The following is a 72,089-nucleotide window of genomic DNA, read 5'->3' as shown; positions in this document are numbered from 1 at the left end:
CAATAAGGCAGCCGAGTGAAATGACAAATGGGCGAAAGAAAAGTGCAGTCAAAATGAACAGTAAATGCAGTTCAACCAAGTCAAGCTTTTGGGAGTAAATAATCATAATGAAATCAAGACCAACAGAAAACACAGGATTAAATTCGAAATCAAATCCGGCCCCATATCCAAATTCATGACTGGTCAAAACGAAATTGAAGTCGAAATCACTTATCAGAATCAGAGTTGAAGTCGAAACAAATTAAATGAGAATTAAGTAAAAAATCAGTATTGAAATTGGAATAAGACAAAGGAAGCCGAAATCGAAATCGCCGCCAGAATCGGGGTTGAAGTTGAATTTAAGTTAAAATAAAATCAATCAAGATCAAAATCAATATTGAAGTTAGAATAAATTAAGTAACTAAACAGATGAGTTAAGGTTAATCATCAATTCGAAAGGGGTTACAATGAGATCATTGAAATTGGCTAGATGCCAGCACACCGTGCAAATGCGAAGGTCTACCTGCTATGATTTAATCCTCGAGTACCATGACCTGGTGATGATCGGTCATAATAGCTAATAATAGCTCGCCCAACAAATAAGTAAATAAGCAAATAAGTAAATAAATAAGTGGACGAATGATCGAATGAATGAACATATCAATGCCAATGTATCAACATCATGGAAGGTAAATTGCATCGCAACAAAACCATGAAAGGGTTACTACGCCACTCACATCAACGAGATTACCAGGCCCGAGATTTGCGGCTTAGAGCGAAACCTAAAATCATGACAATAATAGTATATTAGAATATAATTAGTAAGAAAAAGATCGCAACCAGTATACAAATACCATACAAGGCATAACATTGGACAAGTCAGATTCGAGATGCAGACTATATAATAACTTGTAACACTCCAATCACGAAACCATCATTCAAACTTATCATTAATGCATTTAAAGGGAAAAAACAAAACTACACCGCAATACGCAAATGCAACTGCACAAAGCCTCAAAATGACCGACTTCATGAACCCGCCATACCCTAATGTACCCCCCCCCCCCCCAGTAATGCAGAACTAATAATGTTTAAAATAGAGATTACCAGAAGTCGGTACATCGAAGCAAACAGTGAAGCAACGATAGAGCGATGCAGTGCAAGCATCACATCAGATAATGGAAACAGTAATTGAGACGAAATGAGACCGAAGTGAAACAACAGAATTAAGACCATAAATATAATTAACCGTGAAACCGAGCTCCCACCACCGTCAGGACAGCCCATCCTCAACAGGGATCGCGATCTCATCCAATATCAGGCTCCAACTCGCCGCATGAATAGGAGTCAAAATTATCGTTAGAAGTACAATTAAGAATGTCAGAAGCATGATAAGTATAACAGTAAGCTAGACAGCCAGAACACCCTACCCGGAAAAGAAGATTAATGAGTGCACACAGCACCCCAATATTATAATCAATCATGGCTATGCCAATTTACTGCATTGAGTAAATGGTTACATAATTATATACTGGATCCCAAATACCGAACCCAACCGATAGCATATAAATATCAATGGCTAGAGGGAGGAATACAATTCGCTAGAAAGATTGATCAGTTAAGGTCAAAGACAATCAATCATTAGCCTTCTCAGTCAGCTGCACTCCACCCCGAGTAAACTCAAAATTAGCAGCAAGTCAAGATGCCAAATATTACATTACGTATGCCGGGTATAACTAAATATAAGTTAGCGTACTAACAACCAAAATTGAAATGCCAAAATCAAAATATCACCGCAAATAGCGACTAAGTCGTCTAACAGCCCACTACAACAGACATTTCAGCAGGCTACTCGCGCCAACAGAACTAGCAGGACCAGGACCAGTAGATACGGTAAACAATAATAATACACCAATTAGCAATTTGATCCATTTATTCATCAAATTCAGCCGAACACATAATCCGTGCAATTCTCCTCCACGTTTCAGCCGAACCCCCGGTTCATGTAGGAGCAGAAGTAAACATGACCGATGAGCGAACAGCAAACGAGAAAGGAGACAAAGTAAAACTAAGTAATCACTTGACAGGTAGCGGCACGCAGCGCAGCGGCGCTCCAGAGAATCATCAGCCCGACGAGCCATGAACTATACAACTCCGTCAATTTGAAATTTAAATCAGAATCTGCCTCCTACAATCCAGCCAGCTTCACAAGACTATTGACTAGATAATCAAATGGATTGAACAAATGTAATGCGAACACAGAAGAGAATAAGCTATTTGCGTTTATATTTATAACCTGTTATAATGTGATGCACCACGTCGAACACCCATGTGACAATATATAATTTATCAAACATGAATGGAGGGAAACTGTATAGGCGCACAGCCACGAAACAATCAATTGCTCGCTTCAGAGATTTCCGGAAGTCAGAATTAAATTAAATTAATTAAATTAAATTAATCTTATAGCGACACAAGAAATTTGATCAACAATAAAATGACCAATAAGCAGAGGAATGTAATCTAAAGCAATACAGTAGAAGGTACAACTCTACCCTTGAGCAGATCAAACCCAAGACGCAAATCATGTAATCAATTGCAGAGTTGCCCCACCAATTGCTGCATTGACATAACAATATTACTGTATTTATATAAATGGAAATAAAATACTACGCCACACTGTGTAAATGCGACTGTACATGGTTTCTAAAATAAGCGACGTCATAAACTCGTATCCCTTCGCATATCCTTTAAAGTAGTACGAAACTGACAATGTTTACCAATAAGAATTGCCAAAATAAATGAGTTATAGTAAATTGCATTATATTATAGCGAAGTAACGGTAGGGTAATGCAATGTAGAGCAATACAACAAATATTAATAGCGAAAAAACAACAATTGAAATGAAGTAAAATGAAATAGAATAAAAGAATTAAGACCACAGATAAATAAGATTAACTAAGACTAAGATTAAACTATGACACCGAACTCCTAACACTCCCAGGATAGACCACTTTCCAGTCACGTCAAAACCAGATTACAGCCAAAGTCAGACTCCCACTTGCTGCATGAATAGGAGTTGAAGTTAAGTCGACGATAGGAAAACAAACAATTAAGTCAGAGTATAATAGGTATAATGATAAATTTAGATAGCTAGAACACCCTGTCCGAAAAATAGAACAGAGAAAATTAAATAAACGCGCACCACAACATTTCAATATTATATCCCATTATGGCCATGTAAAATTCTGCCGCATTGAGTAAATAATTACCCGATTAATACTCAATCCTAAATACCGAATCCAATCGATTGGTTATAATATCAATAGATAAGAGAAGGAATGCAATCCGTTAAATAATTGGTCAGTTAGGATCAACAGACAATCAATCACTAGCTCTCTCAGTTAGCTACTCTCCACTCTGAACAATCTCAGAATTAGTAGCAAGTCAGGATGCCAAATATCACATTACAATGCTGGATATAATCGAATATAAATTAGTGCACTAATAAACAAAATCAGAATGTCAAAATCAAAATATCATCACAAATAACTACCAAGTCGTCTAGTAACATAATACAACAGAAATTGCAGCAGGTTACCCGTATCATAAAGATCCACAGGATTAGAAGACAAATCTATTAACTCTATTGACTCAATCAATCAATGTCTCATCCCAATCCAGTCCAAATCAAATCCCAACCCTCCAACCATCCTCCACGTGTCAACCGGGCACCCGGCACCTGTAGAAGCAAAACAACAATATAACCAACAAGCATTGTGACAGGGAAAGGAACATACACATAAGTAAATCTCGATAAGTAACCGTACATATCAAGGAAAGTAAAAGAAACGCAACATGCAACAATATTAACGAAATTCAGTAAAATGAAATGAAACGAGATAAAATAAATGAGTTAGGGTCACGGAGATACGACTAAGGTCAAATTTAATCCCGTTGCTAGACCGAATTCCCGTATCGATCAGAGAAGGCCATTCTCCTGCCGCATTAAAACCGAAATCTCAGTCGAAATCAGGGTGAGACCCCGACCTGTCACAGAAATCAGTTTAACGTTAACGTCGAGGGCAAAAATTAGGAAAGATCCGTACTAAGAGTTATACCTTTAGCAAGAAAGTTAAATAGTTAGAGTTAGAATACCCTACCAGAGATAATAAATGTAAATATAAAAGAAGATAAGCACGCATAACAGTGTTATAATCAATAAGACCGTGCAAACCCTACAGTATTGAGTAGTTAATTAATTGAATAATAAATAAATCAATAAATACAAACCCCACCCGCTTGAGTAAAATGTCGATAAAAGAAGGAAGGAGTGCCACCCTATACAACTAGTAAGAGCATTTAGGCAATTAAGGTCCAAAGATATTCAGTCATTGATTCTCTCAGCTCGCCGCATTCCCACTGAACAATTTCAAGGTTAACAGCGAACCGAGATACCAGATACATTACAGACATCGCATATAGATAAATCATATACAGGGTGGCCCACATAACTCTTACCAGCTTAATATCTCGAAAACTATGACATCGATTTTAAAGTTCTTGGTCTTAAATTGCATGGATCTGAAGGGCCTTTTTAACTACATAAACATGAAATGGTCCCCCCTTCTTCTTTAATGGGGGGTGGGGGTACCTTTATAATTTTAAATTGAACCCCGTATAAAACGTTACGTATTTAGATTCTACAGGAAAAAACAAGTAAATTTTGTCTGAAACATTTTTTTGTCAGATATTTCCATGATGAGATTATAACAGTTTGAAGTTTCGACTTGTAGGTACTTACTTGAAGCGCTCGGAAATAGCGTTATTGAATTGCGTCTGTGAAATTAGCACCCCATTTTCAAAAAACAAAACTTATAGCAACAGTTCTATTTGCACCCGCAATAGTTGTATAGTTCCTGATAGGTTTCAGAAATAGTTCCGGCGAAATACCTGAAAAAATAGCATTTTGAAAATATGAGATGCCAACTTCGCGTGGCACCGCATCATGCGAAAAATGTTATTTAAATCATCGTACTGACGATGAGAACGTTTTCATGGATAACTGAGTCAAACTCAAGAATTGTAACCACAAGTAAGTACCTACAAGTCGAAATTTCAAACTGTTATAATCTCATCTTGGAGATATCTGACAAAAAAATGTTTCAGACAAAATTTACTTGTTTTTTTCCCGTAGAATCTAAATATGTAACGTTTTACAGGGGGTTCCATTTAAAATTATAAAGGTACCCCCGCCCCCCGTGAAAGAAGAAGGGGGGACCACTTCATGTTTATGTAGTTAGAAAGGCCCTTCAGATCTATGCAATTTAAGATCAAGAACTTTAAAATCGATGTCATAGTTTTCGAGATATTGAGCTGTTAAGAGTTATGTGGGCCACCCTGTATAATATAATAATTTAGTAATTCCGCGATTAGTATACTCATGCTCATGATCAGAATATAAAGAATCAAAGGATCAAAGGCATCGCCGTAGCTAGCGACAGGTCGTCCTGTGGCATAGTGCAACAGAAATCGCAACAGGTTTCCCGTATCATAAAATTCACGGGACAATTGGACAATCCATTGACTCCATCAATCAGCAGCCCATCTCAATCCAGTCCAAATCAAATCCAATCCCTCCAACCATCCTTCACATGTCAACCGGGCACCCGGTACCTGTAGAAGCAAAGCAATAATATAGCCAACGAGTATTGTGTCAAGAAAGGGAACGTGCGCATAAATGAATCTCGATAAGTAGCAGCACGCATCAAGGAAAGTAAATGGAGCACAACATGCAACAATATTAATGAATTCAATAGGGCAAAATGAAACGGAACGAAAACAAAACGCAAAGAGCTAAACCACAAAGATGCAGCCAAGGTCAGATTTAGCTCCGTTGCGAGACCTAATTCCCGCATCAAACAGAGCAGCCATTCTCCAGCCGCATTAGGAACCGAGATCACAGTCGCAGTCAGGGTGAGTCCCCACCCCGCCCCACGAACAGGATTCAGTCCAACGTTGACGTCGAAGGCAAATTAAGGAGAGAACCGAACCAAAGTTATAAGAGTAGCAGAAAGTCGAATACTAGCATGCCCTATCGGAGTTAATAATCATAATAGAGGATAAGCGCGAATAACAATGTTCCAATGTTATAATCGATAGAACCGTGCAAACTCTGCAACATTGAATAGAAACTTAATTAATTATCAATAAATACAAAACCCAACCGCTTGAATAAATATTAATAAAAGTAGGAAGGAAGGAATGCCCTCTAAGGCAACCGGCAGAAACATTTGAGCAATCATTTGAGCAATCAAGGTCAAAATATTCAGTCATTAATTCTCCCAGTTCGCTGCATTCCCACTGAGCAATCTCAAGGTTAACAGCGAACCGAGAACAAGTACTCTACAAGCATTGTATATAGATAAACCGCATATAAATTAATAATTTAGTAATTTAGTAATTTAGTAATTCAGTAATTAGTATAATCATGTTCATAATCAAAATGTAAGAATAAAAAGAATATAAAGAATCAAAGATATCACCGTAGCCAACGGCACAAGCCGTCTTGTGACATAATGCAACAGAAATTGCACCAAGTTTCCAGGTTCCCGTATCGTAAAGATTCACGGGATTATTGGACAAATCTATTGGCATCGCTGACCAGCAGCTCATCCCAATCCAGTCCAATTCAAATCCAACCCCTCCAACCATCCTTTACATGTCAACCGGGCACCCGGTACCTGTAGAAGCAAAGCAGCAATATAGCCAACGAACATTGTTACAAGAGAAGGGAGCGAACGCATAAGTAAATCTCAATAAGTAGCAGTGCGTATCAAGGAAGGTAAATGAAACACAACATGTAACAATATAACTGAGATTCAATAAAACAAGATGAAGTAAGACGAAAGTAAAACGCATGAGTTAGGGCCACGAAGATATTCCAAGGCCAAGTTTTAACCCCGTTGTGAGATTGAATCAGTCAGAGAAGGCCATTCTCCAGCCGCATTAGAACCATAATAACAATCGCAGTCAGCGTAAGACCCCAACCTCTCGCATGAGCAGAAATCAATTAATCAATAATGTTAACGTCGGAGGCAATTAGGAAAGTCGAGGCAAGAGTTATAGCAGTAGCAAGAAGGCCAGCTAGAATACCCTATCAGAGAATGAATATAATGGAAGATAAGCGCGCATAACAAAGTTCCAATGCTGCAATAATAAGACCGTGCAGGACCCTGTAGCATTGAGTAGATAATTAATTAATAAATAAATAAATAAATACAAAACCCAACCGCTTGAGTAATTGTCAGATGTAGATTGTCGATAAAGAAAGAAGAAGGAAGGAGTGCCACCTTAGACAACTGGTAAGAACACATGAGCAATTAAGGTCAGAAATATTCAGTCGTTGATCTTTTCTCAGTTCGCTGCATTCCCACTGAACACCTCAAGGTTAACAGCAAACTGGGGTACCCAATACATTATAGACATCGCATATAAATAAGCCACGTATAAATTAATAATTTAGTAGTTTAGTAATCAATGCAGTCATGCTCACAATCAGAATATAAAAATATAGAGAATAAAGAGAATAAATGATATTACCGTAGCTAGCGACACAAGCCGTCTTGTGACACAGTGCAACCGAAACGGCAACAGGTTACCCGTATCATAAAGATTCACGGGATCATTGGACAAATCTATTGTCTCGATCGATCAAATCATCCTAATCCATTCCAAATCAAATCCAATTCAATTCCTTCAACCATCCTCCACATGTCAACCGGACACCCGGCACCTAATAAATAAGATAGAATAAGAAAATGAATGAACGTTGCATTACTGCGCATAAATGCAACTTTGCAAATTCTGAAATGAACAGCAGCATTATGCACCCCACAATATTAACAGATCACATATCATCCAGAACAACACCAGACAGGTAGTAAGTAAAGATGTTAATAGAATTAATGAAATAAAATAAATAGCGAATGGGAGAATAAGTGAGATAAGGTGACGAGTGCATGCAGTACTGTAATGCAAATAGTAGATAGTGGTGAACGTAGTTGAATTGAATGAGTGATACCAAGAAACTAGTTATAAGTGAGCTTCCCGTTGTAATCCAATAGATCATTTCCCAGTCAAGTGGAGACTGGAATCATGATCACAGTTGAAATCAAACTCAATTTGCGTTAAAATACGAGCGAAAGTAAGATTAAGTTAACGTCAGAGGTACAGTAACAGAAAGACAGATAATTGAAGTACTTTATGAGAAATAGTTAAATAAATCAAAGAAACCTTGAAGAAAACATTGAAAGTACACACCCAATCATACTAACAACGTAATGTAAATCAATTAGAACCGTGCGAAATTCTGTCGCATTGAGTAAATGATTGAATAATTAAAGAACTACTAGATACCGAACCCAGCCAACCGGGTGCACATGCAAGTAAGAAAAAGGTTACGACTTGAATTATTTGTCAGAGAAATTAAGATCAAACAGCAATCATCGGCTCTCTCAATTTGCTGTAAACGACAGTGACCAATCCCAAATTTAACAGCAAATTGAAAAACCAAACACTACATTGAAAGGACTCTAAGTGAACTGACTACCGATAAGTATAAATACAGCTACGTATCTACATATAGAGTATGATTAAAATCAATTAAAATCAATTAGAATCAAAGATATCACCGTCAATAGCCGTCAATAGCAACACAGTCGCCTTGTACCACAATGCGACAGAAATCGCACAGGTTACGCACTCCAACAGGGTTAGCAGGATCAACGGTTACAGCAATCTGGAGGTAAATCAGTAAACAGTGCAACACGTGGATTAAATTAATTAATAGTAATTGTAATTGAATTCAGTTGAAACAACGAATAATTAAGAATTAACTGAGAAGCCACACAATTCTCTCCACCTCCTCGAGCATCATAAGCATGCACGAAAAGGAGCATACAACAAACATAACCAACGAGTGCAAAACACACAAGATAGAAAACCCGAATATCCGAATCGAATTGAATCGAAGTTGAAAGGCAGCGACTCGCGGCAGAGCGTCGAATCGGCGAACCAGTATGGCAGCAAGCCATAGATTATATAATCCGCCATCTTGGAGTTTAAAATCTCAAACTCCAGATCTACACCCGCCCCACATTTGTTTGTAGAAGATATCCACTATTAATAACTAAATTAAATCAATTTAAATTGATTATCGATTTAAATGAGATTAGATTAAGAGAATAAAGTATCAAATAAAATAAATAAAATAAATAAAATAAAGTAAAGTATACTTCGCTCACAAATAATACCCATTGTTGTTGAATTATAACATACCATATACCATATTGCAGTGCCCCATGAAAGGAAGTCTCAATCAATCAAACAGTCCCAATCAAACCAAACGTTGATATGTAACAAAACACCATTGAACTTAGCTAGCATTCTCATGGAACCATCAGTTGCTCACCTCAGAAATGATATTCAAAGACAAACCAACAACAACAAAACCATGCATCATCAATGAATTTGAATGAACAGAATCGCCTGTCAGCACAGAGGACAGAATGAAATTAGTGTAAAACAGATCAAGTCCTTTAACCACAATCAGATGAATAAACAGCGAACAAGGAATGAATGAATAAATTATGAATGCAACCATAACAGTTACAAATATTAGGAAAGGAAATGAGAATAAGAATATAGAGTGGAATGTTATACCAAATACACCCAGCAATGCACTGTCATATAAAATAGAATATCACCATAAAATTAATTAAATTCAACTGAAACACTGAAACAAGACAGCGCGCTTATTGGCTCCATCGCCACTACTTTGTAAATTATATTCCAAATTGTGGGTGATTGCGTCCATACAAATGCGAATAGAAGTAGAAATTAACAACTGAGAACTGAATAGTGTGTAAAGATATTAAATAGAAGCGATAAAAATCAGATCACTTGTAAGGTGCGTGGTTCAATTAAACACAGACTACTGTATAATATGAATAAATAAATCAATAAATAAGATATCTAAAATGATATTTAGAATGGTACTTAAATGATAAACTAATAACAGAAACCACACACCATCAAAGCATTGACTAAACAAAATCACTTCACTTATCAGTACTGAAGAAGAAAATAAATCACATAAGTCAAATAATCAAATAAATCAAATAAATCAAATCAAATCCATTACTTTTACTCTAATCAATCAATACAATGAATAAGAATAAATAATGATGAAATAATGAAGAATGAATGAATGAATGAATGCATGCAAACACAACAGTTATATAAATTAAGTAATAAATTAAGTAAGTAATTAAGTAATTAAGAAAAAACATGAAAGCGAGAATGAAAGTGGAAATGAAAATGTAATGAACAGAATAAAAGGAATGAAAGGAAAGGAAAGGAAAGTTAAAGAAGAGGGATAAGAATGAATTGTAGAATTGAAGAATAGCAAAGCCAACGCGCCCAACAAGGAAAAACACCCATCAACAACAATCACACATCGCACAACACCACTGAAACAACGTTGGAACAGACTAAAACCACTGGAACAAACGAACAGAACTGAAACTGAAAACTGAAAGCTGAAAACTGAGAACTGAGAACAAGAGGAAATTAAAAGAAAAACACATAAAATGAATCACATAACCCGAATCGTCCAATTTATTCACTTAACACACTACATTGCTTTGCTGCATCATCGCGAATAAGAAAATTAAACAAAACCCAGAATCCCAGAATATTAGAATAACGTGAAATAAAGACATTTAGCGAAACAAGTAACTGAAACACGGCAATATGCAAACCGCGTAAACCATGGGACACGATGTACCATTAACAATGAAGCGGTGAAAACGGTAATTAAGCCAAAAATACGATAATGCGTGAAATTAAACGTAACTAATAAATAAATGTCCGGGTAACAGAATAGCCTGTGTAAACTATTAGACACGTGCTAAAAGAGCAAACCGATGCACATAGCCACAAAATAAATGAATAAAATAAATACGGTGCCGCACCGCAAATGGCATTAAATATCATGAGATATGAAATATGAATCTGAATAGATGATGAAATAACATAAAATAGAATAGAATACCATAAAATAATATAAAATAGGATAAAATAAAATAGGTTAATATGAAATGACATGAAATAAAATAAAATGGAACAAAATAAAATAAAATAATGTAAGATAGGATAAAATAAGATAGGATAGGATGAAATAGATTAATATGAAATGTCATGAAATAAATGAAATGAAATGAGATGAAATGAAATAGAAAAAAATGAAATGAAATAAGATAAAATAAAAGGAACCACGGAGGATAATGAATAAGATATGGAATATAGAATATAACATATGAACTATGTACCGAAACTGAAATATACAATATGAAAATGAAAATGCGAAATATGTAATAAATCATACGACGAAGCAGCAATATTGCAATGCAAGCCACGTAAACTAATATACTATACCACCGGTATTAAACCGCCGAAAGTAGCAAATAATGTAAAATACCGGCGGTGAATGCGATAAAACGATAAATAAATTGAACAATTAAACAATAAATCAACCAATTAAATCGCGTAACGATACACAAGTTGCGCAGATTTATTAAACACATTATAAAACTATAGGCAAAGAAAATAAAATATAAAACACTGAAATAATGAAACGAACCAGGAAATAAATTTATATAAATTAGATTAAATAAACACAGTAAAATACTGACAAGATAAGAAAAGAATGAGAAATACGATAGATAAATAAGCGAAAAGAATTATACCGCGGACAAACACCGGAAAACCGGATAATCGAATAATCGACTAATAACCGACTAATTGACTACGTTAATAAATAAATAATTAATTAAATAATTAAATAGGACAACGGAATAACGTGCCGCTCAAACATATGCCACGAGATAGCAATAATAAAGTAAATTAATAAAGTAAATTAATATCATGAACACAATAATTATAAAACATCGAAAATATCAAAAAATAACGATGCACTTTCACACAAGAACACTTAATACACTTAATAAATCGGCGCAACAGACACAAAATGGAAATAAAAGAATAGAAAACAAATAAAACTAATACGTCACCGAACCGTTGACCTAATTTCACATCGTCTGTCCTCTTCTATCCAAGGCCCTGGCCGCGCGTGCAAGCTGACTGTCCTTGTTCAACCACAGCAGCCATCTTGAAAACCTGTCAGAACTTGCATCCGTTGTCTTCGCTAATTTAACCGCAAAAAGTCTCAAAAAACGCGCTATTTCATCATGAATCGTTCACAATTAACCAAAATTATCCTTAAATACTGTCCAATATTTATAAATAACACCCCGAACACCGGAAACTCGACGTAAGAATGCCGCGCAACACGCACATCACGTTTACGATATTTAACAATAAATTAATATAATATTTAATCAAAAACACAACAATGGCACTTCCGAATACACAATAAACACGAATTAACCAAAAAACGCGAATAAATAAGCCGCTATCCACCGCGTTGCAAATCTGACCACGGAGCGACCACGAAACACGTCCGCTCTCCTCGACGCGTCGAGCGGGAATCCCAACCTAACCTAACCTTTTTTTTTGGAGTTAATGGAAGAGGAAAATGCCTTTATGCACGCGCGGGCTACCCTCTGTTCGCACTATTCGGCTAGAGAGGACCCGGGCAGTGTGGGACTCGTATCCCCTGAAGGGGGGCCTGGCGCCCATTGGTGGGGGCAAACCCAAAGAGGCAACCCAGAAGGGGCAACCTGATAGCCGTACCCTAAAGGGTGGGCTCAAAAGATAGGGTCACAGCCCGGAAGGGGCGACCCGGCGGTACCCAGAAGGGGCGTCCGCGGCCTGATACACTACCCGCTAAAAACCCCTCCCCTGACGTAGGCCGCCGGAACCATTTCATCCTTTGAGGATATCCCACATGAACACAGCGATAGCCGCAACGGCGCTTCGGCTCCCTAGCTTTCATGACGCTTTCGTCCACCCTCAATCCGCCATGCGCATATCAAGCTATAAGGGATTGAGGATCCACGCCGTTACACCTCCGATCAAGCGGTAGGACATTTCAACCTGTACGGTAAGGCACAGGATTTTTCTTCGGCCACGATCAGGACACCGGAGGAACTTCCCGCACAACGGGTGATCGCGCCATGTGTTCACCTGCCTGGCCTTGCCAGGACAGGAGCTTCTTCTTCGACCACGGCCAGGACCGGGACATCTTGCCTCCCGTTGACCGTGCCGTGTCTTGGTCCACCTTGTAGGATGCTGAAGATGTGCATTATCCCTGAGGTCATCTCTCCCACCTGACCTTCTACGAGGACAGGCCATTTTTCTTCAGCAACGATCGGCACCGGGGGAACATCCCCAAGGATCGCACCATCCCGGCGTGACCGCGCCACCTCTTCTAAGGCTGCAATCCTCGATGACCTGTTCCACGCACACTCGCACAAACTCGCACATTCTCACAAGATCTCAAGCACACAAAATAAATAATTAAGTATATTAATAAATAAACGAAAACTCACCCGTGTTCTGCATCACCCCTTCAGAGCGTCCTCTTCCCACTGCAGCGCCCTAACCACGACTGTCCTTGTCCTCTTCGCTGTCTTCCATCTTCACGCCCCCCTTTTAGTCGCCTCTTACGACAGGCAGGGGTTACCGTGGCTGTATTCTAAACCCCCCAGCCACAGGGGTGAACCTAACCTAACCTAACCTAACCTAACCTAACCTTTTTTTTTAAAATATTTTGACAGCAAGAAAATCCATTTAAGTAAGCGAGGAACCCGTCGTGTTAGGAGGGGTCTCGGGCAGTGTGGGACTCAAAGGTTCATACCAAAACAAGTTTCCCTGAGTTGGATCGTTACAGTACCCCAATACCCACTAAAAACTTGCTCCGTATCGGTCACAGATACCTCCGGCAACCCTAGAGGGCTTTAATGGAGAGCATTCTGTGTAGCCACGATGTTGCCTACACATCGACCGACTCGGACGACCTAAAGGCGTTCAGTCGTCCAAGAACGTCGCGGGTAAGCCCCAGCGCACCTCCGCTTATAACGCAGGCTATTTTGACCGACGGTGATTTCATTTAGCCACAGAAGGTATAGAGTGCGTTGATGGACACTCTACAGCCGCTGTGCATACACACCGCCGGAACTGTGCATTATCCTTGCAGAATCATTTTTCCCTACCCGTATGTTTCCGCAGGAGATGTGTAGGATTGAGCTGAGCCGCTTGGTCACCAGAGGCCGCAACACACATTTGGACGAGCTAAGCCTCTCGATGGGGGGATCTCAGCCTGGGAGAGGTCGCGAAAACGAAGGAGTGCTCGCATGAATGCGAGAGAGAGGAGAGCCCGAGCCGCCTGGACACCAGCGACCGCTTCACACATTTGGGTGAGCTAAGCCTCTCGATGGGCGGATTTCGGGCCTGGAATTGGTTACGCGCACTGAGGAATGCACGCATGGTAGCGAGCGAAAGGAAGGCTTGGGTTGCCTGGACACCAGCGACCGCTACGCACATTAAGAGCGAGCTAAGTCTCTTGATGGGCAAATACCAAGCATAGGAGAGATCGCGAGAAAGAATTGCCAACGCACAGCAATGCTCTTTAAAACGCGTACCGAACCGACCTGGATCGCCTGGACATCTGCAGCCGCAACACAATTTGGGTCGATGGGCGAATTCCAGGTTAGGGAAAGATCGCGTAAGGTAACCCGTGTTCGAAGGAAGCTCGTATGTGTCGCGACAGGTAGGGCCGAATCACCTGGACATCAGGGGCAGCAGCACCAGGTTCCGTGAGCTGTCCTCTTGATGGGCGAAATCCGGTTTTAGAAATGGAAGCGTAATGTATCACGTTATCGAAGGGGTGCTGGTGCGCGAGGGTTGTTCCGGGTCGCCTGGACACCAGCGGCAGCAGCACTCGTAAGAATGAGCTGGACCACCCGGTGAGCGAATTCCAGACGAAGGATAAGGTGCGAAACGTAGCGCATAGTCGAGGGAGTGCTCGTACGAGCCCGCGTATGGGGCATGCCCGGGTCGCCTGGACACCAGTGACCGCCACACACACTTTGAATGAGCTAAGTTTCTTGGTGGGCGAATTCCGGGCGTGGGAGAGAACGCGAAAATTTTCGAACGAAGGAATGCTCATGCGAGAGCACGCGGTAGAGCTCGGGCCGCTCGTATCGTTTGTCGCATGCATTCATCCATCCATTCAGTTCATTTATTCAGTTCTATACTACACGTGTGTAAGGGTACCGTAAGCGGGATGCTGCGTATAGTGCGTACGCAATCAGAGAACTTAAGGGGAAGAATAAGAAGGGTCGAGGTTCGCCGAGAATCGGCCAGCGAGAGGAAGGATCAGGCCGGCCAGTCTCGATCCACTGCCAACGGGTACAGCGAGAGGGACCGTTCGAGCTTGGGATGCTGCGAGGAGCGAGCGCAGGAGATCAAAGAAGAAGCCGCGAATCAGAAACCGGAGGAGAGACGAGACGCGAGCATAATACGTTCAGGATTCGAGGTAGCTGATTGAAAATTGCACGCGCGAAAATTAAAATTTAATTAAATTAATAAAATGTAATTTGAAAAGTGTAATAAAGTTCAAAACTTATCAAAATCTGAGAATTATCAGGAGGCTAGAATTGATGATTTGTAGTTAGAAACCACGTTGAAATTATAATTGAGAATTGATATGCATCAAAACTAACTTTTAAAATTGTCATGAAAATTAGATAGAAATTAAATCTAGAGGTAATTAAATACGATTTTCGCGAAATAAAGTTGATACAGATTGTTTTCAAAATTTGGCAAAGGGAGAAGTAGGTGTTCGGGAGAGAAAGCATATATTAATTTGTTTTTCAAGGTTTGGATTTTAGAACCGGCGTGAGAACTGTGAGATTTTAGCGTCTCGTTGGGTGGATGGGAGGCGCGTGCAAACGGGTGATGCGCGGATTGCGTCACCCGCTTGCAGGTAGTGGCCAGAACTTGGTCAATGAGTCAGCCAGCGGCCGATATCCGAAGGGTTGCGAGCAGGCCGCGTTCGTGCGCGACGGGCTCGTCGTTGTCTACCTGAAGGGATTTCGCGCGCGGTTCCTCTTTAGTCGCCTTTTACGACAAGCCAAGGAGGCTGGAGACGTATTCTGTAACCCCCCGTCTCCAGGGGAGATTCAGTTCTGCACTTAATAACAAGAGATCAAGAGAGCCGAGACGCAGGCAAAATGCGTCCGAGATCTGAGATCACCGGTTATAGATTTTTACAGCGCGAGAAATGCAGTTCTCGTTAGATTGATGAAATGTGTTCTTTCCACAGGGAGTACATAAAGGTTAGAGGTTTCCAGGGTTCTAAAATTAGCCGCAAGTTGAGCTTTCGCTTTAGAATTATGAAATTGCGTTGATAATAGACTTGAGACTCGTGGGGGATTCGGAGTTAAGATTTTGAATTGTTTTGAGGTTGGGAATGTGGCTGAACATGAGAATCGTAGCCTAAGAGTAATGAGATATAATTTTACGGGGGTGAGGTGAAGATGATTGATGCTTATTTCAAAGTTAGATTCATGTGTAGGCTAAATGGACGATCGTGAAAAAATTATATTTAAAATTAAAAGGGATTTCGGAATCTTGGGCCTAGCTTATACATAGGGACTGAAAGCTCTAAAAGTAAGAGCAGATGTGAACAGTAAAATGGGTGCGAATCCTAAGCAAAATATAAATGTGGAAATAGTAAAGAAATAAAAGGATAAAATAGAAAATAGGGAACGGTAAAGAACAACGAGACACAGCTGAAAGCGAAAGGTTTTGAAAAGCGGCATACGGTGAATTTGAAGTTAAGCTGTACCAGGTGTCGGGTAAGGTAGGTGATAAAGTAGGTGGTGAGCAGTAAACGAGCAATGAGGAGGAAGGCGCTGGAGGAGGCGTCGTAGGATAAGATCGGTACGAGTTTGCCGAGAATAATAGAGGAATAATAGAGTGAGTACAGTGAAGCAGTAAAGCAGAGTAGGGCAGTAGCATAAACATGAAGACCTGCCCGAGCGGCCAAGAGTAGACAAAGGAGAATGGAAACAATGAGGAGATAAAGAGGCCGAAGTTTTACCGTTCCCGTGCAGCGTCGCCAACAAAAAATATATATGTAGGGGCGCGCTAGGGCGCGTAAACATGCAGGGGGGGAACCCGTGCCTGGTTACCAGGGTGTAGCGGGTGTGTAGGGGTGTCGCATAAAGTGAGCTGTATAGATAACACACAGCAGGAGGATCCAAGAGATAGGGAAGATAGGGTCATGATTCGACGAGAGTCGGCCAGCAAGAGGAAGAATCGGGCCGATCGATCTCACTCCACTGCCCAGCAGGTACAGCAAGAGGGAAAGATCAAGCACGGGATGCCGCAAAGAACGAGCGCCGGGGGGGAGATCAGAGAAGAAGCCGCGAGTCGGGATCCGGAGGAGAGCCGAGACGCGAGCATAATGCGTCCGAGATTCGAGGGCGCTAATTGCAGACCGTACGCCGCAGAAAATGCGATTTAAATTAAATTTGATTAAATTGATTAAGATGTAATTTGAAAAATGTAATAGAGTTCAAAGTTCAATAAAATCTAAAATTGGCAGGGAACTATTATTGGTGATCCGCAGTTGAAGACCGCGATAATATTATAATTGAGAGTTGATACGGGTCAAACCTTGAATTTTAAACTTATCATTAAATACGGAGGTAATTAGATACAATTTCCGCGAGAGAAAGTTGGTGCGGATTGCTTTCAAAATTTATTTCCAGAGAGAGAAGTAGCTGTTCGGAAAAAGGATCATATCTTAGAATTGTGTTACCAAGATTGGAATTTAAGATTAGACGTGAGAGCTAGAAGTATTAGGGCGCCTCGTCAGGCGGGTGAGAGGCACGTACAAGCAGGTGATGAGCGGATTACGTCACCCACTCGCAGGTAGCGGCCGCAACCGGCTCAACGAGTCACCCATCGGCCGGTGTCCGAAGGGATGCGAACGGGCCTCATCCGTGCATGTCGGTTTGTTGCTGCCTATCTAGAGGGGCTAAACGCGCGGTGCCTTTTAAGTCGCCTTTGATGACAGGCTTGGGAGGCTAGAGACGTATTCTGTAACCCCCGCCTCCAGAGGAGACTTGATTCTATACTTCCACAGCAAATAGGATCTGATATAATCGAAAATCTGGTCTATGCTTTATTAAGTCAACAGCCTTGACCGTTATTGATCAGTGAGTGCAATTGATTTAATTGTAATTTATTCACGTTATTAATGATGACTTGATTAGGTCCTTTCATCGAAGGCTTGGTAAGTTTTGGGTTGCTGGGCATTGTTGAAGACGACCACGAGACCCCTGCTTCGATCGAGGGGAGGCGAGAAAGCGAGGGGAGTGTGCCGAAGCGCGTGTCTCGAAAGCGGGGCTCAAGGGTGAGGGACTACCCCTCGCAGGTTCCCCCAGCCACAACGATTGCCGGCCGCTCTGGATATAAATTGGGGTACCTCGTAGGGGCTTTCATTTAGTACATTCCTAACTGGGGAAGTCGCTAGTTCGCGCTGCTTGTGGTGCTCCGAATCGAAGCTTGGAGCAATACGCGTGTGTCGATACGTGCGCCGTGGTGCAGTGAGGGGTTATTGTGCATAACTAAGCGCAGCATATCAGCACAGCACACCACAGCACATTGCTCATCCTCGCAGCGAAAAGGACCCGCTGTCGCCGACAACGCCCACGCGCCAACGCGTCTATAGCAGAGGCGGGTGAAGAAGAAGAGGAAGGAGGAGTAAAACAGAGGAAGAGCGACGCAGCCGATCACTATCAGTCATCCTACGACAAGCATCGCTGAGTAAGTAAATACTGAGTGATCATTTGTCGATTAACGTTTATCGCACCATCCTTGTTTGTTCAGCCTGCCCGTTTAAACACTACTATTGTTGCTGATGTTGGTGTTAGTTCCGCTGCCGTTGCTCCTATTAATACGTATGATTGTCCCTTGATTGTCAACCATGCTGGATATCTGCCGAATACCGACTGTAAATAGCTGTTCGGTTTGCCGGTGTCCTGATACTAATTGCTTAGTTCTATCCTTACTCTTGATGAAGTTGATTGAATTAGTTCGATCTTGACTAGCTTAATTAATTAAATATATTCAGTTAAATCCTGGCTTGGCTTGACTTCGCTTCACGTTGTCGAGTGGTTCCATGACTTGTTTCTAAGTCGGGTCAGGTCAGCCCGCTGTCCCGTTTCATCTTTGGATTGGGTTGCGTTAGTTGAATTAAGTTGATAGGGCATGGCGGAGAGGAAGGGCGATGCACGCAGATTGATGCGAGTCAGTTGAAACAATCCCTTCCGTGCTACAGGTGTTCCCTTTTCTCCCCCTCTTTTCCCTTTTTTTTTCCCCTTCCCTTTTTGCTTCCTTTCTCTTATTCTCTTTCCCTTCCTTTCTTTTCCCCATTTTGATTCAGATTTAAGTTATAGATCATGTCATTTGCTTCGCTTTCCGAACCCAAGTTACTCATTGTTTGCTGTGGTTTAGGATCCTTGTACCGTGAGGGTCATAACCGGGGTTGTCATTGCCGTGACAAGTCGCAGTAAGTGTTGATCACTGCCATGTCAGTTCAGATCGACTTAAATGTAGATCCTTGTACTTAAGAGTGCCCGTTTCCTTTTGTTCCGATAGCTACGTTACTGTGCTGCTAAATCTCCGAGCCGAAGAAGAAAGAGAAGAGGAAAACATGTCTGCGTTCAGCGTACTGCAGATCAATTTAAACAGATGCCGCGTGGCACAGGATCTCTTGTGGCAGGCCGTGAACGAGTTTCGCGCGGATATAGTCGTCATCAGTGAGCCGTTTAATCCTCATCCGAATTGGCATCAGGACAGGAGCAGCTCAGCCTGCGTGTGGTATTCGAATCGTCCTAGCTGCGACATGGGGGTGACTAGAAAGGTGTTTGAGACAGACGGATGCGTGGCATTGGAGACTCACGAGTTTGTGATAGTGAGTTGTTACTCCTCACCATCACTGACTATAGAAAGCTTTGAAGGTCAATTACGGGGTCTTGCGACATGTCTGTCAAGTGTTAGGAAACCGATTATAATCGCCGGGGATTTCAATGCCCGCTCTCCGCACTGGGGATCAGATCGCCTGGATTCACGCGGTCACCGTATGATGAATTTGATCGAGCAAGCAGGGCTGATGCCCGTGGCAAGTCAAGGAGGCCCGTCAATCGAGCGTGGTGGCGTGGGTTCTCGAATCGATGCCCTTACGTGTAGCCGCAGCCTCCACGGTCGAATATTTAGGTCCACAGTGTCCACGCGCTATTCGGGGTCGGATCACCGCTATCTTATTCATCGATTTAAAGCGAGACCAGGGGCTATTGGTTCGCCCGAGGATTCTCTTTGGGAGGCGAGACTAGGTCGCCCGGACATGGAGGCGTGGAGGGAAATAGTGAGCGGCCAGTTACCGATGTCAGGATCCCTGGATCCAACAGTTCAACGTAGTCAAGAGAGAGGAGCTGCAGCAGCCGGTCCATCGGAACAGTCCGCGCTACCGCCGCTATGCACCGTGGCCGAAATTGATGAAGTGATTGAGGAGTTAGAGACGCTCTTTCAGTCAACCCGTCCACCATTGCCGACCCGCAAGAGGAGGAAAATACAAAATGTACCATGGTGGAGCCAGGAGATAGCAGATCTTTGTCTCCAAGCAAAGCGTCTCCGCCACTGCTGGCAGAAGGTGGCCCGCCGGAGCCCGACGGCAGCACGACAGCAGGCGCACCCGTATCGCATGGAGATGCTGGAAAGCCGACGTGCCTTATCCTTGGCATTGCGTCGAGCTAAAAAGGCATCGTGGAGTGCGATGGTCTCGACTATCAAAGAAGATGCGTGGGGGCAACCCTACAAGGCGGTCATGAATCGTCTGAAGGGGATGTCGCCCCTGGTTCGCCTCAACCGAGAGGAATTCCAAGCAGCGGTGTCCGCGCTTTTCGTGGTGAAGCAGGAGCGACAAGAAGAGGCTGCCATCCCAAGGAGTAGTGCAGGAGAAGAAGAGGAGGAAGACGAAGCAAGAGGAGAAGAAGCAGCGCAGGCTTCATTGATCTGGCCTCGTCAGGAAGGAGCGTCAACGTCGTCGGCATCCAACGCACGCGAGATCGCGGGGGTATCCGCAGGGTCAAGCGCTGTTCCTCCTAACACCAGAAAGAGATACTGAAGCCCAGGGGAGGGCACCTCGCGCCAGGGGGACGTGTTCACGAATGAAGATGTGAGGTACGCAATGGGGATGTTGAAGAAAGGAAAAGCTCCGGGTCCAGATGAAATCCCTGGCGAGGCCGTTCACGTTCTGCGTAACACTGCATCCGGCTGGGTTTGTGCCCTTTTCAATTCCTATCTGAGGCTAGGATACTTTCCAAGGGCTTGGAAAGTAGGGCGTCTGACTTTAATACCGAAGGCCGGGAAAGCCTGTAATTCTCTTTCCGACCTTCGACCGCTTTGCATGCTGTCAGACATGGGGAAGTGTTTCGAATATGCTTTGCGCGTGTTAATGCTAGAAGCGATTCGCCTGTCTGGAGGGCTGTCGGTGCATCAATTTGGGTTCACGGAGGGCAGATCAACTCATCTGGCGATGAAGGTGGTCATGTCGGAGTGGGATCGTGCCCGCAGAGGTGGAAATCACTGTCAGCTAATTACCCTGGATGTGAAAAATGCATTTAATACAGTGCGTTCGGACCGCATCCTGGCTGCAGCCGAGCGCCGTGTGTGTCCGACGATAATAATGGACATGTTACGTAGCTATTTAAGCGAGCGAAGAGTGGGAACCCGGACGCCAAGCGGTGAGTGGGTGGAAGCAGCTGTATTTGGTGGGGTGCCACAAGGATCAGTGTTGGGACCACTGTTGTGGAACCTATCGTACGACGGGCTGCTGGAGGTGCTGCTGCCACCAGGCGTGATAACCGTGGGTTTCGCGGATGATATGGCGCTGCTTATAGTAGCCCGATCATTAGACAGAGTGCGCGAGCTGGCAGAACATGCCTTACGTGTGGTGGGGGCGTGGTACGAGAGAGAGAGACTGGTTCTCGCGAAAGAGAAAACTGAAGCAGTGCTCTTAACTGGGCGGCGCGTACCCGACGGACTTGTACTATCGTACGAGGCCGCGATAATCAGGACATCTCGCTCGATTAGGTACCTTGGTGTGATGTTCAGTAATAGCAGACTCTCTCATAGTCAAATGAGCCGGGTATGTGAGAAGGCAGTGAAAGTAGCTCAGCACCTCTCGTGGCTGCTACCGAATCCACGAGGATGCGGTCCGAAACCGCGTTTGCTGTATTACCGAGTGCTAAAATCTATAGTTTTGTATGCGTCCCCGGTATGGAGCAAGGCGGTGGAGTACGGATGTGTGATACAGTGATTGACACCGACACAGCGGTCGGGGTTACTGCGCGTGATACGCGCGTATCGTACCGTTTCATGAGAGGCATTGTGCGCGCTGTCAGGTTGCATGCCGTGGGACTTGTTAATAAGGGCCAGGGCCGCTGTGTATGGGTACGAGGAGGCGGAGGATCCGGAAGAGCGCGTGAATCTGCCGCAGGTGGTGGAATATGACACCTTTGATCGCTGGCAAACTCGATGGACAACCTCGGAGAGCGGCGCCTGGACTCGCAGGCTGATTCCCAACATCGAGGCGTGGGTGGAGAGCAATTGAGCACGTTACCTAACCTATAATCTGGCGCAGGTGATGACAGGTCACGGATGCTTTGCTCATTATCTCCATTGGATAGGAAGAAGTCCGTCCCCGAGCTGCTGGTTTTGCGATCCTCCAGTGGACGATGATGCGTGCCACACAGTGTTTGTGTGTGATCGTTGGGCAGTGCAACGAACACTTCTATACCTGGAGGTAGGGGAGCTGACTCCAGAGTCGTTTGCAAGCTGTCTTCTGGATAAACGAAGGCGACGCTCTCTTATATCGTTTGTAACCGAGGTGATGACCAAAAAGGAGAGTGTGATAAGAGCAAGAGAACGCGCAGGGTTAATGGTGCCTCGTCGAGTCCGCCGGCGAACTCCAGGGGAGCCGCGAAGGGGAGCCGCGAAGGAGCACTTCGGCACGGGCAACTTGCCAAGCCATACAAAATCCGACTTAAAAATTTAATGGGTGCAGTATGCAGGCCAGGCAGTCCGAAGCCGGGTTAACGAGTTCCGTCACCTATGGCAAATAGCAGTTGGGAAGGGCCCACACGGGGAGTACGGTAAGGAAAATCAACCGCGGATCGGAGTCCGGGAGAGGGTCGAGACGCGAGCTTAATACGCCTGAAACTCGAGGTCATCAATTGAAAATCGTGCTGTGCAAAATGCAATTATGATTAAATTGATGAAACGCAATCTTGAAATAGTCAAAAATTCTAAAGTTGACAAGGAACCAGGGTCAATGATTCGTAGTTGAAGAACTATGTTAGTATTATGATTGAGAATTGAGAAGAATCGTAGATTTGAATTAACTTATCATAAGAATAAAATTAAGAGGCAATTAATACAGTCCCGCCAAGGCAATTGATGCGAATCTTTCTCAAAATTAAGCGTTGCCAGGGAGATAGGTAGGTATTCGAACAATGAAGCATGTATTAGAGTTGAGTTTTCATGATTGGATTTAAAATTAGGCGTGAGTGCTAGAAGTTTTAAACGTCTCGTCAAGCGGGTGAAAGGCGCGCACCGGCGGGCGATGAGCGTATTAAGTCGCCCACTCGCACGTAATGTCCTGAACTAAGTCGATGAGACGACCATCGGCCGATGTAAGAAGAACTGCAAGCGAGTGTACGACGGCCTGAAGGCGCCAATCTGGAGAGACTCCGCGCGAGGCCCCTTTTTAGTCGCCTTTTACGACAAGCCAGGGAGGCTGGAGACGTATTCTGTAACCCCAGCCTCCAGGAGAAATTCAATTCCATATTTCAAATCATAGCCCAGCGAAGAACCAGGACACGAACGTGATGAGCCTGGAGTTTGAGGTTGCCGATTGACAGTCGTGCAGCGCAGGAAATGCAATTATATTTAGGTTGATAGAATGTAGTTTGCATAAAAGAGTATGTTATAGTTCAACATTTCCAAATTAAGGGCAACAGGGAGCTAGAGTTGACAATTCATAATTCATAATTATGAATCTATACTAGTGATTAGAAGTTGAGAGGGATTCGTAAATTGAGTTTTGTATTAACCTGGGAGTTGAAGCTAAGGGGCCATAAATGTAAGTTCACAAAATAGGTTGCTGATCACTATTTCAGGATTTAGGATCAGCAGAATGCTAGAAACGATGTTCGCAGAGTGAAAGGTTACATTAGAGTTATGAGAGGTTTCGTACTCTGGTTTTAGGTACATATGTGAGTTAGAAATTAGATTTAAGATTGGATGGATTCAACCGTTGATGAGCCGGTAATCGCAGTTGGTTATTTCCCTAGCTGCTTGCCCAAGCAGTTGCACAATTGAAGTTAGAGTATAATTGACACTTCAGCAGGTCAGAGATCACCCGAACCGCGTGAGCCACTCGCGAAGCGCCCCATCGAGAGATGGGAGAAACATGCGGACAAGCGACGAGCGAATTCCGCCGCCCGCTTGCGGGTGATGATAAAAACAGGTCAGTGGATCAGCCATCAGTCAACGTCCAAGAAGTGTGGCCAAGTCGCGCCCATGCACGTGAAACCCGCCGTTAGCTATAATAAGGACTTCGCGCGCGACCCCTTTTGCTTCATTTTTAACGACGTCGGGCCAAGGAAGCTGGAGACGGGTTCTACAATCCCCGCCTCCAAAGGGAGTTCAATTCAATTAATACAGTTCTATACTTTGCTAGTTGGTCGGACAGACGAGTCACAGTGCCACAGGAGATATAAGAGATATGAAAGAAGCATTCATAGATGTAGGCTATACTTTGTTACATGAGGGTTTAGCACAATCGTTTGCATATTTCTGACAGAGAGCCCGATACTTGGTGAGCAGACGACAGCTTCCAGAAGCCATCGCCGGTTTGTAATTAACAGAGAGCAAACTATGTTTGAATTAGGTTATGCAATTGTGTTTGCGTTTGATTAGTTTATAATATATGAAGCTGAAATTGAGACTAGGGTTGAGGCTGGGATTGAAATTAAAATTTCCTGGTTCAAACTTACCCTTCCTTCCGTTATTTGTGCGGGAGTGACATACCATTATGACAACCGTGGGCGGCTCGCAATGTGTGTTGCAGTCGCCCTTTCGTAAGACAGGCAGAGAAGGTGTCAAACTTGATTGATATGCCAAATCAGGGTTGATTAGCCGTCCAGATAAAAGGCAGCATCAACAATGGCAGCAGTGCACGTAACCTTCCTTTGGTTCTCTCAAAACCTCATGTCACAGTCCTCGTATCGTGAGTCGAGTTGGGTAGATGTCAATTTAGATTTGGTGAAGCAGATCAGGGTGGACCAGTCGCCAAGATAAGGAGGCTGCATCAGCAATGCCCATAACACTCCAGGTCCTCGATGAATGTTCGTCGCAGCCACGAAATAGAACCGCAAAGCACGCTTGCAGTAAAACATTAGTGAAGCGATCTCGTATCACTGGCACACTTCCGCAACACTTATGGAACCGCACAGATTACGGGGAGACACAAAAAGAACGCGCACACACATGCACCAAAGAAGATAACCTAGCACATAGTATTCACAAAGTCGTGAGGCGCCGCGAAGCACAGCAAGGGCCGCAGAGGTCGGGAAATCGTAGGAATTACTAATGTTGCAGAACCGAAGAAAAACCGAAGAAGTTCTAGAAAATCAATAAAAACCAAGGAAACAAAGAACGATGCAACCCCGCAGCGCCAGATGCCTGGCAGGCCACGGGACCCTCGAACGACACGTCAGACCAGCTCGGCAGCCAGCACGAGACTCCAACCTAACCTAACCTAACCTTTTTTTTTTCGTGGGGAAATCTTGCATAAGACCTCCCGCGCCCCTGGGGGAAGGGCAGCAGAGTAGTGTCAGATTCCTACTGACTAAAACCCCACGGCGACCTCCTCTGGCGTATAGCAGAGGCTCCGGGACCTGATTACTATAACTCCGGAGCCTCCCCCGCCGTGCGCTCAAGGCGCACCTCACCGGGTATGTAACAACTCCCACAGTCGGCACCAGGGGTCGCACCCGGTGCCGGCTTCATCGCGGGGGAACTGCGTGCAATGGCGGCCGGGCCCCCCATCCCGTACCGCCTGCAGTCTCCGCGCCTCGATCTCCTCACAGGCTACGGGGAGGAGCAACACCCCGCCCGCCCGCGAGGAAGAGCAGGCGCAGTACTTCGCTCCGCCGGCTTCCGGTGCCGACTACACCCCGGGTCCGCGTGCAATGGCGCCCAAACAGGGACCCTCTGTGGGCTGCGATGAGCCGTGGCCGGCCACCCTCAAGGGGGGCCCCTCGGCGCCACTGCACCCCCCTGCGGGGGCCAGCGCCACTCCCAACGTGGGAGGGAAATCACCACTCTCCGCCCGGAGTCACCCGGCCCCCCCGAGGCGGACGGAGAGGGGCCCCCGATTGAGAACGGGTTCCCCACCCGCAAGCCCTCGAGTCCGACCGGGGTCCGGGCTCATTTCGTCCGGGGCGGGAGGGTACACCGCGACCCCTCCCGCCCCCACAAGAAACACCTCCCGTAAAATCTCCCCAGGAGATTTTACACTACCCCGTCCCGCATCCGTCGTGCCGGGGGGCAAACAGCGAAAGCCGCCATCGCACCCCCGCGCCCCTTAAGGCGGCGGATCCTGGCGACGTCGTCGCGTCCCACGTCCGCGACCTCACCGAGCGGGATCGTACCTTTCACGATCCCGCTCGGACCTCTACTTGAGGCCCATAACTTCCTCGCAGAAGGTGGTCACGGCCCTCCATTCTGTCTCGCCGGCAAGCATCTGTCTCACGACGCCTGCCAGCGAGAGATCCTCCCCTATTTCTGCCGTCAGGGCGTGGCGGCCCACCGCAAACACCGGGCACTCCGCCAGCGTGTGCTGTGCGGCGTCCTGTGCCGCCCCGCAGAGCCAACCTTGGGGGGTCCATTCCCTGTTCCTCCGGCACAGGAACTCCCCGAACACCCCGTGTCCGGAGAGCACCTGCGTGACCCGGAACGACAGGGCGCCGTGGCCGCGGTCCCGCCGCTCCGATATCATCGGCAGGACCGCCCCGACGGCGCGGATTCCGGCGGCAGCCCCCTCTGTAAGGGATCTCTGCCACCTTTCCGCCGCGACCAGTCGGGCCTGGCTCCGGTGTTCCTCGACCGTCGGCCCCGGCGGGTCATCCCTGGTCTGGCGGAGGGCTCGCGAATACCACTATGTACTGGATTCGACCTCCGCTTGGTACCGGAGTGGGATGAGACCCGCCAGGACCATCGCCCCCTCGTAGGAGATCGTGCAATAGCCCCACACGATCCTGATGGCCAGCCGGCGCTCCACCCGCCGCAGCAGAGTGCAGCTGTGCCCGCTGACCGCCAGATCGCTGGCCCATATCGGAGCCCCGTATAGGGCTATGGACCGGACGATTCCCACGTATAGGCGGCGAACCCTCACTCCCGGCCCCCTGAGGTTGGGCAACAGGCGGCCAAGATTGGTCGCCACCTGTTCCAATCGGGGAGCCAGGCGGTCGAAGTGAACATCGAACCGCCAGTGGCTGTCGAGATACAGACCGAGGTATCGAAGACCCCGGCCGATCACGATCCGGCACCCGTCGACCTCGAGCCAGAGCTGGGCCGGAGGGGCTACCTCACGCCGAGGCTCGAAAAACCACATGGCCTCGGTCTTATGAGGAGCCAGCGCCAGACCCAGCGCCCGGATCGCTCTTCGCACGATGGTGACCCCCACCTCGGCACGGCGGCAGGTCCTCAACCAATCCCGCCCGGTGGCCAGCAGGGAGTAGTCATCTGCGAATACCGTGGCCCACACCCCGGGCGGGAGGATCACCCGCAGCGCCGCGTTGTACCCCACGTTCCATAAGGGGCGGCCCAGTTTGGACCCCTGGGGCACTCCGCGGTCGACCGCTCTCCAGTGCAGCGTACCGTCCCGGCCCGTGTACAGTATCCACTTGCCATCCAGGAAGGCCCCGATGATCCTCTGCTGACACGGGGGGACGTTGTGGTGAACCAGCGCCCCCCGTATCGTCCCATGGGGCAGGGTGTTGAACGCGTTTGTAACGTCCAAGGAGACGCCCAGCGCCACCCCACCCCTGGACGTGGCCGACTCGGCGAGGGTGCGCACCCGCTGGATAGCGTCGATGGTGCTGCGACCCTCGCGAAACCCGAACTGTATGTCGGCCAGATCGGGGCCAACGCTCGACAGGTGGTGGACGAGGCGGTTTGCGATGACACGCTCGAAGAGCTTTCCCACCTCGTCCAACAGCACAATGGGCCGGTACGCAGAGGGAGAATCTGCGGGCCGTCCGTCCTTTCGGAGGAGGACCAGCCGCCCCTCCTTCCACATCGAGGGGAACACCCCCTGCTCCAAAGCGGCGATGAAGAGGCGGCACAGCCTCGGACCTAGGATGCCGGACGCGACAACCCAGGCGCGGCCGGGGATGCCGTCCGGGCCCGGGGCGGTGTCCTTGGCCCCGAGCCATCTGACGGCATCGTGCAGCTCCTCCACTGTGACCCCCAGGTCGGCGGACCAGGCGACGGGCTCCGCCGGCCCTTGCTGGTGGCGCGGGTGCGACGTTCCCCCGCAACAGGGTAGAGGGTGTCTATTGCCCGCGTCAGCAGCTGGGCGTCCAGGCCCTCCGAGACCGGGGACGCCCGTGCGCGGAGCTTGCCCATGACCATCCGGTAAGCGCGCCCCCACGGGTCCTCGTCCAGAGAGCCCTGGAGCTCCTCCCACGCCCGGGATTTCGCCTCCCTGATGGCCTGCCTCAGGGCTACCACGGAGACCTGGTATGTGCCCCTCAGCAGATCCTCCCTCGCCGGGTCGCGGACCCGAGCCCTTCGGGCGCGCTGCCACTGGCGCCGGGCGTGCTGACACTCGGATCGGAGATCCGCAATGTCGCCCGACCACCAGTACACCGCCCTCCGGGGGGCAGGCGCGGGGCCCGGGGCATGGCGGTGTCACATATTGCGGTCATCGCCTCACGGAACCACTTGGCCTCCCCCTCAACGTCCACGACTGGCCCGGCCGGAACAGCTGGCCAGGCCACGGCAAGGGCTGCGGCCATCAGCATGTCCTTGTCCAGCCTCCTCAGCACCCAGCGACGCAGTGGCGGGCCACGCGCCGGCCGGGGGGCGGCGGGGAGGGAGTAGCCGAAGGTGATGTATAGATGATCACTCAGCATCTCCCTCACCGCCACCCACCAATTTTGCAACATGCGCCCGGCCACAGGGAACGCCCAGCCCAGATCCACAATGGATTCCCCCTGAGCCCGAACGCAGATGCTGGCGGAGCCCCTATTCAGGAGGAGGAGCGCCGCGCCAGCCGCCCAGAGCAGTACCGCCCCTCCTCTCGCATCGGTACCTCGGGGACCCCCAGGCTTCGGCCTTGGAGTTGAAATCCCCGAGGTCCAACGTCGGCCGGGTGTGGGAGCTAACCACAACGCTCCCCACCCGGTCCAGGAACTCCTCGAACCGCTCCAGGGACCAGCTGGGCAGCGCGTACACGCCCACCACTGCTACGCCCCCCCAGTCAACGACCACGAAACACCGCCCCCGTGCTAAGACATCGGCGGGAGGGGGGACGTGTCGACCCCCCAGGACGATAGCGACGGAGCCCGCCGCGTCGCCGAACCAGTTGGATCGGTCCAGTACGCGGTACGGCTCCGACACCACCGCAACCTCAATCTGCCACTCGGCCAGGGTTTGTAGCAAATGGCCCTGCGCCCCGGCCGAGTGGATGATGCTGGCCTGCAGGAAAGGACCCTTAGGCCCCATTGTGCGCCGGCTCCTCCGCTGCCTCCACAGCTGCTCCTGCGTTGCTGGGGTCCGCTACACCAGTGCGCGATGCAGCCGGGGACTGCTTCGCGCTCGTCTTTTTGGCGGACTTCTTCCGCCCTTTCTTCGCAGAGACCGACGGGCATCCTCTGGTCCCCAACCTGTGCCCCGCGGGGCGCCCTGAATCGGTGCACAGGGGGCGCCGCGGCGGGGCCGTACAGCCACTGGCTCGATGGTCCAGATCGCCGCAGTTGAAGCAGCGATCCGAACGATTAACCCCGCATGTACACCGCTGCCTGAGATGTCCAGTCTCCAGGCAGCGCTAGCACTGCAGGGGGCGAGCCGCCAGGGCCTCGACCCGTGCTGAGGACCAGCCGACCCTCAGCCTCCCCGCGTCGACGACCTTGTTGGCTGTGGTGAGGGGGCACCTCACCAAGACCTTCCACAGGCCACGGGGTGGGGCGCGAATCTCCCCCACCTTGACCTCCTCCGTTGTGCAGGCTCCTCCGGTTGCCACCGCCGCTGCTACCTCACACGGGTGACCGAATCGTCGAGCCCGATGAGGCGGATCTCACTCATTTTAACTGGGCACGCCACCCTAACCTCATCGGACCCGCGGAACACAGTTTGGAGGCGGCTAGCCAGGGACGTCGCCTTTGCCGCCCTCTCCGTCCCGGCGATCGCCAGGACGAGACCGCTGGTGGCCGCGCGCCTGGGCCGGAGATCGGTGATGCCGATCTCCGCGAGGTCGACCTCCTGCCCGACCCTGATCATGGCCTCACCGCAGGTGGTCTTCGCCCCGGGCGCGACCGCTAGCGTGACCGCCAGGGTTTTGGGGGGGCGGGCGAGGCGGGGCTTGTTTATGGCCTCCTTTGTCGTCTTGACCCCCGCGGTTCCCTCCTTTCGTGCGGCCGGGGGATTTGTCGTCCCGGCCGTCGTCCTCCTCCCCGTCTTCTTCGCCGGCGGCGGAGGGGGGGCCATCTCCACACCCTTCATCTTCGCCGCATCTGCCTTCTTGGCTTTGCGGCATACCACCTTGGACCACGCCTCGGTCTCCTGGCGGTGGTCCTCCTGGATTTTTGCCATCCTGTCGGCAACGAACGAGCCGGAGGAGTCCCACGAGTAGGTCGGATCCTAGGTCCGCCCAGGCAGAGCCGCCTTACCTGGGTAAGGCAGATACACCCGGGGGGTCGCCGGGTACCCCGGGGCTGGTCGCTAGCGACTGGTGCACCCACCAACCACCCCTAGTGCTAACTCCAGGGGCACCCTCCTCACCGCGTGCCGCAGCTTGGGGCTAGGGATTTTTGAAGAGATTGTCATCCTCGCAGGCCGGCCGGTTAAGGCAAGCCTCCCGTTCCAGCGAAACGTGACCACTGGATTACGGTATAATTGCTAGGGCACTCCGGGTTCGCTACCCGCACCAGACTGCCACGCAGCCTGGCCCCTGGAGAACTCAACGACGCCGCTGCAACCTTCATCGCCTCTCAGCCCTGGACCTTACCGGCATGGTAGTACCTTCCAGAGTCCAAAGGCCGTAGCCCAAGGACCCCGCCGGCATCGCCCCAAGTCCTCATTGAGGCCATTCCAGCGGCAGCGATCGTCTCCCTTTCAGTCGCTTTGTACGACAGGCAGGGGTTACCGTGTCTGTATTCTATCCCCCAGTCACAAGGGAGATTTTAATGGGCTTTCCTTCCCTTGGTGTTTGGTCCGCGGGAGCTATCGCTCCTCCCCTCCATGCGCTCCGAAATGTGCATGGCGAGCATTCCCCTATCCGCCACCTGGGGACGCGCCACGTCGGGGTATCACCTCCCCGCCTATCCTGGATAACCAGGTAGGTCCGTGGAGCGGGAATCCAACCTAACCTAACCTTTTTTTTTTTTACGTGGGGGAATTCTTCGAAAGACGCCCCCAGCCCCCCTGGGGAGGAGTCTAGGGTAGTGCCGGATTTTTACCGGCTAAAACCCCCACAGTGGCCTACGCTGTGTGTTGGGGAGGGCCCCGGGAACTCTGACGAACAACACCGGGGCCCAAACACCCATGGCGCGTTGACGCCGCCTTGCTCGGAGGAGGGTCTAGCTTTGGACCTCCCCCTACGTGCCAAACTCCGCCGCCATCGGGGGCCACATCCGATGACGGCACTTCCCGGGCCGCGTACAATAGGGACCGAGGCACCAGCCCCGGCCCCCTGCGGCCCTGCGGCCCCGCATGAGTTTCGCGGGGCCGCGCGATCGGTGTTGGGGGAGGGGCGTTCGCCCCTCACCGGTGCTCCTCTTCCGGGGGGTGGCTGGTGTCCCCCCACAGAACTCCTCTTCAGGGGGAGAGGGTGCTCCCCCCATCCACTTCTCCCCGTTGGGGGCGGTGGGCCTAGTATGTAACATCTTCACGGCCCACCGCCCCATCTCCGTCAGGTGACGCCGTCAGGGGGTCTCCCCCTACGACGCCCCCTCGTTCTTCTGCGGATCGGGTCGGTTCTGTCCCGACCGCGCTCCGCTTCCTCCTTCAGGGCGATGACCGTCTCGCAGTAATCGGTCACCGCCCTCCACTGATTCTCGCCGGCGAGCATCTCTTTGACAAGTGCCGCCGGCGAGAGATCACCACCACCCGCGCAAACGCTGGACAGTGCTCCAGGGTATGTTGCGCGGTGTCCCGCCCCGCCCCGCAGTGATGGCATGCTTCCGTCCCCTCCGCCCGGATCCAGTGCAGGAACTCACCGAAACAACGGTCTCCGGTGAGCACTTGTGTGGTCCTAAACGTGAGCCTTCCGTGGCCGCGGTCGCTCCATTTCTTGAGCACTGGAAGGACCGCCCCGGTCACGCGCTGGGCGGTGGCGCCGCTCTCGACGAGTTCGCGTCGCCACTGACGCACGGCTCTCTGCCGGGCCTGGCGCCTAATCCTAGCAACAGCTTCGGTCATCTCTTCTGGCGGGATCCCGTCCAGACGAAGGGCACGCAGACGCCAGAAGATTTTGGCGTCACCCTCCGCGTGGAACTTGAAGGGGGCAACCCCTGCCAGGGTCATCGCCGCCTCGTAGCGGACCGTGCGGTAACCTCTGATTACCCTGATGGCTATCCTCCTCTCAGCCCGGCGCAGCAGTTGCTGGCTGCGCCGGGAATCCATCAGGGCGTTCGCCCATATGGGCGCACCATAGAGGGCCATGCTCCGCACGATCCCCACGTAGAGACGGGAACCTTCTCGTTGGGCCCCCCTATATTGGGCAGTAGACGAGCAAGCGCGTTGCTTGCTCTGTCTTGTCTAGGGGCCAAACGACCGAAGTGCTCCTCGAAGCGCCAGTGGCTGTCCAGGTGGAGGCCCAAGTACCTGTGGCCCTTCCCCACCTGGACGTTGACTCCACTCACATGGACCACCGACTGGGGCGGTGGCGCAACCCCACGCCGAAGCGAGTAAAACCACATCGCCTCGGTTTTGTGGGGAGCTAGCTGATGCCCCAGCCGCCGGATCCCCGCGGCAACGGCAGCGACGCCAATCTCGGCGAGGCGGCTAGTCCTTTTCCACCCCCGACCGACGGCCAACACGTGCGTGTCATCTGCGAAGCACGTGAGGCTCACACCGGTCGGGAGCTCGACCCGCAAGACCGGGTCGTACCCCAGGTCCCAAAGCGTGGGACCTTTCGCAGAACCCTGGGGTACGCCACAGTCCACGTCCCTCTCGTGCATCTGGCCATCCCGGCCCCTGTACACAATCTTTCTGTCCCGGAGGTAGTCGCCGACGATCCTTCTCATGCAGGGGGGCGTCTTGTGGCGTATCAGCGCCCCCCTTATCGTCCCGTGAGGCAGAGTGTTGAAGGCGTTGACGATGTCTAGACTAACGCCTAACGCCACCCTGCCCCGGGACGTGGCCGAGTCGCAGCGGGAGCGCATCGACTGGATTGCGTCGATAGTGCTGCCCCCCCCGCCTAAAGCCATATTGCGACCCGGGCAAGTCGTGACCCTCCTGGGACAGGTGCTGGACGAGGCGGGATACCAGAATCCGCTCGAGCAACTTCCCCACCTCGTCCAACAGCACGATGGGCCGGTAGGCCGAGGGACTGTCCGTTCCGAGGAACACGCGGTACGAGGATTTCGAAAGTTAATTTATGACGGTTTCGCGACGATATAGCTATTTTTGAGTAACCTTGTAATATTGCCGGCAATAGTAATTTCCCTTTTTGCAACAATGGAGTTAGTTTTATTTTTTCGTTTCGGTCTCAATGGCTAAAACACGTCATAAATTGAGTCTTTCCGAAGGGTAATGTGACAACGGTCATCTAACGGTACGGGGCCTTCGAAGGCCAACCTGGATGGAAAAACCCCGGCGTTGTCGAACTTTCGAGGTCCTCTGGTACCTCAGGTACCGCTCCACCCTCTCCTGGACGAAATCGCGCTACGGGCGTAAGGAAGGGCGGACTCGGTGCTTGAGGGATGCGCTGATTGGAAAGTTGGCTTTTTCGAAAAAGGCCAATCAGCGTAGTCTCCCCGCTTACCGGGAAAAATCGACATTAAAAACAGCGACGTTCGAACGCGAGACAGACACTTCGACTGATTTTTCCGGTCCGTTACAAGTCAACGTTCGTGACTATCGGAATTAGAATAATTGTTTCAAAATTAGTTTGGCGAAACAAGCGTCGCGATAGACTGTTAGCGATCAGGCTCTTCCAAGGCTTACAACTTGGAAGGACGCATAGATCCGTCGGCAATTATTCGCGACGCGGTGACGAATATCGTTCGGTCCGTCAACATATTTATGGTCCTTCGAGCCGGATCTGTGACATTTGGTTTCGACGATCTATTGTGCAAACATTAATCGGTGCAATAATGAGAGAAAACAGTGAGCAAACAAGTTCAAAGACAGTTCCACAAATTCGGATTAACATACACAAGGAAGCTGACCAAGCTACGCCGAACCAGATTGGACGCGCAGCAGCCACTATCAACTGGGACCAACCTCACTTCGGACAACAGACGGTCCAGAGACAGTTAGCATCAAGATCCAGTCAAAGGTAGGCTCGTTGTTATCGAATTGCCAGTCAATCCCGTTACGAAATTTCCTATCCAACGTGTTTGAATTCGTTTCGATCAAATATGCCAAACGAAGGTGCTAATACATCCGACCACTCTGCGCACATCCGTGAATTGAAGCAAAAACGGCGGATTTTCAAAAGCCAGTTAACAATGTTCGGAAAATGGGTAGAAGCATACGACGACTCCGCGAAGGAACGAGTCAAACTGCGCGATCGTATAGATAGGTTGCGTAATCAATTCAACACTTTCAATCTCATTCAAGATGAATTGTGTTTGCTCGAAAACTTCGAAGAAGCGGAAACCGAACGTGAAGCGACCATCGAAACCTACGATGACGTCATGTCCATAGCGGTGGTATTACTGGAACAAGTTGAGGCGCGCACGGTACAGCCAACTATCGCGAGTAATAATTCACCGGCGTCGTCGTCATCGCAGTCATCGCCATACGCGTTATCGGTGAAATTGCCAAAAATCGATCTACCAAAATTCGACGGTCGCATCGAAACGTGGATAACGGTCAAGGACGCGTTTCATACCCTTATTCATACGCAACCAGGATTAAGTAAAATTCAGAAGCTTCATTATTTGCGTCTGTCGTTATCCGGGAAAGCCGAAGCCGCGGTCAGAGCTTTCAGCATCACGGAAGATAATTACGAAGCCGCATGGAATCATATCAATGAAATTTATGATAATAAACGCGCGCTTGTATTGCGACACACCGCTCTTTTACTCTACACCCCCGCGATGCCGGACGATTCATCGGAGTCGATACGCGACTTAGCGAATCATATGCAATTACACCTTCGTTCTTTGCAAGCGCTCGGTCGATCATCAGATGATATCGCCAACGATCTTCTGACGAGCATCCTCATCTCGAGGATGGCAATCGACACGAGAAAATCGTGGGAGCGCACCTTATCCGATACAGAGGTGCCGAAGATCGACGATCTATTCAAATTCTTGAATAACGCGTCGCATCAGTCTAAAGATTACGACGCGAATCCAAAATTCCGACCGACTGTGGCGCGAACTCATAATTATGGTCTGCGAACCCAACCGCCGCCACAGAAACGACAGGTGTACGTAACGAACACCTCGCGAAACGCGTCAACGCCGCCGTCATCTCCGCGCACTCAACGCCGATCAACGCCGTCGTCGCGAGGAGAAACGAAGAGGACAGGATACACCACAGCGAAATGTCCGGTCTGCGAGGGAACACACCCTGTGTACCAATGTCCGCCATTTTTCGAGTTGACGGTATCGCGACGTATCGAAGCCGCTCGCAAGGCACATCTATGCCTTAATTGTTTGCAATCAGATCATCGGGCGGAAGATTGCAAGGCCGGAAAATGCCGTGTGTGCAACCAGCAGCACAATACGAAACTGCACCAGGAGCCGCACCCGGCAACAGATTCCTGACTGCATAAGAAATTCGAACCGCTCGAATCGCGAAACGTAGCGAGCTTCGTCATCAACCGAACTACCACCGAAGTGATGGCGACCGCGATCGTACATGTTCTCGATCGTGACCTAAATCCAGTCGAATGTAGAACTTTGATTGACACGTGTTCGAGCGCGAATTTTATGACTGACGACCTGGCAATGAAATTAAGGCTTCCGACGAGGGACGATACGACGACGATCGAGACGTTGAACCAGTCACACACGGTCGCGAAGAAACTGGTCTCAACCACCATCAAGTCGCGACTCTCAAACTATCAACGGAATTTAACGTTTTTTTCTATCCCGCGGATCGCTGGACCGACACCGGATGAGCAAATCGATCGTTCGAAGATCGCGATTCCGACGAATCTCCGACTCGCGGATCCACAGTTCCATCGACCGGCGAACGTGGATATGCTAATCGGCACCGGTCGGGCATTGACTTCGCTCAGCATCGGCCAACACAGGCTCTCTCCTCACAACGGAGCTGATCTGGTCCTCCAAAAGACCCAGTTTGGATGGATCATCGGGGGGAGTGTCTCTGCAACGGCAGCGCGCAAGGGACATCGAGCGCTCCTCATCACCCCGAATTTTGATTTACAAAAATTCTGGGAGTTGGAAGAGGGTCCTCAAACGCAGCATCTTTCATCCGAAGAGCGTGAATGCGAACAGCATTATCAGGATCACGTCACGCGAGATAAAACCGGGCGTTACATCGTCGCACTTCCCTTCAACGAGAAGAAGACACAACTCGGCGAATCTCGATCGCGCGCCTTGAATCGGTTTCTGTCTCTCGAACGCAAATTTAAACGAGACCCAGAGTTAAAACGCGAATATTCCGACGTGATAAAGGAATATCTCGACCTGGGACACATGAGTGAGGTAGAATCGCGCGACACCGAAGGTTTCTACCTGCCTCACTATGCGGTCATAAAACCAACCAGCACGACAACCAAGGTTCGTGTCGTGTTTGACGGATCCGCAAAATCGAGTACCGGACTCTCGTTAAATGACACCCTCATGACTGGTCCGACGATCCAGGACGATATCTTCGCGCTTCTGATAAGGTTTCGTACACACGCTTACGTCTTGACCGGAGACATTGAAAAGATGTATCGACAATTTCTCGTGAGAGCCGAAGAACGTCGATATCAGCAAATATTATGTCGAGATCAAAATGACCAGATAAGGGTTTACCAGTTGAACACAGTCACGTTAGGATTGTCTTCTGCTCGATTCCTCGCTATCAGGAGTATTCACCAATTAGCGGACGATGAAAGGGAAAATGCTCCAGTCGCAGCGACCGTTCTTCAGCGCGACTTATACGTTGACGATTTATTGACCGGCACGGACACCTACGAAGAGGCAATAAATCTACGGGACCGGATCATCGACCTATTGAAGCGCGGTGGTTTGCACATTCGGCAGTAGGCATCGAACGAACCCTAACTCCTAACGGGATTACCGGAAAACCAAATCCACACCAATTATTTCGGAGATGCAACGGTCAAGACGCTCGGCGTCTCCTGGCACGCGCGCAGCGATCGTATCGTATACTCGGTGGATCCGAACATCGAGACAAGGATTACGAAGCGAACGATCTTGTCTACCATCGCGAAGATATTCGACCCATTAGGTCTGCTAGCGCCGGTCATCGTGACTGCAAAAATAATTATGCAACAGCTCTGGCAATTGCAAGTAGCATGGGACGAATCTTTGCCTGCCAGCATCCACACTGCATGGACCATTCACGTGAGGGATTTGCAGATGCTGAACCAGACATCATTCGAGCGTCATGTCTGTCAACACGCGACTCGTACTGTAGAACTTCACGGATTCTGTGACGCGAGTGAACGGGCGTACGGAGCGTGTTTGTACATTCGATCAATCGACGACCGCGGTCGAATAAAAACTCATTTATTGTGTGCGAAATCTCGCGTCGCGCCCTTAAAAACCGTCAGTCTCGCGCGCCTGGAGTTATGCGAAGCGGTACTCCTTGCAACGTTATTTTCTACCGTCCGAGAAACCAACGCGCGCGGCTTCGATGTTGTAAGATTTTGGACCGATTCTACGATTGTTCTGAATTGGTTGAATAAGGAACCGTGCACCTTGAAAACGTTCGTAGCGAATCGCGTGTCCGAAATACGAGCGAAAACAGACGTCGCTCAGTGGAATCATGTCAGGTCGACCGATAATCCAGCGGACTTGATATCAAGAGGACAACTACCAGCAGATTTTTTGATCGACTCCATATGGCGTCATGGACCAAAATGGCTCACCAACGATACCGCAGAGTGGCCTGAGTCAAGGTTCACCCTCGCTTCAGAAGTCCCAGAGACCCGTTCCCGCTTCTGTTTCGCCACCGCGACGGTTCGCAGTGACGAAATCCTCAATCGGTACTCTTGCATCGCGAAACTGAGGAGAATCGTCGCGTATTGTCTCCGATTCAAAAAGGATTACCGCCGGAAAGGACCACTGACTGCTGAGGAAATACACAACGCCGACGAACGAATCGTGAAGCTCATTCAAGCTTCTACTTTTGCTCAAGAGATCCATTGCTTGAAAAACAGAACTGAGTTACATCCGAAAAGCAAAGTTCTATCGTTACAACCTTTTCTAGATGATCATGGAATACTTCGCGTCGGCGGTCGTCTACAAAACGCAAGCATATCGTTGGAGCAGAAACACCCGATGCTGCTTCCGAAAAACAATCATGTTACCGATTTGATTCTGCGTCAAGCCTACTTGAAGGGTCATCACACAGGTATCAATGCGACATTGTGTAATGTGCGACAACGGTATTGGCCCATTGACGGCAAGGGTCAGATCAAGCGGATCGTCCGTCAGTGCGTCAGGTGCCTACGCATAAGACCACCGGCTATAAATTACGTGATGGGTTCCTTACCTGCGACGCGCGTCTCTGAATTCCGGCCCTTTTACAATAGCGGAGTCGATTATTGTGGGCCGTTCTATATAAAGGAAAAACGTTATCGAAACCGTACGCGTCTAAAGATATACGTAGCGATTTTTATATGCTTTTCGACGAAGGCTGTTCATCTCGAGGTGGTCAGCGACATGACCACGGAAGCGTTCATCTCGGCTTTAAAACGCCTCGTCGCTCGAAGAGGACTATGTCGCAACATCTATTCAGACAACGGCACCAATTTCGTGGGTGCGAACAATGAATTGAGCGAAGTGTATGACATGCTGCGAAATAACGAAAGGGTACAACATTTCCTCGCGGACAAGGGAATATCATGGCATTTTATCCCCGCTTTTTCACCCAATTTCGGCGGTCTTTGGGAAGCAGCTGTTAAGTCGTTCAAGCATCACGTAAAACGGGTGGTTGGTGAAGAATTGTTTACATTCGAGCAATTCAATAGATTTACGATCGAAGTCGAAGCGATATTAAATTCACGTCCACTTACACCGTTATCGTCAGACCCTAACGATCCCTCTGCACTGACTCCTGCCCATTTCCTGATTGGCACTTCTTTTACGAGCTTACCTGAGATAGATTTTAGCGACACACCCTGCAATCGGTTGTCAAATTGGCAACACATACAAAAGGTCAAGCAGGACTTCTGGACCAGGTGGCACAAGGAGTACATCCATCAGCTGAACGTGCGGAAGAAATGGACCAGGGGCTCGCACGAGATTAAGGAAGGATCTCTCGTCATCCTGAAAGATGACCATCTTCCGCCATTACAATGGCACATCGGGCGAATTGAAAGGGTGCATCCCGGACCAGACGATATCGTACGAGCGGTCACCGTGCGGACCATCTAGGGCACCTACAGGCGCAACGTGAAGCAGCTGTCGCTGTTTCCTACCAACGACGAGGAAGACTTCCCCGAGCGGCATTAGATCTTGTCAAATGATCAAACTATCATACGCAATTTGATCGACACGGTCTCTCAACGGGGGGAGCATGTTCCGTTCCGAGGAACACGCGGTACGAGGATTTCGAAAGTTAATTTATGACGGTTTCGCGACGGTATAGCTATTTTTGAGTAACCTTGTAATATTGCCGGCAATAGTAATTTCCCTTTTTGCAACAATGGAGTTAGAGTTTTATTTTTTCGTTTCGGTCTCAATGGCTAAAACACGTCATAAATTGAGTCTTTCCGAAGGGTAATGTGACAACGGTCATCTAACGGTACGGGGCCTTCGAAGGCCAACCTGGATGGAAAAACCCCGGCGTTGTCGAACTTTCGAGGTCCTCTGGTACCTCAGGTACCGCTCCACCCTCTCCTGGACGAAATCGCGCTACGGGCGTAAGGAAGGGCGGACTCGGTGCTTGAGGGATGCGCTGATTGGAAAGTTGGCTTTTTCGAAAAAGGCCAATCAGCGTAGTCTCCCCGCTTACCGGGAAAAATCGACATTAAAAACAGCGACGTTCGAACGCGAGACAGACACTTCGACTGATTTTTCCGGTCCGTTACAAGTCAACGTTCGTGACTATTGGAATTAGAATAATTGTTTCAAAATTAATTTGGCGAAACAAGCGTCGCGATAGACTGTTAGCCATCAGGCTCTTCCAAGGCTTACAACTTGGAAGGACGCATAGATCCGTCGGCAATTATTCGCGACGCGGTGACGAATATCGTTCGGTCCGTCACCACCCATCCTTCCGGATGAGGACTAGCCGACCCGTCTTCCACTGTTCTGGGAAGACTCCTTCCTTAGTGCAGGCGCTGAAGAGGCGTCTCAATCTCGGACCGAGGACGCGTAGAGCCTTCACCCAGGCACGGCCGGGGACGCCGTCGGGGCCCGGAGCAGTGTTTCGGGTCCCCATCCGTTTACTCGCCCCGGCCAGCTCCTCCTCCGTGACCTCCAGTTCGTCGGACCAAACCAGCTCCTCGTGGTCCGGCGGGGGGCGGGTGTGTTCCCTCTCTCGTGGGAACACAGTGTCGACTACGCGCCCCAAAAACCGGGGGTCAAGGCACTGCGTGACCGGGGGCGCCCAGGGCCTAAGCTTGCCCATCACCATTTCGTATGGGCGCCCCCATGGGTCCTTCTGGAGACAGCCTAGGAGCTCTTCCCATGCCCGGGATTTAGACTCCCCGATGGGCGTCTGCAGGGCAGTTTCCAAAACTCGGTACTGCCCATACAGATACTCCTCCCTCGCTGGGTCGCGGAATGTCCTTCTTCTGCGGGCCCTTTGCCACTGGCGACGGGCTGCGAGACAATCTCGTCTCAGATCACTAATGTCGCCCGTCCACCAGTAGGCGGCCCGCCTGGGGAGGTTCTTGGCCTGGGGCATGGCGGCGTCGCACATCCTTAGTTTCCTGACGAGCGTTCCCATGAGGCCCTTGGAAACGCCCGCTACCCTCTCCACATCCCTACAGAATTCCAGGGTCTGGGCGGCTAGGTCGACGGTCGGGACATGCCTGAACTCCTCCGCCAGATCCTCAGGATCGGGGAGGGACCTGCTACTTCGACTCGGCTCGGGAGGGTCCTCGGCAGGGTCCAGTGCCCTCTTCTCTTCCGCGAGTTCCAGCTCCTGGCTTTGTACCTCCAAGAGCATTTGCTTCGCCGCGGCGAATTGCGAGTACACTCCGGTGGTCGGCGGACGGCCCCTCCTCTTCGCCGGCCGTCTCTCCAAGGACACGCTCGAAGCGACTGACTCGTCCGAGTCCTCGCCGTCCCGAGATGCAGCGGCATCCGAGGCCGCCTGGGAGACCCCGCCCCTTCTTCGCCTCGACCTCAGGATAGACCATTCCGCGTCCACCCTAGAAAGTTGAACGGATAGCTGGCGCGCATCCGTCGCTCCACTAGTGCCGGGCAGCACCAGGTCCACCTCGCTAGCTGCCTGTCTCACGTACTGATTCGTAGCCATGGTCGTTTCCGTTAAATCCAGTCCAGTTTGTTTATTTGTTGATTTAGTAATTCCATCGATAATGGTCCGACGAGAGGCTCGGTCCATGGGTCCACCCGGGCAGAGCCGGCTTACCCGGGTAAGGCTAGTACACCCGGGGGGTCGCCAGGTACCCCGGGGTTGGCCGCTAGAGACTGATGCACCCATCAGCCATGCCTGGCACTTACTCCGGGCACGCCCTCCTCGCCGCGCTCCGCAACTTGGGGCTAGGGATTTTTTATAGAGGTTGTCATCCTCGCGGGCCGACTAATGATGGCAAGCCCCCCGTTCCAGCGAAACGTGACCACTGGGTTACGGTATCATTACTAGGGCACTCCGGGTTCGCTACCCGCGCCAGACCGCCACGCAGCCTGGCTACTGGAGAACTCAACGACTCTGCAGCCACCTTTTCGCCTCTCCGACCCAGGCCTTACCGGCAAGGGAGGCCCTGCCAGGATCCGTAGATCCCACCGGCATCACCCCGGGTCATCTGCGAGGCTACTTCGACAGCAGCAAGCGCCCCCCTTTTAGTCGCCTCCTACGACAGGCAAGGGTTACCGTGCCTGTATTCTATCCCCCAGTCACAGGGGAGGTTTTGATGGGTTTTCCTTCCCTTGGAGTTTGGTCCGTGGGAGCTATTTTATTTCACTCCTACCCCACATGCACTCCGAAAAGTGCATGGCGAGCGTTCCCCTATCCGCCACCTGGGGACGCGCCACGTCGGGGTACCACCTCCCCGCCCAGCGAGTACACTTGGCCAGGTCCGTGGAACCTAACCTAATCTAACCTAACCATTTTTTTTTTTTAGGAGAGGAAATGCATTTATGCACGCGCGGGATGGTTCCCCTTTCGTCTAATCGGCTAGAGGGGGCTCGAGCAGTGTGGGACTCATACCCGCCCTGAGGGGGCAACCTGGCAACCCGACCCCGAAGGGTGGCGTTTAGCCCAAAAGTAAGTCTCAGCCCAGAAGGGGCGACCTGGAGCAGGTTGTCCAGAGGGGACAGTCCTGTGGCTGGGTATACTACCCACTAAAACCTCTCCCCTGTGTGGGCCGCCAGTACCTATTCATCCTTTGGGATATATAACAGGTTACTAACGTATAGCCACAACGGCGATTTGGCAATTCAATGCATTTCGCATTATTCCGTCCTCCCGCAGAAACGCCATGCGCTAGGCACCATGGGGGGGGGGGGGCATCTGCAGATCCATGCCGTTGCACCTCCGATCTTGCGGTAGGACATTTCAACCTGAGCAGTACACGCAGGAATATTTCTTCAGCAACGATCGGCACCGGGGCATCCTCCAGGATCGCGCCTTCCCGGCGTGACCGCGCCACCTCTTCGCCTGCCTAGCACTATTGCCAGGACACGGGTTCCTCTTCAGCACGGCCAGGACAGGGACATCGTATCTTCACAGTTGACCGTGCCCGTCTTCGTCCACCATGGTAGGTCGATAATGATGATGTGGCTTATCCTCGATGTCATCACGCCCACCTGTCCTTCCACGAAGACAGGCCATTTTTCTTCAGCAACGGTCGGCACCGGGGGGATATCCTCAAGGATCACACCATCCCGGCGTGACCGCGCCACCTCTTCGTCCACCTGGTGGGTTGATAATGATGATGTGGCTTTTCCTAGATGTCATCACGCCCACCTGTCCTTCCACGAGGACAGGCCATTTTTCTTCAGCAACGATCGGCACCGGGGGGATATCCTCAAGGATCACACCATCCCGGCGTGACCGCGCCACCTCTTCATCCACCTGGTAGGTTGCTGATGATGTGGCTTCTCCTAGATGTCATCACGCCCACCTGTCCTGCCACGAGGACAGGCCATTTTTCTTCGGCCACGATCAGGAACCGGAGCTCCTGCTCAACGGGTGATCGCGCCATGTCTTCACCAGCCTGCAAATCGAGGTCAGGAGCTTTCTCTTTGGCCACGACCAGGAACCGGAGCTCCTGCTCAACGGGTGATCGCGCCATGTGTTCACCTGCTTCAGCAGGGCTTGCTCTTCAACACAGCCAGGTCCCGGGGCGAGTCCTTTCCCCGGTTGACTGTGCCACGTCTTCGTAGGCTGCAATCCTCGATGACCTGTCCCACGCACACTCGCACACATACACTCACACACATTCGCACATTCTCGCAAAATAAATGAATAAATATATAAATAAATGAACCAATAAATACCTGTATCCTGATTAACCCATTGAAGGCGTCCTCTTCTCCACTGCAGCATCCCAGCCACGTCTGTCTTCATTTTCCGCCTCTTCTATTCTCAAGTCGTCGCCACTCTTCTTCTGCCTCGCCGCCTTCTCTTCTCTGAGCCACGATGCCCGGAAACCTACCGCATACACACCGCACACCCACACTCGCACTCACACACTCTTACAAGCCTTCCATCAAGCAGCAGGCACACAAAAATAAATAATTATAAATAATAATCAAATAATAAATACTTGTATCCTGCTTCACTCCTTCAGAGCGTCCTCTTCTCCGCTGCAGCGTCCCAATGACGTCTATCGTCAATCCTTGCCTCTACTCTTCTCCTTTCAGTCATGTTGTCTGGAATCCTAACGCATACACACCGCACACCCACACTCACATTCGCACAAGCCCTCAATCAAGCATCAACACGCATAAAATAAATAATTAATTATGTAAGTAATAAAGAAATAAATACCTGTGTTCTGCTTCACCCCGTCAGGACGTCCTCTTCTCCACTGCAACGTCCCAGCCACGTCTGTCATCAGTTTCCGCCTCTTCTTTTCTGGAGTCATCGTCGCTCTTCTTCTACCTCACCACGTTCTCTTCTGCTTTCAGCCATGATGTCCTGATACCTGTTACATACATCCCGCACACGCAAACTCACACTCGCACATTCTCACAAGATCTCAAGCACACAAAATAAATGATTAAGTATATTAATAAACGAAAGCTCACCCGTGTTCTGCATCACTCCTTCAGAGCGTCCTCTTCTCCAATCTAACCTTTTTTTTTTTGTTTCGGTTGGAAGAGGAAATGCGTTTGCGCACGCGCGGGCATGGTTCCCCTTTTCGTCTATTCGGCTAGAGGGGGCCCGGGCAGTGTGGGACTCATGTCTGCCCTGAGGGGGCAGCCTGGCGCCCGTTTGGTGGGGGCAAACCCAAAGAGGCAACGCCAGAAGGGGGCAACCTGGCAACCCAACCCTTAAGGGTTGAGTTTAGCCCAAAAGTAGGCCACAGCCCTGAAGGGGCGACCTAGGCGGGCAGCCCAGAGTGGGCACTCCCGAGGCTGGACATACTACCCACTAAAACCTCTCCCCTAACGTGGGCCGCCAGTACCTTTTCACTCGTTAGAATATATAAAGTGTACCAACGTATAGCCACAACGGCGCTTTGGCAATTCAACGCATTTCGCGTTATTCAGTCCTCCCTCAACCTGCCATGTGCTAGGCGCCCATGAGGGGTTGAGGATCCACGCCGTTGCACCTCCGATCCAGCAGTAGGACATTTTCAACCCGCTACGGTAAAGCACAGGATTTTTCTTCGGCCACGACCAGGAACCGGAGGAATCCCACTCGACGGGTGGTCGCGCCATGTCTTCATCTGCCGGAGCAGGAGCTTGCTCTTCGACACGACCAGGAACCGGAGGAATCCCACTCAACGGGTGGTCGTGCCATACGCCCACCTGTCCCAAAACTTACCTGGACAGGCCCTTTTTCTTCAGCACGGTCATGGCCCGAGACATCGTATTTCCACGGTAGACCGTGCCAATCTTCGTCCACCTTGTAGGTTGCTGATGATGTGCCTTATCCCTGAGGCCGTCACGCCGACCTGCCAATAAAGGCAGGAACATATTTTTCTTCAGCTACGATCATGAACCGGGACATCGTATCTCCACGGTTGATCGTGCCAATCTTCGTCCACCATGGTAGGCTGATAATGATGATGTGGCTTATCCTGGACGTCATCACGCCCACCTGTCCCAAAACTTACCAGGACAGGCCATTTTTCTTCAGCACGGTCATGGCCCGGGACCCCATATTTCCACGGTAGACCGTGCCGTGTCTTGTTACGCTGCTACTCTCGATGACTTGTCCCTTACATACTTCACCCACACACACAAACACTCATGACAGGCATAGCGTATCAAATACCCCAAAATGCAACAATAAATAGTGAATAATCAATAAGCCCATGAAGTCCATGAATAGAAGACCCCATAAACGGACCATACATAACAGCTGACAAATGAATACAATAATAAAATAATAAACATAATAAACCTGATTAATCGTGATTAAACGTAAGTAGGTAGGTAGGTAGGTAACAAATCAGAAAATCAGCATATATATGCATCTAATGCAACAGAGTAATTAATGAAACAGTTAAAATAAGAAAGAAATAAACAGTAATAAGCAGTAATAAATAATATGAGAACATGAGGACATGTGAACTAAACATAACAAACATAGTGAGTGAATAAGCAAGCGAGCATATGTGAACTCAACATAAGCAAAGCAAAAGCAAATAACCTCAAACGTCAACATACAACCAAGCAACCTAGCAGCAGGAGAAGAATAAGAATAATAGAATAATAGTAAAGAGTATTTGATATTTAACACTAGTACACAAAATAATCACCTCGTTAAAATAAAATTCAAGATGAATTATAAATGAAATAAACCAGGATGTGAAACATAAAGTAAAAGAAAAGAGTAAAAGATGCCAGACAATAGCAGATAGCAGATGCCAGTCATGAGAGAAGGGAGTAAAACATAGAATGCTACTAATTATTGTCAGAAGTAAAAAGTAAAATATAGAGTATGGAGTATGACAAACAGCGGATTCTAATATGAAGTAGGCACACGCATCACTTCAAAACGAACAGACAAGATCGCCCCATAATAAATAAATGCATGTGCGACAGGGAATTCCTCATAACCATCTATTAAAACTATCAAGGTGACTGAAAGAAGAATTACAGATAATAAGAACTGAACTGAGAGCTTATATAAAGTGCTCGAGCCAGCGAAGCTGAGAATCCCTCCTGCAAGGCCAAGATAGCCAAGATAACCAAGGTAATGTAAATTCGAGTCTATTAAGGTTATGATTATAATTAATTAAACTACTAGACTGTGCCACGTGTAACCAAGCAACCCTGCAATAAACAGATGTACTTAGAGGACGAGCAACATAAAATTGAGCAGACCAATCAGTGGCGCTAACGCCAAACACCGTATACAATACACAATACATTCTTATTACATCAATTAATGAGAAAGGTAACACATCTTCAAAGAAAGGGAAGATCGGCTGGGAATAAAAGCAGAAGGAAAAATAGATGGCGAGCATAATGTAACACCAATAATTGAAATTATTATTGAAATTGTTGAAAGTGCTTAAATTTGTTTGCAGGAACATTCCACAGAACCACGACCTCACACGCGGTTAATAAGCAAGGATGGTGGAGAAACAAAATGATCAGATGGAGGCAATGAACAATAAATAGGGGACTTATAGCAGTCGGCAGGCCAAAGACAAAAATAAAGCAACGACAGGTGTGACACAAATTAAAATAAAATAATCAAGTGAGAGTAGACAGCAATTACGAGAATAGAAATGTAAAGAGAAGAATGATGGAAGAACAAGGATAAAAGAAGAAAACAAGAAAGAAAAGAAAGATCAGCATCAAAGGACCATGAAATCAGGGTAAAGTATAAATGAAATAAAACCATTGAAGTGCATAAATACTTAAATCATTAAGGAACCGTATACCCTCACGACCACTATTATTCCTGAAAGAAACAGAAGAACAAACAGAGTATTGTAGCAGCCCGGAAGAAAATTAGTCAGAAAACGACTTAAATCAGATCAAATCAATGTATAACTTTGATCAGTCAAATCAAATATATGAATGAATAGTAAATAAATAAATGAATGAATGCGAGTGAAACAGTTAAAGATATTAAAATGAGAAATAGAGAAAATGTAGAAAATGTAAAGTGTGTACCGCGTGACATCATGACCCATATAATGTAATACAATGTAAAAGTAAATAAATGAACAAATGAATACAAGTGAGTTATATTCCAACCAATAACCGTAAAGATTATTGTCTCAGCCACTGTAACTTTATAAGCTATAAATTAAATTATACATTATAAATTACAAATCATAGATCAAATTCATAAATCATAAATCGCAAGTTGTAACTGATTATATCCATGCAATTGCAAATAGGAGATAAAATTGAGAACCGGATGGTGTATAAAGGTAAGTAATAAAATGACATGACAATCAAATCAAGCATAAGCTGCGTGGTTCAGTCAACACCATACTACTGCACAATATAAGAATACAAGAATAAATAAATAAATAAATAAAGTATTTAAAATATTATTTTAAATGGTGAGATTACAACAGACGCCACGCGCCATGAAACATTTGCATAGACAGAATCACCTATCCTTACAGGGAAATTAACCGTACCCAAATCAAAATGAATAATGAATGATAAGCGAATGAATGAATGAGTGAGCAATGGAGCGATTAGAGAAGTTAAGGCAATTTAAGGCAATAAAGAGAGTAAGAAAGTAACGAAAGCGTACAGTGTAGTATATAGGCCAACGTGACTGACATAGTACAATGTGACACAAAATAAAGTAGAATAAGGTACATTTAAGCGCGTTCCACCAACAAGTGTAACCATACAATTATTCATCCATCTCACATTAACGCAACCATCCAAGACTAGATCAAATAAATTTACAAAACCCATTGCGTTGAATATGCAATGAGGCAGATTACTTTATACTAAGCAGAGATCATATTAAAAGGTACGGTAAAATAAAACAATACACTCAGCGCTAAACAAGGCGGCCAAGTGTTTCAATATAGCTATCAATTATCTTTATTCATTAATTAAATGTAGAACGGATAATACAATATTACATAGTCCTCACTGAATTTAGTGCAGATAATATGCAAAGTATAAGTATGGGTATGGGAATATGTATAAATACAATAGTAATAATAATAATAATAATATTATTATTATATATTATATATATTATATATTATATATAATAATATTATTATTATTATTATTATTAGTTGTTGTAAGGCTAGCCGGGCACTCAGTCCTTGTGGACCATTGTATCCGGGCCGCTAAGCAGCCTCCTTACTGACTGTGCCTTGGCAGCTGGGCTTCTGTTGCGAAATTTAGAAGCACCGGCACCAGGCCAGCCGAAGTGCTTAAAGATGCGGGTTCCGAGATCTACAGGATTGATCCTCTCAGGGCCCTCAGCTCCTTGCATCTTAGAAGTACGTGGAGAGGTGTTTCGTCCTCCTCCTCGCACCTCGGGCATTTCGACTCCTCTATGAGTCCCATGTGCGCGAGGTGTTTCCTCGTGTACCAGTGTCCTGTCACTAGTCCCACGAGCATGCGCAGTTGCGCCCTGTCCAGGTGGGTTAAGGTGTCCCCCAGCTTTTGTGACGGTCCCTCAAGTAGGGCCCTCGTGTGTCTCATGCCGTTAGCGTTATGCCAGAGCCTGGTAAATTCCTGGTTCAACCGGTCCTTAGCCAGGCCTTTCAACGCGTGGGTTGAGACTCCAATGGGGTACTCATGGCATGGCTGGGAGCTTATCGCCCCCTGTCGTGCCAGTTCGTTAGCCCTCTCATTTCCTGGGATTCCAGCATGACCTGGTACCCATATCAGCTTAACTCTGTTATTCAGAGATAGCTGTCTCAGTGTCAGTGCACAGTCCCAGACTAGCTTCGACCTGACTTCCACTTTGTGGAGGGCTTTTAGCGCGGCCAGGCTGTCACTGCAAATATAGATGTGTTTTCCTGAGTGGGCCCTATCCAAGTTGTATTTGGCGCAGGCCCAGATGGCAAACACTTCTGCTTGGAAGACCGTAACGTGGTGGCCCAGCTTGTGGGTCATTTCGACCCTTGGGCTTTCCCCCGCTACCCCGGCTCTGGTGCCAGATCCGGTCTTGGAACCGTCTGTGAACCAGACTAGTCCCCCCGGAGTCAGGATGCCGTTAGGGTCTTCCAGCCCTTTCTCCTTTTCTGGGATGATTAGGTCGTATTCCCGTCTGAAGAGGTACTCCGTCTTGCAGCGGTCTCCCCCGTGGGTCAGAATTAATTCCGATCCCTGATCCCTTAAGATCTCGGTGTGCCCACCGCTCGACGGGTACCATTCTTCAGCTTGATACAGGCGGATGGCCGCTCTCCAAGCCGTTGCCATCACTACTAGATGGGGTGGCTTGATATCGAGCAGTGCACCCATTGCCATAGTGGGCGTGGTGGGGAGCGCACCTGTTATCTCCAGCAACGCTATTCGGTATACTTTTTCTATTGTCCTTTTGTGTACTCCCCTCTTCATGGAGGTCCACCACACAATCGAGGCGTATGTTATAATAGGTTCAAGGATGGCCTGGTATATCCACCTGACCATCCTTGGTTTGAGTCCCCATGTGGGGCCAAACATTCTGCGGCAGGCCCAGTAGGTGCTAATTGCTTTCTGGGTCTGCTTATTCACATGGTTCTTCCAGGTGAGTTTTTTATCTAGTGTTACTCCAAGATATTTTACCTCATCTGTGAGTTGTAGTTGCGTCCCAAAAAGATGAGGAGCCTTAAAATAAAAGCGTCTTCTTCTTGTAAATAGGACCAACTCCGTTTTGCTCGGGTTTACCGAGAGCGAGTGTGATCGACACCAGGATTCCACAAGTGTGATTGCCTTTTGCAACCTCCTCGCTAAATCTAGTGGGTATCTGCCTCTGACCGTGATCGTAAGGTCGTCGGCGTAACCCTGAACCTCAAAGCCTTCTGTGGTGAGTATACGTATGAGTTCGTCAACCACGAGGGTCCACAGCAGGGGGGACAGGACTCCTCCCTGCGGGCAGCCCCTCGCGACGTCGGCCCTCACCGTCTCCTCCCCCAGGCTTGCTGTGACTGTTCTATTCGTTAGCATATTGTGGATCCATCTTACGACGGGGTCCTTAATATTGTATCTCATCGCGGCTTCCTGTATAGCATCGTGAGGGGTATTGTCAAACGCCCCCTCGATGTCGAGGAAGATGCAGAGAGCAGTTTCACCGTTGGACAGTGCACCTTCGATAAGACCTACCAGGTTGTGAAGTGCCGTCTCGGTGGATTTGCCGTTTTGGTAGGCGTGTTGGGAGGGGTGCAGCGGTTTGCTGGCCAATACCTCGTCTCTGATGTACCTATCAACCAGCCTCTCCAGCGTTTTGAGCAAGAAAGAGGTAAGGCTGATGGGTCTGTATGACTTGGCAAGGTCATAGTTATTCTTCCCTGGTTTCGGGATGAACACCACCTTGGAGTATCTCCAGGCTTTGGGTACATAGCCCTTCGCTAGGCAGGATTTGAAGATTTGGCCCAGGCGCCTGTACAGGTCCTCTCCACCCTCTTGAAGGAGTGCTGGGAAGATCCCGTCAGTGCCTGGGCTCTTGAACCTTTTGAAGGAGCCGATGGCCCACTTCACCCTGTCCGTATTTATCACCTTTTCAGCTATTTCCCAGTCCGCTGGAACGGGATCGGTGCGTGCGGTAACGCTACGGCGCCGCTCCCGATCCTCTGTTACTGAGCCTGGGAAATGTGTTTGAATAAGGTGCTTTAGTGTTTCTTTGTGGTTGTTCGTTAGACTTCCGTTGGGAAGTCGAAGGCGATCCAACCTCGGTGAGGGGCCTATCGTGAAGACCTTCCTTAACCTGGCAACTACATGTAGTGCCTCGGTTTCTTTGCAGAAGGTCTTCCAGGCCGTCCTCTTGCTGGTTCTTATTAACTTTTTGCAAGCTTGCTGAGATTTCCTGTAGTTGTCCCAAGCTAGCTCCGAGTTGGCCTTCATGACTTTGTTCAGTAGTTTGCGGGTGTCCTTCCTGGCTTGGTCCAATTTCTTGTTCCACCAGGGGACCCTTTTGCTACTGTTTCTGATTTTGGCCGGGCAGGCAGCCTCGTAGGCTTGAGTGATGGCGGAGCTCAGATGCTCCACCGCTTGTTCAATTTCGCCTACGGTCCTGGGACGCTGACAGTTCCCCTTTAGCCTCCCTTCCAGGCCTTCTTTATAGAGTGCCCAGTTGGTGGCCTTTGGGTTCCTGTAGGCCTCACCAGTGCCGCCCTCCCTGTCGTCTTTTAATTCAAAAGTGATAAGGCGGTGGTCCGAGAGTGTGCTCTCGTCCCGTACCTTCCAGTGTTTGATGACCTGTGTCACCTTGGCAGAGCCTAGGGTCAGATCAATCACCTCCTGTCTACGTGAAGTGACAAAGATGGGGGAGGAGCCTATGTTAAGGATCTCCAGGCCCGTGGTGGCGAGGTATTCCAGCAGTGCTGTGCCTCTGCCGTTGGTGTTTGTGCTGCCCCATACGGTGTGGTGCGAGTTGGCGTCGCAGCCGATCACCAGGTGCAGACCATTGACCGCACAGTGATCTATCAGGGCTCTGAGTTCCCTCGTAGGTGGAGGGTCCTCCAAGTCGTACGGCAGGTACGCCGAGCATACCACCAGCTCTGACGTATTCCCCCCGAGGTTAAGTTTAACCTTAACCGCTGAAAGATCAGTTGTACAGAATTCATTGAGTTTCAGGGCCGTTATCTCCTTTTTAACTAAGATGCAGTCCCTGGGCCTTGTGGATGTGGTATCATAGTAGAGTGAGCCACACCCCGTGTTTAGCCCTCCTACACGTTCCTTGTGGATCCAAGGTTCCTGTATGAGGGCTATGTCTGTCTGCCCCATCGTTAGGCGGTACAGGAGGATGTGTGTTGCCGCCTTGCAATGTTGCAAATTGATTTGCGAGAATCTGGTACCTTCTGGCACCTGTTGGTGTCAGATGTGGTCCAGTCTCGCTTGGTTAAAGCAGGTGCGTTATGTTCCCCGCCGGGGCCCATTACGCCTACTTGTGAGGGGGGCCCTTGCTGGGGCCCGTCCCTCTTCTACCTCTGGTACCGGCCTTCAGGGTGTGTGTCAGGGTGCGTTGGCTCTCCTTTTGCACACCCATTAGCCCGGTCCTTCTCGTCGCCTCCGCCGTGGTCGGCCTTCCCCTTGGCATTGCTGCCTTGGGGATGCTCCCGCTTGACGGAGGTTGCGTTTCGGCGGCCTTCGGTCCCTGGGAGGATCCGGCGGCCGCCGTCTGTGTGTTGCAGTCCCTGGGTGGGGTGGGTGGGAGGGTATCGGCGCAGGGGGCGAGGGTCTCCGTGGGCACCGTTGCCAGCGCCCTAGACTCCCCTTCACCTCCATCCACGCCACTCACCCCCGCCTTCCCTTCCTCCATCACCGGGGCTGTTGGTCCCGGTTTGTTCTCTGGGACCGTGTTGGGGTTCTTCTTATCCTCCGTGGTCCCGGCAGGTCCCTCTCTGAAGAGTGCCCTGCGCAGTCCCACGTGGACCTCAGAACCCTGCCTCTTGATGAGGCTGTGTGACACAGGGTCAACCCCCAGGACGAGAGTTACCGAATTCGGTCCCTCTCTCCAAAGGTTTGTGCGGAGCCCTGGGTTTTGACCCTCCATCAGTCTTAGTAGGGTCTCCGTCGCCACCGGAGGTCCGGGGATGACTGTCACCATCCTCTTTAGCCTTGGGAGGTGCCGACCATCCAACACCTGGAGGCTCGGTCCCTCCCAAGACCTGATTTTGGTGGCAGTGGCCCTCAGCCACTCCACCGCTCCAGTGTCCGAACAGGTCACGAGAAGCAGGCCTCCCCCGAACCGGCACTCGTCGAAACGCGGTATGGTGCTCCCTTTTTGGAGCCCACACAGCATCCCGACGATCGCCTGCTCGACAGCGGAAGCCTGCGCCTCAGTGAGGGTCGACTCCGGGTAGTTGGCCGGCGCGATAGCCAGCCTCATTTCCGTCGTCAGCACCTCCCTGAAGCTTATCGGCGAAGGGAAAATTCTTTGCCTTCTCTTGGCGCAAGGCTGGGTATTTGGGGATATGGATGGTCGGGTCCTTTTGAGCCCCTTGCCCTCCATAGCTCCCTTACCGGGCCTCCTCTCACAGCGGCCGTCGCAGGGGCCGCCCCCGCCTTGCTTGTGTTCACAGCGGTGGCCGACCCGCCTGAGGTCCCTGGCTGCGCTGAGCGAGCCCTACGGGCCCTCTTCTTGGCGGCCCCGCTGAGCCTTACCTTCTTCCATGCCCCCGGGTCCTTTTCCGGGATTTCTCCCTGGTCGGCCCCGGTCGCACCGGAGGAAGGCTCCTCGTTGAGGGTGAGCATGTCCAAAGCCGGCAAGGTTGTGACTTCGCCTGCCACGGACATGCTCTCCCCAGAACCGCCCGTCAGTGGTGTATCGGAGGCGGTCCCCAAGATTGGGTCCCTTCCCTCCTCAACCAGCCCGCTTTCGGGTGGGTTCGTGTATATGTCTGTGTCTGTTGTTTTGTCCGTGTCCATGTTCGTTTCCGTGTTCGTGTCCATGTTTGTCTGCGTGTTGTTATTGTTTTGTTTTTTTAAGTTTTTGTCCATGTTAGTCCCACGAGTAGTCGGGAAGTATGGGTCCACCCCTGCAGAGCCCGCTTACAGGGGTAAGGCTAGATACAATGGGGGGACGCCTGGTACCCCAAGGGCATCGTTCGTGACACCTTTACCCCGGTGCCATCCAGCTCTCGGCACGATTGCTTACACGTTAGCTTGAGGAGCTGGTCCGCGACGGGGCTTTAGTTCTCCTCTGAGGGTTTTTGGGCCCTCAGGGGTCCCTTATAGCTCCCGTTGGCCGGGGCACTCCGTAGGCGCACCTTTTCCATATCCCGGTCACCGGAGGCGTCCCGTTCTACGGTACTCGGGGCCCACTTCACGCACCCGGTCGTCCTCCTATCCGCCACCCGGAGACGCGCTCGGTTGGGGCTCAGCCTGGATCGACCGAAGGTCGTCCTGGTTCCCCGCATCCCTTTCGGGGGTTGGGGAACTCCGAGATAATAATAATATAGTATAAGTGTAAGTGTAAGTAAATAAAATGTAAATGAATAAATGAATAAATGAATAAATGTGATAAAACAAGAAACGGAGCACAATAGCACACACTGCCATTCATCGCAATGGGTACACGCACCGATATTAAATATTCAACATTAACACTTAATAGTTTAATAAACATTCAGTAATTCAATGATTTAATGATTCAATTAATTATTCAAACACGATCCTACTCCATGTCTCAACCGAATATATGAACATGGAGATGGAGAAAAACACAATGCCGCCGATGATCATGTCAACCAAAGATAAGAAACCGAGTGGAACTTAAGCCATAAACCATACGCCATGTAGATGCGTAACCTTCGAGGAATTTCGTAACATTTTACAATTCGCCCCGTTATGTCTGTTGACTATTAAATTAGCTATCAAATTAACTAATTGATTATTACACGGAGTGTACACGCGCCCGTGATCAAATACATCAATAAAATACTTTCAATAAATTACAATGACCGAAACCAAGATAGAAATAGAAATAGAATGCAACGAAAGGTAACGATAGCGGAGAACATCCCGGTATCTCGGTAAGTAAAGTACGCGACACTATCCGTTGATAATAATTACAAATTATCCCTGGTTGGTAACCATCCGCGGCATGAGCAGACAAATATTACCGGCCACAAGCATTCTACCTACCATATAATACTCGGCCGTTCACTCCATAACGGTTATAACGGTTATCGACAGACAAATTATCTTCCGCGCAGTGGTTACCCACCATGCGCCAGTTACCCGTTAGACAGTTACCGACTATAGAACTGTCCATCGTGCAGCCGCACAATCCTAGGAACCATACTTACCATCAGACTTACCATCCAAGATAAGTCTGATATACAACGCTATTTGCGAAAGGTAAAGGTAATTATACTGAAGTAAAAGGTAACAAATAAAACTTAAGACTGGCCAAAGTCAAGAATAAATTTATTAATAAGTAAGTCAAAGCTACGATTATCATTTATTATGTAAATCATTTATGTTTGTAAATAAAATGAACTAAAATATATAGATATAGATATGAATATGAATATAAATATAAACATAAATATGAATACAAACTATAAAGAAAGTGAACCTACCATAAAGCTAGATTAATAACAATTATGGAAGAAATCAACCCGTATAAAACCCGCAGATTGCGCGGAGTGCAGGACACACTGCGCTAGCACATTATCGCGGTGCAGAAAACAAATTACAGATTGTGCAAAAGTACCGAAATTAACGGAAAACCTCCAAGGAAAGAGAGGCCGAGTAAATAAATAAGCTAAATAAAACAAAAGACAATTAACCAAATAAATCAAGATGGAAATCAAAATCAAAATCAAGATCAGAATAAAATAAGGATCAAACAACGCATGTAGCAACGCATGTAATCGGGCAATTCTCATACAACCAATCAAGCACGCAATTAAATATTATTAACTAATACTAATTTACGGGATAATAAAGTAAAATAAAATAAAATGAATCAAATCAAAATAAGGGATCAAGAAAAGAAAATGGGAAAGTGTAAACTGCAGACCGTAAAGTGTAATGTGCAAGCAAAATAACCAGCACAGTATATTGTGATATAAAAGAAAATAAAGAATGAGATACCGTGAAGGTATAGTATAGACACAGTGAAGTGAATTTCAAAATAATATAACCATAGATAATATAAACCATAGAATAGACACCTTCAAAGATGTCGGGTGACAGAATTTACAGAGATATAACCTTAACCCTAACCCCTAATGTGTCAAAACAAGGATTGTCAACAGGAAGCAAGAACAGTGTAAGAAGACTCGTTAAGGATAGGAACAAGAACAAGATTACCAATTAAAAGCCTGATAGTCAACTCAGAAAAAGGAAATAAGCAAGGTAAGATAATAATTGTAACAACGCACCATAAAATAAACAGGAATAGCACAACTTAATAACATGCATATTAATTCCCACAGAAAAGCACACTGTCACCCTGTTATGACAGAACTATACAATACCAATACCAGAGAGAGACATCATGAATTAATTGAATTAAAGAATATCAAAGAAGACTCAGAATATCCAAGGATATATAACAGGCGACAAATCAAGAAGGCGACAATGAAATAAAATAAAATAGTGATAAACAGTGATAACGTGGCACAAATAATTAAATATAAAATATAAGTATATTGAATATAGAATAACCGCATCAAAGCAAACCATAAATATATTAATTTAATCTACAACACTTTGTACCACCATGGACATAAAATTAAACTAAATCATAACGACAACTTTAATTCAATTTAATTCAGAATGAATACACAATGACAAATTAAGAGAATGAATGACTGATCAGTGGAGTCATTAATTCAAGAAATTAAAAGAATAAAGTAACTAGGAAAGTGTAAAGTAAAGTATAAAGTGAAAGCCGTGACCAGCATAATGTGAATAATGTAAAGTAATGCAGTGTAATATAATGCAATGTAACGTAATATAACATAAAACAAATGAAATATAATGAAATATAATACAAAATACAAAAAGTGGGCTCACTAAAATATAACCATAAAGATTATTGGCTAAACACTCCATTCCTTTACACAAGTAAATTATAAGTTAAATTGTAAATGGTAGATGGTGAATAATAAATGATCATGTCAGTGCAAGTGCAAATAGAACCGATTATTGCATGACGTTTCAAAATAAAATGAGCAAACAGCAAATAAATTAAATTATAAATCAGTCAAATGTAAACTGCGTAGTTCAATTAACACTATACTACTGCATAGTGTAAAAATAAATAAATAACTCAACAAGTAGAGTATTTTAAACTAACATTTAAATGGTGAATTAAACAGAAACCACGCACCATCAAAGCACTTGGATAGACAAAACCATTCATCATCACAGAAAAATAACAAAATTAAGATAAATCAAAATCAGATCACTAACTTCAGCTGATCAGAGTGAAAGAATGAATGAATAACGAATAATGAAAGAGTGAATGAATGAATGAATGAATGAATCAAGGAAGGGAGAAACAACAGAATACCAGCAAGTACAAGTAAGGTAAAGTTGAATAGGCTGTTGAAAAGTAAAATTCAGGGATGAGATAACGAATGACAAATGACAATTATTTACAGAAACACAACCCCAATGTGTCAAAGCCACAGTGTCAAAACCAGCATGCAAGGACTCGTTAAAGGGACAGATTATCAATTAAGAGAGCTGAATTACAGCCCAAATGAAAGAAGGGAAAGGAAGAAAGAAAAGAAGGGAGGGAAAAAGAAAAGAAAGGAAACAAGGTATGATAATTGAAATAATATCCTATAAAATAACAGAAATAGCTCATTCTGACGACATGAACATTAAATTAAATTTACAGAAACAGCACATCGTCACGGAAGAGCTACACTATTACCGGGAGAGACGTCACGAATAAACCGAATTAAAGAATATCAAAAGAACATCAAACGTCCAACGAATATCAAGGATGCACAGGAAAATCAAGAACCAAATCAAGAAGCGATAATGAATATCAATAACAGTGAGAACGTGACATAATAAACTAGAATATATAAATATAAAGTATACTAAAATAAAATATAGAATAAAGAATAACCGTACGGAAACAAATCATAAATATTAATACAATCTACAGAACTTTGTACCATCATGAGTTAAAATAAACTAAATCATAACAATTGCTTTAATTCAATTCAATTCAGAATGAATGAACAGTGAGAGAATGAAAGAATGAACAACTGACTGAAGTAATCAATTAAAGATACCAAAGAATGAGTTAAATAAGGTAAATAGTCATAAGTCATAAGTATAAAGTGAAGGTAGTAACCAACATAATGTAAATAGCGTAAATAATGTAATGTCATGTAATATAATGTATAACAAAATGAATTATACTAAAATAGAATACAAAATACAAAATACAAGAAGTGAATTCAATAAAATATAATACAACCGTACAGATTATTAGCCACAATACTCCATTTCCTTACCAGAATAGCCCATAAGTTAAATTATAAATTATAAATGGTAATGATACACGATGAATGATCATGTCAATGCAAATGCAAATAGGACTTACTATTGAATGATGTATCAAAATAAAATAACTGAAGCGACCATAATCAAATCAAATATAAAGTACGTAGTTCAATAAACACTACACCAGTATATAGACTAAATAAATAATTAAATAAATAAGTAAATAAATAAGGATACTTAAATAACAAGATTATGACAAAATCACGCACCATCAAAGCATTTGAATAGACAGAACCACCCATCATCGTAGAGAACGCAAGACTAAGATAGAATAAAATAAATCATATTCACTAGCTATCTTTAATTGATCAAAATGTTTGAGTGAATGAATGAATGAATAAATGAGACGGTTAAGGAGATGAAAGATTAAGAAGAATAAAGAAGGTAGGGATGAATAAAAGAAAATGAAAACAAGCATGAAAGCATGAAAACATGAAAACATGAATGTAATACAGAATTGTAAGTAAAGGAAAGGAAAGTGAATGAACACCCACCACCTAACAATAAACTACACAAAACAGACTACGCCAAGAGCACAAAACAATCACAATCAATCACTCATCGCACAACACTTTAAAGCAATCATACTGAGACTGAAACAAAACTAAAACAAGACTGAAACTGAAAGAGAAGCAATTAATAACACAACCCGGATTGTCCAATTCATTTATTTAAACACAATACACTGCTGCATCGTTACAAATAAAGGGAAGGAGAAGAGAATGAAAATGAAAATTAGAATGGAAGAATGAAAGTGAATGACATAAAGTCATAAACATGGAAACACGGAATAGAATAGCATGGAATATGAAAAATATAAATGTAGGCCGCAGTGTACATGTTAGGATGAATAAATGGTTTTTATTTAGTAATAAAACATACAACACCTTTTATATTAATTAAAAGAGAGAAAGGCAAAATCTGAGCGTCTTGACCATGGACTGACTATAATAAGAACTACATGAACATGAAGTGAGCTGCACGCACAACGTGTCGCCGATGCCCCTCCTTTTATGAGGGAGGCAAAATACAAATCAACTAAACGTACATACTTAACATGCTTCCTTGGATTTATATTTTGATACGCTTTATTACTCTCTTAACTTTAGCATCTCTCTGAACTTTATAAATTTGACTTTACATAATGATTTAGTGAAAATGTCGGCTACATTGTTTTCGGACTCGACTTTGATTACATCAATAAGACCCTTTTCATAATATTCATTTACGTAATGATACTGCACTTCTATATGTTTTGACCTCTTGGAGAGATTTCCGCATTTTGCAATGGTCATAGCTCCCGAATTGTCCTCATACATTTTCACGGGCCTGTCTACGTTAATCATAAATACATCTTTTAGCATCTCACGCAGAAAATTCACATCACTCACAGCCTCAGAGAGTGCCACATATTCAGCGAAAGTAGACGATTTTACAACTGAGGTTTGCTTGTGCGATTTCCAATATATTGTATTGCCGAACAGTCTTATGACATATCCTGATGTGGATTTTCTGTCACAAACGTCTCCAGCCCAATCTGCGTCCACATAGCAATCTATTATTTCAGAATTTTCATCTTTGGTGTAGGTCAGTTTCAATCCTTTAGTTAGGTATAGGTACTTTAAAACTCTAAGCGCATATTTACAATGTGTATCATCATAGCAACCCTGAAACCTACTTAAATAATTTACGCTAAATGCAATGTTAGGTCTGGTGCCTGTACTGATATACAAAAGCTCCCCTATCAGTTTTCTGTACTGAATACTTGAATCCATTACCTCGGCAGGTTCTAACTTAAGATTAACTTCCATAGGAGTATGATAGAGTTTTGCATTTTCTAAACTATATTTCTTTACCAATGACTCGATATACCTTGTTTGGCTTAACATCATGATATTATTCCTTAAATCATATTCGATATCAATTCCCACATAACTGCTCACTTTACCCATGTCCTTCATTTTGAAGCGCCTTGATAATCTATCTTTAATTTCACAGATTCTTCTTTGGTTTTTACCACATATTAACATGTCATCGACGAACAACAAAATACAAATAAGCTCGTTATCTTCGCGGTTTACATATAGGCAATAGTCGCTGTTGCACCTTTTAAATTTTAATTCTTCCATGAAACTATTGAAACACTCATACCAAGCTCTAGGGCTTTCTCTTAGACCATACAACGCTTTTAACAGCTTACAAACTCTGTTTGTGCCATCTTCATAACCCATTGGCTGAGCAACATAAACCTCTGAAATTATTTTGCCATTTAAAAACGCTGTTTCTACGTCCATTTGCTCAATAACTAATTTCTCTTGACAACAGAACGTCAGTAGAGTCTTTAATGTTTGCATTTTGAGTACTGGAGAGTATATATTGTCCAGATGGTCTTCCTGTTGATACCCTCTGACCACTAGTCTAGCCTTGTAAATACTTTCACTCTTCCTTTTGTAAATCCATTTTACGTCTATGACTTTTTTGTCCTCAGGTTTCTTCACCAGTTTCCAGGTTTTGTTCTTAATGATACTTTCCATTTCGTTATCCATGGCTCTTTTCCATTCTTTGGATTCTCTGCTATTTATTGCTTCCTCAAAAGTGCTAGGTGTCGTGGCATTACAATAGTTAACGTACACGTGATTAGAGATGAAATCGTCATTGATGTAACGAGTATTGGGTTGTTTGTTTCTTGTGGAACGTCTTGGTACATAACTCTTGTCATGTTCTTCAGGTGACTCTTCATTAGAGTCGCTTTCCTCTCTTGGCTCTATGCTTTAATACAGGTCATCTTCACTCACCTCGGCATCATCGTCATTTCCCTCTTCGTCGTCTTTAAAACCTATGAGCTTTGCATTCTCCTCTACTACGTCCACATGTCTAACATTTATTATTCTGTTGTTTACTAGAACTCTGTAACCGACTTCTGTATATCCTAGCAATACGCCTAAGGTGGCTTTGTTATCCCATTTTGACTTTCTTAGTTGTTCTGGTACTCTGACATATACTTTACTTCCGTAAATTCTTAAGTACTTTGCATTGGGTTTTTCATTGAAGAATGCTTCATATGGTGTTTTTTGTTTGTTTGTGTTTGTTGGGATTCGGTTTTTTAAATATGCTGCTGCTTGAATTATTTCTGGCCAATACATTTTATTAATTTTGGCCTCTTTCATCAGGCACCTTGACATATCCATTATTGATCTGTTATATCTTTCCGCCACACCATTTAACTCATGAACATAGGCTGGGCATGGAATCATTCGTATGCCCTTTTCTCGAGCAAACTGATGAATATTTGCATTTAAATATTCTCTGCCGTTGTCACATCTGACAGTTTTAACTCTTTTGCTCGTCAAATTTTCAACCAAATTAATATAATCTACAAAACAATCGTAGACTTCAGACTTTGACTTTATAGTATAGACTTTAGCTAATTTGCTATAGTCATCGATGAAGGTTATGAAATACCTTTCTCCTCTGTACCCTTCTGACGAGTGTGGCCCATTTACATCTGTGTGGATTATTTCCAATATATCTGTTGCACGCTTTCTATTATTATCAAAGGGTATGTTGTGCATCTTACTCTCTATGCAAATTGTACACTTCATAGGATCTGATTCTATTTCTCTTGGAATTCCCTGTAATAATTCGTTTTTGCATATAATATTCAAATAGTTAAAGTTTACGTGGCCCAATGTGCGATGCCATCTTTCCTTTAGGGACATTTTTTCTGTACTATATGTTTTGACAACACTGGAATTTGTTTCTTTACTTCTGTTATGGTTACTTATAAGACTTGTCATATAATATAAATTGCCCCTTTTATGAGCTACTGCTATTAGTTCGCTGTTGCGATTGTAGACCTTTGAAATATTGCCATGTGAAACTATTTTATTGTTAATCGTTACCTTAGAATAGCTTATTAAGTTTTGTTTCATTTCCTTCACATAAAAAACATTTAGTAAAGTTATCTCGCTTTTGTTTTGAAACACTTCAAACTCCGTAATTATCTTACCTAGTTTTGTTGCTTTCAGTACTCTACCATCTCCTACCCTTACATCAGTCGGTTTTCTTAATTCTATAAACTCGCTAAATAGTGTATCATCATTTACAATGTGATCTGTACATCCACTGTCCAGAATCCAGTTAACTTGGTTGTTGCCGACCTTGACATTACAATTTACTTCTGACGCATTTACTTGGGTAATAAAAGAGTTCCCGTGAACACGTGGTTGCATGTGTTGCCCTTGCTCACTTGATGATGCGTTGGCTGTGCCTCTGTAGTTGCCTCTGTAGTTGCCTCTTCCTCTGAAGCCTCCTCGTCGGTTACCTTGACTGCGTGACCATCCTGGATTGTATTTGTTGCGTCCTCGTTGACCAGTAAAATTTAATTGGTGGCAATCCTTTTGTAGATGTCCGGGCTTGCCACAGCAAAAGCATTTCCCTTTGTTTTCTGACACAAATGCATTGGACTTCATAGAACTTTCTTCATTTTCCTCAGCTTTATTCTTTCTTTCAATTGCTTTCAATTTAATTTTGCTTTTTACATATTCTACTGTTCTTTCTTCTTCAGGCAGTACATCAATCAGGTCTCCTATATAACTATATGCCTGTGGTATCGCTTTTAACATGTATCTTAGCTTCTCCTGTTCCGACACGTTTGCTCCAGCAGCTTTGAGCTCGTTTACGGCCTTTTCGAATTCATCGAAAAATGACGACACTTCTGGAAAGTTCTTTAGTTTAATACTTTCTAGATCGTTCCTACAGACGATCTGTAACGCTGTCGATTCCTTTAGGTACATTTCGTCAAATTTTTTCATTATTTTGCATGTCGAGTCCAAATCACCGATATATTCTAGTTGTTTGTTTGAAATTGCACTATATATGTAGTTGGTGGCCTTTATGTCTGCTTGATTCCATTCTTCCTCTGCATCGACTTCTGTCTTTTCCCTTATCGCCACATCTATACATTTTTTGAATTGTAAAAACTTTAGTATTCTTCTCTTCCAATTTGAATAGTCAGAGCCATCAAAAATCGGTATAGTGATATCGTCAATCTTCATGTACGCCATATTTTTCCGTTACACGTTATTGCGTTGAACTATTAAACCTTATTTCGACTTCTGTTACCTTTTTTATTCTATTATTCATGAACCACCGCAACCACGGACCTTTGCTACCATGTTAGGATGAATAAATGGTTTTTATTTAGTAATAAAACATACAACACCTTTTATATTAATTAAAAGAGAGAAAGGCAAAATCTGAGCGTCTTGACCATGGACTGACTATAATAAGAACTACATGAACATGAAGTGAGCTGCACGCACAACGTGTCGCCGATGCCCCTCCTTTTATGAGGGAGGCAAAATACAAATCAACTAAACGTACATACTTAACAGTACATATGAAATAAAATAAAATAAATAAGATGCGACAAAGAATGAGATAATCATGAAATCAACGAAACAGCAGTGCATACCGCGTAAACCATAAACACATTCACTGATATGAACCATTGATATTAAACAGATAGAATTGATAAAACTAGCAAAACATAATGAAGGTAAGAACGGTAAATACAATAAATGATAAACGATAAACGATAAATGAATTGAACAATTAAATCACGTATCGCACCGCAAATTGCACAGATTTATTAAGCACATTGTACCACTATACCGTTTGCAAATAAATAATAAATAAAATATATATGGATATAATTTGATAGATATGAATAAGAAATAAAATAGAAATATGAAATATGACTGTGATGACTAAAACAATAAGTCAATTAATATACTGCGAGTTGCATAAATCATCAAGGCACATCACCCCACCGTACTTTATTAAATAAAATAAATGTACAAATGACACAAAATAACAAAGAATAGCACAAAACAGTATGAGATATGAATATATAATATGAACGGCGAACGAAGAGTGAATTAATAGAAACACCATGAACAATGAAATAATAGAACGAGAAATGAAATTAAAATAGATGTAAAATATAAATGTAAAATAAACACGTTAGAATGACAAGGTAGTACATTGGATAAATAGGTAAAATGAAAACTATACCGCGAGCAAACACCGAATAAACACCGGATAATAGAACAATCGATTGATCGAATAATCGAACAATCGAATGTGTTAATAAATAAAGAAATAATTAATAAAACATCGGGATAACGTGCCAATCAAACATATGCAACCAAATAGTAATAATAAAGTGAATTAATATTAATAACACTAATAATAACAAAATATCGAAAAATATCGAAAATATCGATGCACTTTCACATAAATCACTTAATAAACCGTCGCAATAAACGTTAAACAAATGAATAAAACGCAATAAGGAATAAAAGTAATACGTCACCAAACCGTTGACCTAATTTCACATCGTCTCGGGGGTACCTAACCTAACCTAACCGAACCTAACCTAACCTAACCTTTTTTTGTTTTTTTTTATATTTTGACAGCAAGAAAATACATTTACGTAAGCGAGGAACCCGTCGGATTAGGAGGGGTCTCGGGCAGTGTGGGACTCAAAGGTACATACCAAAACAAGTTTCCCTGAGTTGGATCGTTACAGTACCCCAATACCCACTAAAAACTTGCTCCATATCGGCCACAGATACCTCCGGCAATCCCAGAGGGCTTTAGTGGAGAGCATTCTGTGTAGCCACGATGTTGCTTACACATCGACCGACTCGGACGACCTAAAGGCGTTCGGTCGTCCAAGAACGTCACGGGTAAGCCCCAGCGCACCTCCGCTTATAACGCAGGCTATTTTGACCGACGGTGATTTCATTTAGCCACAGAAGGTATAGAGTGCGTTGGTGGACACTCTACAGCCGCTGTGCGTACACACCGCCGGAACTGTGCATTATCCTCGCAGAATCATTTTTCCATACCCGTATGTTTCCGCAGCAGATGTGTAGGATTGAGCTGAGCCGCTTGGTCACCAGCGACCGCTTCACACATTTGGGTGAACTAAGCCTCTCGATGGGCGAATTTCGGGCCTGGAATTGGTTACGCGCACTGAGGAATGCACGCATGATAGCGAGCGAAAGGAAGTCTTGGGTTGCCTGGACTCCATCAGCCGCAACACACATTTGGGTGAGCTAAATCTCTCGATGGGCGAATTCCGGGCGTAGGAGAGGACGCGAAAAATTTTTCGAACGAAGGAATGCTCATGCGAGAGCACGCGGTAGCGCTCGGTATGCTCCTGTCGTTTGTCACATGCATTCATCCATCCATTCAGTTCATTCAATTCTATACTACATGTGTGTAAGGGCACCGTAAGCGGAACGCTACGTATAGTGCGGATGCAATCAGAGAACCTAAGGGGAAGAGTAAGAAGGGTCGCGGTTCGCCGAGAGTCGGCCAGCGAGAGGAAGGTTCAGGCCGGCCGGTCTCGATCCACTGCCCGGCAGGTACAGTGATAGGGAAAGATCGAGCTCGGGATGCTGTGAAGAGCGAGCGCGAGAGAGGGGATCAAAGAAGAAGCCGCGGGTCGGAATCCGGGAGAGAGCCGAGACGCGTGCGTAATGCGTCCGAGATTAGAGGTCACTGATTGGGGAACGCGCGTCATGTTAATGCGATTTTAATTGAATTTAATTAAATTGATGTAAGGAAATGTAAAATGTAATAAAATTCAAAATTTATCGAAATCTAAAATTTACAGAAAACTAGAATTGATGTTACGTGTTTGAAGAACCACATTAATATTATAATTAAGAATTCATACGAACCAAAACCTTGAATTTAAAATTTGCCATCAAAATTAATTTTAAAGGTAATTAAATACAATTTTCGCGAAAGAAAGTTGGTGTAGATTGCTTTCAAAATTAATTGTCGGAGAGAGAGGTAGATGTTCGGGAAATGTAGCATGTATTAAAATTGGATTTTCGAAATTTGAATTTTAGATTAGGCACGAAAGCTAGCAGTTTTAAGCGCCTCGTTGGGCGGGTGGAAGGCGCGTACTAACGGATGATGAACGGATTACGTCACCCGCTCGGAGGTAGCGGCCGAAACTGGGTCAATGGATCAGCCGTCGGTCGGGGTCTAAAGGGGGTGCGAACGAACCGTGTTCGTGTACAAAGGGTCCGATACTGCCGATCTGAAGGGGCTTCGCGCGCGATTCCTTTTTAGTCGCCTTTTACGACAAGCCAAGGAGGCTGGTGACGTATTCTGTAACCCCCCGCCTCCAGGGGAGGATGGGATGTATTCTTCCACAGTAAATGTGTTAGAGCTAGAAGTTTCCAGGATTTAAGATTAGTGACAAATTAAACTTTATGATTTGGGGTTGTGAAATTGTGTTGATGTTAGACTTGAGACCCGGGAGGAGTTCTGGATTTGGATTTTAAATTGAATTTAAATTGAGGGTAGAGTTGATCGCGGGAATCGTAGTCTAAAAGTAATTAAATATAATTTGTGCGGATGCGATGTAGATGAATAAATGCTCGTTATCTTAGAATTAAAGTTATGGGGAGGCTAAAATGGGTGATCAAGAAGAATTGTACTTGAAATTAAGGGGGTTCTGAGAATCTTGAATTAAGATAACATAACACACAGAAACTGAAAGTTTAAAAGTAAAAGCAGATGTGTACAGTAAGAATGGGTATGGATCCTGAGCAGAATGTAAAAGGTGAAAATAGTGGAGAAATAAAAACATAAATAAAGAAATAAATGGAGGAATAGGGAAAAAGGACGGTAGAGAACAACGAAAAACAGCCAGAAACAGCTGTAAGCGGAAAGTTTGTAAAGCGGCATACGGTACATTTGGAGTTAAGCTGTACCAGGTGTCGGGTAGGGTAGGCGATAAAGTAGGTGATGGGTAATAAACGGGCAATGAGGAGCAAGGCGCTAAAGGAGGCGACGTAGGGTAAAAGCGTTGCGAGATCGCAAGGAATAATAGAGTAATAGAGTGAAAGTACAGTGAAGCAGTAAAGCAGAGTAAGGCAGTAGCATAAACTAGGAGGCCTGCTCGAGCGACCAGAAGGAGACAAAGGAGAATGGAAACAATAAGGAAAATAAAGAAGTCGGAGTTTTATTGTTCACGTGAAGCGTAGCTGACAAAAAATAAATATGCAGGGGCACGCTGACGGGCGCGGGAGTCATGTCGGAAAAGTACCCGTGCCTGACTATCAAGGTGTAGTGGGTGTGTAGGAGATGCCGCATGGAGGGAGCTACATATTCGCGTACAGCAGGAGGGTCCAAAAAAATAGAGTAGATAGGGTCATGGTTCGTCGAGAGTCGGCCAGCAAGAGGAAGAATCTGGCCGATCGATCTCGCTCCACTGCCCAGCAAGTACAGCAAGAGGGAAAGATCAAGCACGGGATGCCGCAAAGAACGAGCGCCGGGGGGGAGATCAGAGAAGAAGCCGCGAGTCGGGATCCGGAGGAGAGCCGAGACGCGAGCATAATGCGTCCGAGATTCGAGGGCGCTAATTGGAGATCGTACGCCGCAGAAAATGCGATTTAAATTAAATTTGATTAAATTGATTAAGATGTAATTTGAAAAATGTAATAGAGTTCGAAGTTCAACAAAATCTAAAATTGGCAGGGAACTAGAATTGGTGATCCGCAGTTGAAGACTGCGATAATATTATAATTGAGAGTTGATACGGGTCAAACCATGAATCTTAAACTTATCATTAAATACGGAGGTAATTAGATACAATTTCCGCGAGAGAAAGTTGGTGCGAATTGCTTTCAAAATTTGTTTCCAGAGAGAGAAGTAGGTGTTCGGAAAAAGGAATATATCTTAGAATTGTGTTATCAAGATTGGAATTTAAGATTAGACGTGAGAGCTAGAAGTATTAGGACGCCTCGTCAGGCGGGTGAGAGGCACGTACAAGCAGGTGATGAGCGGATTACGTGACCCACTCGCAGGTAGCGACCGAAACCGGGTCAACGAGTCACCCATCGGCCGGTGTCCGAAGGGATGCGAACGGGCCTCATCCGTGCATGTCGGCTTGTTGCTGCCTATCTAGAGGGGCTAAACGCGCGGTGCCTTTTAAGTCGCGGTGCCTTTTAAGTCGCGGTGCCTGTAACCCCCGCCTCCAGGGGAGACTTGATTCTATACTTCCACAGCAAATAGGATCTGATATAATCGAAAGTCTGGTCTATGCTTTATTAAGTCAACACCCTTGACCGTTATTGATCAGTGAGTGCAATTGATTTAATTGTAATTTATTCACGTTATTAATGTTGACTTGATTAGGTCCTTTCATCGAAGGCTTGGTAAGTTTTGGGTTGCCGGGCTTTGTTGAAGACGACCACGAGACCCTTGCTTCGATCGAGGGGTGGCGAGAAAGCGAGGGGAGTGTGCCGAAGCGCGTCTCGAAAGCGGGGCTCAAGGGTGAGGGACTACCCCTCGCAGGTTCCCCCAGCCACAACGATTGCCGGCCGCTCTGGATATGAATTGGGGCACCTCGGAGGGGCCTTCATTTAGTACATTTCTAACTGGGGAAGTCGCTAGTTCGCGCTGATTGTGGTGCTCCGAATCGAAGCTTGGAGCAATACGCGTGTGTCGATACGTGCGCCGTGGTGCAGTGAGGGGTTATTGTGCATAACTAAGCGCAGTAGATCAGCACAGCACACCACAGCACATTGCTCATCCTCGCAGCGAAAAGGACCCGCTGTCGCCGACAACGCCCACGCGCCAACGCGTCTATAGCAGAGGCGGGTGAAGAAGAAGAGGAAGGAGGAGTAAAACAGAGGAAAAGCGACGCAGCCGATCACTGTCAGTCATCCTACGACAAGCATCGCTGAGTAAGTAAGTATTGAGTGATCATTTGTCGATTAACGTTTATCGCACCATCCTTGTTTGTTCAGCCTGCCCGTTTAAACACTACTATTGTTGCTGATGTTGGTGTTAGTTCCGCTGCCGTTGCTCCTATTAATACGTAGCTGGTTAGTCCTTGATTGTCAACCATGCTGGATATTGGCCGAATGCCGACTGTAAATAGCTGTTTGGTTTGCCGGTGTCCTGATACTAATTGCTTAGTTCTATCCTTACTCTTATATATTCAGTTAAATCCTGGCTTGGCTTGACTTCGCTTCACGTTGTCGAGTGGTTCCATGACTTGTTTCTAAGTCGGGTCAGGTCAGCCCGCTGTCGCGCTTCATCCTTGGATTGGGTTGCGTGAGTTGAATTAAGTTGATAGGGCAGGGCGGAGTGGGAGGGCGATGCACGCAGATTGATGCGAGTCAGTTGAAACAATCCCTTCCGTGCTACAATTGTTCCCTTTTCTCCCCCTCTTTCCCCCTTTTTTTCCCCCTTCCCTTTTTCCTTCCTTTCTCTTATTCTCTTTCCCTTCCTTTCTTTTCCCCCTTTTGATTCAGATTTAAGTTATAGATCATAAGTCATTTGCTTCGCTTTCCGAACCCATGTTACTCATTGTTTGCTGTGGTTTAGGATCCTTGTACCGTGAGGGTCATAACCGGGGTTGTCATTGCCGTTACAAGTCGCAGTAAGTGTTGATCACTGCCATGTCAGTTCCGTTCGACTTAAATGTAGATCCTTGTACTTAAGAGTGCCCGTTTCCTTTTGTTCCGATAGCTACGTTACTGTGCTGCTAAATCTCCGAGCCGAAGAAGAAAGAGAAGAGGAAAACATGTCTGCGTTCAGCGTACTGCAGATCAATTTACACAGATGCCGCGCGGCACAGGATCTCTTGTGGCAGGCCATGAACGAGTTTCGCGCGGATATAGTCGTCATCAGTGAGCCGTTTAATCCTCATCCGAATTGGCATCAGGACAGGAGCAGCTCAGCCTGCGTGTGGTATACGAATCGTCCTAGCTGCGACATGGGGGTGACTAGAAAGGTGTTCGAGACAGATGGATGCGTGGCATTGGAGACTCGCGAGTTTGTGATAGTGAGTTGTTACTTCTCACCATCACTGACTATAGAAAGCTTTGAAGGTCAATTACGGGGTCTTGCGACATGCCAGTAAAGTGTTAGGAAACCGATTACAATCGCCGGGGATTTCAATGCCCGTTCTCCACACTGGGGATCAGATCGCGTGGATTCACGCGGTCACCGTATGATGAATTTGATCGAGCAAGCAGGGCTGATGTCCGTGGCAAGTCAAGGAGGCCCGTCATTCGAGCGTGGTGGCGTGGGTTCTCGAATCGATGCCCTTGCGTGTAGCCGCAGCCTCCACGGTCGAATATCTAGGTCCACAGTGTCCACGCGCTATTCGGAGTCGGATCACCGCTACCTTATTCATCGATTTAAAGCGAGACCAGAGGCTATTGGTTTGTCCCAGGATTCTCTTTGGGAGGCGAGACTAGGTCGCCCGGACATGGAGGCGTGGAGGGAAATAGTGAGCAGCCAGTTACCGATGCCAGGATCCCTGGATCCAGCAGTTCAACGTAGTCAAGAGAGAGCAGCTGCAGCAGCCGGTCCATCGGAACAGTCCGCGCTACCGCCGCTGTGCACCGTGGCCGAAATTGATGAAGTAATTGAGGAGTTAGAGACGCTCTTCCAGTCAACCCGTCCACCATTGCCGACCCGCAAGAGGAGGAAATACAAAATGTACCATGGTGGAGCCAGGAGATAGCAAATCTTTGTCTCCAAGCACAGCGTCTCCGCCACCGCTGGCAGAAGGTGGCTCGCCGGAGCCCGACGGCAGCACGACAATAGGCGCACCCGTATCGCATGGAGATGCTGGAAAGCCGACGTTCCTTATCCTTGGCATTGCGTCGAGCTAAAGAGGCATCGTGGGGTGAGATGGTCTCGACTATCGAAGAAGATCCGTGGGGGAAACCCTACAAGGCAGTCATGAATCGTCTGAAGGGGAAGTCGCCCCTGGTTCGTCTCAACCGAGAGGAGTTCTACGCAACGGTGTCCGCGCTTTTCGTGGTGGAGCAGGAGCGACAAGAAGAGGCT

General features: G+C 46.9%; 3 protein-coding genes across 3 annotated transcripts; all 3 read left to right on the top strand.

Moving 5' to 3' along the window:
* Positions 1–34,952: 34,952 nt before the first annotated feature.
* On the top strand, positions 34,953–36,311 carry LOC123987907. Its single transcript, XM_046286228.1, has one exon. The coding sequence runs from the start codon at positions 34,953–34,955 to the stop codon at positions 36,309–36,311; it is 1,359 nt and encodes a 452-aa protein (XP_046142184.1).
* Positions 36,312–36,386: 75 nt separating this feature from the next.
* LOC114882114 lies at positions 36,387–37,766 on the top strand. Its single transcript, XM_029198990.2, has one exon. The coding sequence runs from the start codon at positions 36,387–36,389 to the stop codon at positions 37,764–37,766; it is 1,380 nt and encodes a 459-aa protein (XP_029054823.2).
* A 243-nt stretch (positions 37,767–38,009) lies between these two features.
* LOC123987906 lies at positions 38,010–40,124 on the top strand. Its single transcript, XM_046286227.1, has one exon. The coding sequence runs from the start codon at positions 38,010–38,012 to the stop codon at positions 40,122–40,124; it is 2,115 nt and encodes a 704-aa protein (XP_046142183.1).
* The last annotated feature ends 31,965 nt before the right edge of the window (positions 40,125–72,089 follow it).

This window comes from Osmia bicornis, chromosome 6, assembly GCF_907164935.1.
Source record: "Osmia bicornis bicornis chromosome 6, iOsmBic2.1, whole genome shotgun sequence".
Taxonomy (NCBI): Eukaryota; Metazoa; Arthropoda; class Insecta; order Hymenoptera; family Megachilidae; genus Osmia; species Osmia bicornis.
Note: the sequence above shows the minus strand (reverse complement) of the source record. Positions and strands in the feature narration are given on the sequence as shown.

Coding starts and splice junctions, on each gene's coding strand:
- LOC123987907 (XM_046286228.1), top strand. CDS start 34,953: ATGCCAAACGAAGGTGCTAATACATCCGACCACTCTGCGCACATCCGT.
- LOC114882114 (XM_029198990.2), top strand. CDS start 36,387: ATGGCGACCGCGATCGTACATGTTCTCGATCGTGACCTAAATCCAGTC.
- LOC123987906 (XM_046286227.1), top strand. CDS start 38,010: ATGCAACAGCTCTGGCAATTGCAAGTAGCATGGGACGAATCTTTGCCT.